Below are 72,089 nucleotides of genomic sequence, written 5' to 3'. Positions count from 1 at the left end.
TGACCCACTCGAGACAAGAGCCTGACTAAAGGAAATAGAGGAATCATTTAAGATTTTATATGATCGATGAAGCGTAAAAGACTATTTTTTCCACTTACCTTCCTAAGAGAGACGCCACCCGCTGGTGGAAGGCTAAAGAAGATATAGAGAAAGTGTAGAAGTTTTAAAACCAGGCCAGAGGCGGACAAGTATGATGAATCATGAATCTAGGTTGTGAAAGTCGTCAAGGTTCGTATGAAGGACATAAATCCATATTGACGGGATGTTCGAAATCAATGCTTATGTTGTGTTGGTTCATGAAATGGTTGTAATAGAAACGAAAATAAAAGACTGAAAGGGGAAGGATTATGAAGGGATATAAAGGAAATAGAGTTGAGAAGCGATAAGGGAGTTAGGTATGTGAAACCCTAGCAATAAATATAGAGAAGTGTGTCATCATCAGCGCGATGGTGACTGATCATGAGATAAAGTCAAGGGTGGAAGGAGTAGGCGATACATATAATTAATCCCCTTTAAGTTGAGAGTATTCGATGAAACTTTGAGATAGACCGATGGATTAATAAGGAAAAACGGAAGGACTGAGGAGGCAGGATAACAAGAAATTAGGAAAATGGGATGAAGGAAGTGACCTTCAAGAATGTGAAGTGTATGTAAGACCTGTGACTTGATGCCCAAAAGGGAGACACCAAGTATAGAAGATATCTCAATATTGAGATGACTGTTGAGATAAATGACAAAAGTAAATGAGGATTTAGTAAAATGAAGTTCACGTTGAACACGACCAATATCTTCCAGAACATCCAGGTTATCATTACCAAATCAGGCAAGAAAAACGGATAACCGTTGTTATCTTTTGGAGGCCATATGGATTGACCGAAATTTAAATAAGGATGCTATTGTGAAATTAGGTATAGACCATCGAGGTGGGAATGATTGAATAAGATACCCTTATCAGGGATGTATGACTTGATTTATCCATGGAAGGATGTAAGTACCTTTTCACAGGTGGAATTATAAATTGAGATGAACCATGGGGGGAATTCATAAAGGTTGGCATTTCACCCTTAATGGGGAGATTATGACTTTGGGTGGTACGGAATGAAGGACTAAGGCAAAAATAACCTTTAAAGATCAGTGGAAGAAGTTTTCAGAACTATATAGACTATGGTTCTAGTATTAGTAAATGGTATCTTGATATGCCATGTACCAAGGGAGTACATGATGAAGAATTTAAGGATAACCTTAGAGGTTTTACAAGGAGAAAGGTAATATTCAAAGGTCTCAAGAATAGAAATTTGATAAAGGAAATATGACGTAATAATAATAATGCCAAGTGGGGCACATGTTAAACCATGAGAAAGTATAGATTAAACCAATGAAGGTCAAAATTGGTAAAAACAAGAAGGACCCAAGATAAGAGACGTCCTAAGTATGATCGAGAGTCAGTCGTGACAATGTTAACCTCTAAAGACCGAGGCAATAACTTATGAAAAATGGTGATATTTTTTACTCACCAGAACTTAAGAAAATCATCTTCACACAAGCAGTTATTGGAAATGAGTTAGAAAATTTAGTAGGAGATCGTTCAAAAGACATTGATTATAAGGAACTATTACTATCAGGAAAGGCCAATGAGGTGGGCGACACTCTAAGTATAAGAGAGCAATTATAGGCGCTCGTGCCAGAGGAATACAATAATGATGGTTAAAGCCGTGAAGGTGGTATTCTGGTGTGAAAGATTGGCATTCCTTCTGATGATTGTGCGATACTCAACCGTAATAGTAGTTTGGTAAAGATTTAATTCATGTAATCATTGTGAGCGGGCTATCTATCTTAGAAGGTCCTATCTTGAGATAAGCCAGGACCATGTTACGAAAGGATTAAATGAACCTTTAAGCTTAATGTCTCCTAATATAGACATATGATTATTAATGGTATTAACCTGCTATCATTGCTTGGATTGAATCTCTTCTGTAATTTTATCTTCTTTGAGTCTTACAGACGTCAAGTCAGGAGATATCCTTTATGGATCACAAATGGTGATTATGCTACCTCCTTAGAAGATTTTGATACGACAGGTATGGACTCCGTATGATTAGCTATTAAGATTCCAAGGAAAATGAATGACTACAGTAGGTCAGCGGTGGACCATAGTAATATAGCAATGATTCTGCGAGTAATGAGCCGATTACAACCGTGAGAGTTGTATTGGAATGGATGTTGAGATTGACTCCAACTAATCGGGTCATGGTGATGTATAAGTTATTAATGATAGACCAACTAAGCCGAACATTTACCTATGATATATTTATTCCTTCTTATCGATAAAGAGTAGTATTACTATATGAAGAAGGTTGCAGTATAGAAATGGATTCTAATAACCATGAGGTCTAGAATGAAATCCCAGATTCGATTTTCGCTGTCGAGGGAGTTTCAAGGGTGATTGTGTATAAGCTCGAGCAAGAGTATGGGTCCATAGAATGATGGACGGAATAGCAAAAATATTTAGACATGTGAAATGCGATGCTATAATACTTAATGTTGATATATATACATATATGTTTTCTTCTCCTCTGACAAACCTCTATAGTTCAGAGGTAGATTCCAAGCCAGATATTTTGTGGCAGTATTTTTTTTATATAATGCTCTTAAATTCGTTCTTTTCTCTCCTTTTCATTTTGTATAAGCTAAGAAGAACAACCCTTCCAGAAGGGGATGTTACGACCGGCATTTTATGTAATATTATTTGTGAATAATATTAAGTTAAATAAAAATATATTCAATGCTTGTACGTTTGTGTGAGTGAAAATTTTTGCATTTTAAATTTGCTCTGGGTAGTATATGATTTTTCAAAGCAAGAATTTATTTAATTTCTTTATTTTTGATTTATAAGGAATATTCTAAGCTTTGGAAAAATTTTCTTTTAAAAGACATTTTGTACACAAATTTTGAAAATGATTTTATAAAGTCTCTAAAAATCCAAGTTATTTTATGGTATAAATTTTATAATTTTTGAACTTGTACTTTATTATATAAAAATAAATCTTTGGAAATTAGTTGCTTAATAATTATCAAATTACATGAATAACCTTGCATGCAAACTCTCTTCTATTTAACCAAAGGGCTAAAGAGTCAATAACCACCCCACTAACTCACAAATTGCTAGCCAAATTACCTCCTTGACCTTGCATGCAAACTTGCCTAACTTTGGCTAGAGGGTTACTCTTGTAATTTCTCACATCCACTCACTTGTGGGCAAATAAAAACCAAACAATCAAGATGATCACTCCACCATTTCTACATTTTTTCTCCCTCTCCTCTCCCTCCTCCCACCTTTCCTCTCGGCTTTTTGCCGAAGCCCTACCCCCCTCCCCTTTTCTTCATTCCACATTCAAGTTTCCACCTCCCATACAAGTAAATATTACTTCCTATATCATGATCATTTATATTCCAAAGAGTTTTGAGTAAAAAGTTTAAGTTTTAAAGTTGCATGTTAAGGTTTTAGTGAAACTCAAATATACAATCTTGATTCTTATGGATTTAAGGTTGTTTTTGAGAGGACTACAATGAATGGATAAGTGCCAAGTCATGAGAAGGAAAATCTTGATGATTTAATGGCCATTTCCATCCATTTCATTCGGCCATGACCATATGGGAGCCGAATGAATGGTCCTTGAAATCATTCTTGTTGTTTTGATCAATTTTTGCATGTTTATGTGATAATGACTTAAATTTTGTGGTGATAATTTGATAAAACTCCTTGCATGCTAAGTGATCATCTAGGTATACCTTATGCTAGGCTTGCATGTCAATTTTAAGATGGAATATATGTAGAAAATGGGTTGTTTTGGGTTGAAAAACCCGAAGGCATGCATGCATGTGGAATTCTCTTAGTTTGTTGTAAGATTTTGATCATTTGGAAAAGATTTTGTTAGTGAGCCTTAATTTCAGTAGGAATAATGTGATAATATGGATTTATGCTTCTTGTTGCATGGTAATAATTTGTGGTTATCTTTTATAAAAATATATATCATGTTGTTTCAAAAGCATAAAGGTTTATGAGTTGTAAAGAGTAGTCTCTTTTATTTTGCCATAGTTGCACCATAGGTAAGGATGATCTCACCAAGGGTATTTTGAGAAAAAAAAAAAAGAAAAGAGTTAGTTCAGTAGAACACCAAGTATAGGTCTTGGTTTAAGTATTTAGTTGTTGATAATTGGGTTTGTCAAGTCAAAACCTTGGAAAATGAGAGTTATAGTTTCTGCAGAAAAATCAGTTTAGTACCCTGAGTTTTGAGTGAGTTTTGACCATGTCATTGATGGGCACTTTGAGGCCCAAGCCACCAGAAGTTAGTATGGGGAGTATATAATAGGTTTTAGGAGTTGGTTGGAGGTTTGCATGTCATTTGGTTAGGTGCACAAGTAGAATAACAAAATCTGTCCAGCAGGGGACAGTTTTGTTGCAACTTGGAAATAGGGAGATTTGGCCATGTCATGGGTAGGCCCTCATTAGGCCCAATTGGGCCTTAGTTAGAGGGTATGTCAGAGAAGTTTTTCCAACCATAGTTCATAGGATATGAGCTAGAACCATGTGTCACAAGTTAATTCAAGTCAGGGCATTTTCTGCCCAGAAAAACAGGGGAACCTTGGACTTTTAGCTTAGGCCCAAGAAGGCCCAAGCCAGGCCTTTGAGCCACATCAAGCTTGTGAGATGCCCTTAGGTCAGGAGAGTCTTGTGTAAAAATTTTGAAGAAAAACTTGTAGTTTAAGAGTGTCTAATGCACTCAAGAAACCTTAGTTACCATTCTGAAATTTGCACCAGTGAGCACTTTCACTTATCACATAGTTTTAGGACACTTAGAAGTGAGTATTAGGTCGACCACCATAGTTGTAAGATAGTGTAAGGTCAGTAGAACAAAAGGCACAAGTGAGGGTCAATAGGTTTTGGATAATTTAAGAAAGGCACATTGAGTTAGGAAGCCCAAATTCGAAGACTTCGTTTAGTTAGCAACCAAGTAACTTGAGTGGTGAGTCGAGATCATCCAAGCCTAGTGTGGCATTATGGTGTATATGATGTTATTTGGTATTAATATACGATATGTGATTATGTGGCTACGTGTGTACATTTAAAAATATAAATGTTGGATATGAATTAAGTATGTATAGGCCTAAGTGCCATCCATGTTTAATTTCGGGTTGTAAATAGGTTAAGATGGAAGGAATATATTATAATGAGGATTATTATTATTTATGTAGGATCTCGAGACGAGGGAAAACTTGCCTTAAAAGTCGAGTGAAGCTCCAGTTGTTGCTCCTACCAGTCAGACCAGACCAGTCTATCTTAAGGCAAGTGATTCAACTTGACCTTCGCATTTACTGTAAACAGTTCATATATATATATCGATGCAATTATCCTGAGTCATTTTGATATATTTAAATCAAGCGTATCTTTTGTTTATCTTTGAGTTACATAGAGATGCCATGAACCCTCGAGTACGTATTGCAAGTAGTTCAAAAGTCTTTCATGATAGTTTAATGCCATGATAAAATAGAGATTTGTTATAATACCTTATTGATCCTTTTGATTATCATGCTATTGATCCCTGAGAAATCTTGATATTGCACCCTGATGCTTTGATTCAACTCTTGAAATAACCTCGATAGAAACTTTATCTTGATACCTAAAAGCCAATCATTTCTTAAATTCATTCATGATTGTTTGATAACCCTATCCTTACCCTAAAGTTTGATACCCTGTTATATCTTGAGCTGATGATCACTTTCTTTATATTTTAACACCTCTATCCTATTGGAACCAGTGATGCTTATCTTCTTGATGTTCTAATACCTATACCTTGTCTACAACCATTGCTTTAAGCCTAGTTTGGCATTACTCTTTCATCTTATCCAATAGCCTGGCTTAATTTCCTTGTCTAAGTTCTTGTTTATGGAAACCTCTCAATTACCCTAATATAGTAAAGTCTAGTAGATCATGGCCCTGAGATTTAGTGTCATATTTCCAGTGTTTCAAGTTGATCTATAATCCCTTGATAAAAATAATTACAGTCAAAAGAGATTTTGTCATAAATCGGCATCAGTTTTTAAAATGATTAAAACGTGGATTTTTCAGTCCCAAAGGGGGACAAATGTTTTCTTGAATGGTGGATCTGGACTGAGACGCGAGTCCTTTCCACACTTATATTAGGCTTAAAAGTTGCCTAGGGATTCCCAATAATGTTTTAGAACCCAGCGAGGTTCGGGATTACTTCGCGGCTGATCACCGGCTGTAATCCGTAGCGTCATAAAATGATTTTGGTTAAGAATGGTTTTAAAATTTGTTTTGATGCAAGCAAAATGATGCCAACTCACATAAGTTTTATCTCTCGATTATCATTGATTATGTCATTCCATTGTCGTTCCTAAAGGTATATCTCAATTTATGCTTTGCGTTGTATTGTTAGCACTTGTTGAGCTTTTGGCTCACTTCTTGCTTTACCCTTATATTACAGCTAGCAGTCATGGTTAGATTCAAGCAGACTGCCCGTAAGACCTGTGATGCTGACGCTTATGTTCGAGCTCAGGTAGAATAAGTAATAATAGTTGTGTGAGGACTCGGTATTTGTAATCAGATGTAATAGTTGGTAGTGTTGGGCTGTTTCAAACCCTAAACTGTAAAGATCTTGGATTTTGGTTGTGTAATACTCTTTAAAATGATGTAATAGCTATAATTATTTTGCTATTTAAGTTGGGGGTGTGACAGGGGAGGTATTTCCAAATGACTATCTATCTGTGTGATAGAAGCCTAGTAGGATACCACATGTTATTTAATTGCTTGTCAAGTACTAGAGGCTGGCCACCTTCTGTACTAACTATGTGATATAACAAGTGTTCATGATCATAGTGATCTCTCAATAAATTCTTTTACTTCTATATGATTGATCAAGCTTCCAAAGATAGAAGCAGCTAGAAAAGGAGTACTCTAAGTGCGTTGTATCCGAATTCGAAACGTGTTCCTGGTACTAAGGTCGATGAAATTAATGGAAGGTTATAGAATGCTAGAGAGTAACAATATAGCCAGAATGGCATTATGAAGGGAAGATAGTAACGCTTATCAACTGGAAAAGAGTGGGTATTGAGAAGCAAAAGCTATAGTGCTAGAAGCTATGATGAGATTCTGTGCAATAGACTTGAAAGAAATTTAAAATGATCACTTTACACAGATTGAGTTTCCTTACGATAATAGATCGTATGTCAGTATCGAGATGTCGTCTTATGAGATCACTTGAGGGAAGACAATGTCGATCTCCCTTATGTTAGGATGAAGTTGTAGAGAGCAAGGGGCTCGGACCTGCAGTGGTCTAAAGGAGCAAGGATATAATAGATCTAATCAGAGGATGGATGGTAGTAGCCCAAGATGGACATAAGAAGTATGCTGATTTGACAATGAAAGGACAAAGGGTATGAAGTAGGGAACCTAGTATAGTTAAAGGTATTCCCTTGGAGAGGATTGATGAGGTTCGGAAAGAAAGGAAAGTTAAGTCCACGATTTGTTGGACCCTTGGCTATATTAAGATGTATTGGGAAGCTGTCAAATGAACTAGCCCTACCCCCGAACTTGCAGCAAGTCCATAACATGTTCCACATATCAATATTAAGGAAGTATAATCCGAATGTCAGACATATAAGGGAATACGAGCGCATAGACATGCAACTAGGCTTGACCTATATGGAGCAACCAGTGAGGGTTATGAAAAAAAAAGAACAAGTGCTTAGGAACATGGTTATCAAACTAGTTAGAGATTGGTGGCAGAACCACAATGTGGGAAAATTGACTTGAGAGTTAGAAAGTGGAATGCTAGAAAAGTATCCCCACTGTTTTCTATCTGATTCCGGGATGGAATCCTTTTAAGGAGGGGAGACTGTAATAACCCCAATTTTTGGAAATATTTGAAACCCTGATGAATAGTAACTTTTGTTGACTATGCTAATTTAGGAAAATTAATCAGACCACGATATATAGGAGTACTGTTATGGAAACTCTAAGATCGTATTAGTATTCCATAAAGTAATTGAGTGTATGTAAAGGTCATTGGAATTCGAATCCGTACACTTTGATTTTTCCCAAAAATCCACCAGATACCGATCATAAAGTAAAATATTGAGATGATCATAAAAGGAATATAAGAGATGATCAAAAGTAAAATATTTAGGCATGGAATCCTTTTAATCATTCGAATCCGGATTTAAATTCAAGGATTATAAGAGATGATCATAAAAGGAATATAAAATATTGAGAAAAGTTTAGGGGAACCCAAGTAATAAGATCCCGGAAATGATCCCTTAAACGATGAACGAGAACAAAAGTTAAGCAAACCGTATAACAGATAAGCAATCATTAGCCAAGTAATTAAGGGTTAATCAAAGAGGTTAGTGGATGATGATGTCATCACACCACAAGGAAAAGGCATGTGTTAAAAAGATGACACAAGCATGGTGACATAAGCTTGATATGGAGTTTTGATTTGTTGGTTGATTTATAGCCAAGTAAAACTTACCATGGTAAAAATCTAAAAGTGGCCAAGCTAAAAGAAAGAGAAGCAACTAACATAAATCATAAACCACAATAATTAGAAGTTGACTTTTGCTTCCAAGAACAAAAGCTCTCGACCAAAACAATACCAGCAACTTCAAACTGCTATATCTCCTTCAATGCTTACTTAAATGTTGTGTTCTATAGCTCGTTAGAAAGGTATTGAGATGACTTTCAAATCTTGTTCACAAGTCTCGTCCAAATAAGCATGTTAAGACCCCTTTTTTAACAGTTCTTTTAATCAGACTTTTAGAAACTTCAAAACCTAACTTTATGTTCTTGATTTCTTTGGAAAGATCAAACTTGTAGGAGGTTAGATTAAGACTCCCTAAGGCTTCCTAGAAACTTAAAAACTACCAAGGAAGGTATAAAATTCAAACCCTAGCCTTTACTTTATTATTTAGTAAGTTTAATGGTTGGTTTTGTTAAATGAGAAGCATGGATTGTGATTATTAGTAGTTTGGTTTAATTTGGAAGTGTTTTGATAATTGAAGCTTGATTATAGTTCATAGATCTTGATTGTGGTTGTTTGAGTTGAAAAACTTGGAGGTCATGGACTGATGTGGTATGGTTTAGGTGAAGTTTTGTTGTATTGATGGTTATGAGTTGGTTGGTGGTTAATTGGAGTGGTATGAACATGGGTAATCGCGTAAACATAGCCGTCGTAATGTCCGTTTTCATTCAACTGCTTGTTTTAGTTTTCGAGTCAGAACTCCAACCTGAGTAATCTATAACTTTGCCATGTTTAGCTAGATCATGTCATAAGCTTCATTTTGATATGTGGTTCGCTTGAATCCGATGTACAGTTTAGGAGAAACGACCATTTTAAGTAATGGCATTTCGTGAACGAACCATTACCCCTAACCTTACTTTGAAACCTTGGTTAAGGTCCTTAAGTGACTAATTGGAGTATGAAACAATTATGTAAGGTTAATGGGTCAGTTGGTAGAGTTTTTGCGAAAGTGTTACCTTAAAATTCGTAACGGTTAATTTTATAAAAATGGTGGAGCCGAGGTTACTCGAGCGACTTATGGGAATCATTAAGAGCAAAACCGAACGTTAGGATCTAATTGGTTAAATTCTAGTTTCTTAAGCGACCATGGTTTAATTCCAACTTATGTTGTTGTTCATAGGTTACCGGACCCACTCTAAGCTTAAGTCTACCCGGGAACACTCAGGAAAGTTTTCTACCCGTTATACTGTTGTTGTGATGTAAATATATTGATGCATTATCTTGAGATAAGTGCATGACTGTTATTAGAAAATCTTGCGATATATTGGAGCATGTTGATATGGTATATATATGCATGTTGTGAAATATTGATATTCTATTATCAATTCAAATGCTTATAAACTGCATAATACCTATGCTAGAGATAAGCAGTAGTTGCGTATACCCTTAATATATGGGACCCAAAGGTGAACATTTTTCTAAACCGGGAGTGGATGTTCCGGAGTATAACATATATATATATATATATTTATTTATATATATCTATATATATATATAGTTTTCTATAGCTATTAATCGAATAAGGTATATTCGATAGTTTTGAATAATAATCAAACTTATTTTCGATTATTCAAATAAAGGTCGTACTTTCGTATAAGTATATCTTTGTTATTATTATTCGTTTCAAGTATGAGTTTTTAACACTTCTACTTCATTTATTTTTATAAAGATTATCCTTTATGGTAATATTATTTAAATAATAATATTCATATATTTTTCAACATATTGGGATTGATTTATATTATTAAATCAGCATTACTCCAAACATTCTTAAAAATGTTTTCGAGTCTTCAAAATGATTTTAAAAGTTAGAGCGGATCCCAAAACTCATTTTCAAATTTAAGATCTTTCTTTCGAAGGGGACTTGAATACTCGCTCAAAAATATGAGGGATCCGGCTCTGTGGTGTATTTATATTCGCAACGAGGTTGTTGTTTTGAGAAAACAATTTGATTACTTGCCCAATGTTCGGGAAGTAAGTCCATCTAATTGAGTCGGCATAAGCGACAGGTCGGGGTACGGTCTATGAAGGTCTAAGAGGCTGGGTGACAGTCCATCCACACGTGAGTGGCCGGGTAACGGTCTGGCGCGAGGTCCTAATGCGGCCAAGGTGATGACCGGCAAGGAATTCATCCATCTACAGTAGAAAATATTACATATTGGTATCTTTGCCTGATCAGCAAGATATCGGGTTTATGATGAAATTCTCTTTGTTCCAAATTCATTGGGTATTATAACTCTGTTTATACTTTTCATAACAGAGGGTTTCAAGGAATGTATGAGGTATATATATATAGGTGTATATATATCGAGAATTAATGAAGTATCTAGTAACTTCATTTCTTCAAATGATATTTTAAAGATTGAATCTATTCAAGTCTTATCTCGTAGTCTCATCTATGTGATGAACTTTTAATACTGATTATACCTTGAACGGTGGTAGTTCAAGTAGTATTTGGAAAAGATATAATCATATTGGAGTATCTTGTAACTTCATATTTCTAACTTATATTGAGTAAATGATTATCTTATGTATGACAAAGATTTTTAGAAAAACGTTGAGACAAGGTTAGATATATGAGATCACCTTGCAACGATATTTTTATACAGTTATAGACTGGAACTCTGTGTATATTATGCATGGAAGAGGATTTCAAAGATTTTGAAAAGTATATATACATATATACTAATTATTTTGCGACTTGGTCGCGTTAAGATATCAAACTTGGTTCATTTTTGCTTGACCAAGACTTTCATGAGTACTATGAGAATGCTCGTATATTGTAAAGTATTATACATATTATTTTGGTGGGCTTGTTGCTCACCCTTGATTTCTTCTTTCATCACACAAAAATAGATACACAAGATGAATAGGACCAAACTCCCAGCTCCTGAGTGGATAGGAAACGTTCCGCAGTTTCCTGTAGGCATTGATGCCGCTGTAGCTGAGATAGGAACTACCAATAGGCTAGGCTTTCAACTTTTGATGTACTAGACTTATGTATATTTACGAATTGTAGTAATGGCAAAGATTATGTAAATCTATTCAGAAACCCTTTTGAGGTTTAATGACTTATAATTGTGGAATAAAATGACTTGTGTTACTTTTGGTATTCATCTCTCAGACTATAACTTGTGGTGTGTGTGTATATTGTGGGGTCACAGTACGCAGTAGTTGTTTGTTTATTAAGATTGAGTATTATTAAGGGAAATGGATCCCCGACCCCAGATTTGGGGGTGTTATAAAACCCAAAAGATACAAGCTGATTCAACATTAGATTGGTCTTAGGTTCCACTGGTGTAGCTTTGTTCCATAACAGCTTCTTTTTCTGATCAAGTGTTAAGCTGTCTATGTCAACTTGAGCAGTGTCAGAGGTTGATGTCTTGATGAATTGGTCAGGATTTGTAGTTTCATCTGTAGCTTGCTGTTCTGAAATATCTTCACTCTGAACAACTTGAGCTATGCCAGAGGTTGTCTTAGATTCTTCTGTCATCCTCTTTCTCTTTAGAGTTTCAACTGTTTCATCTTCAGCAGCAGTATCATCAAAGACTTGAACCATCTTGCACACAGGATCCATCAAAATTTGAGGAATCTTCATCTTCTGTTTTTGACTGTCTCCCCAACTTTTCCTTTTCCCTTGTCTTTGGGATCAGTAGTAGTTTGAGATCTAGTCCTTGATCTAGGAATCTCTGTGGCAGATCTTTCTTTTATTACTATACCTTTCTCCTTAGGTTTGGGAGGCTTCTTTGCATTAGAAGCTTTAGACTGTAGTTTTGACTTTTCAACATTAAATCTTGCTTCTTCTTCTCTAAGTTCCTCTAAATCCACTCCTGGATTATCCTTAAGGAACAGTCTCTTTGCAAGTTCCTCATCCAAGGCTTGAATCATAGGATACTTATAAAAGAAGGTTGTCTTCTTTCCCCTGAACTTTAAGGTTTGCATGAATTTCTTCGAGTCTTGACTTCCACCTTGAATGAGAACATCAGACTTTGTCATCATAATTTGATTATCAGAACTTGCTGTCAGAACTTGATCTTGAATTTCAGAACTTGTGAGCAACAAAGTTTGATCTGTAGCTGAAGTCTTCTTTCCTTTCTTATCACTCCTATGAATAGTAGATTTATCAGAAATCTTACTATCAGGTACTTTCTGAATATGAATTCTGCTATCTTGCTTTACTTGACTTTGACCTTTTCCCTTGCTAGGGTTTCCCTGGTCATCTTCAGAATCATCATTTTTCTTCAGTGCCTTGCTAATTGAGCATTTAAACTTAACTACCTTCTCCCCCTTTTTTGCATCATCTGTCAGTAGTAGAGAAAGAAGGAGTTCCACTGAAGATTAGATCTCATTTAACTGAGTCTGTTGAGCAGCTTGATTTTGTAAGATCTCATCCAATTAGGCCTGCTACTTGTCTTGAACAAGCTCAATAGCATCCACTTTTTCTTGAACTCGTCTGATAAACCTCTTCTTGTCTAGTTTGAGCATCATGTCTAGCTTATCAGCTGTTTCCTGAAGTTTATCAACCTTTGCATGAGTCTTGGAGTGTAGACCTTGAAGAGTTTTAATACTGAGAGCAGTGATTTTAAGTTGTGTTTTAAAGTCAGAATTTATCAGCAACTCATCAGCTTTTACAACATGATCTGTCAAAACAGTTGGGCTGGGAATGAAGTCAGGTTCATTCCACTTCTTTGTCCATTCAACTCCTCTAGGAGTGTCCTCCCAAGGAACATGAACATCTTCTTCATCAAATTTAAACAGTGCCTCCTTGCCAAGAATTGGAGCATTGACTGGAGCACTTGCTAGAGCACTGTTTCCAGAATTTGATAAAATCTCATCATCTCCTGATAACACCAAAGTGTGTGTAACTGAAGGAGATTCTAGAGCAACTTCATCTGTTTCCAAATTCTGATCATCAGGTTCCAAATCCAGAATTGGTGTAGTAGGAATTTCAGTATTTAGTATTGGAGAAACAGGTGGAGTTGACTCTTTTGCTAGTGGTGCTTCCAGATACAAAATAGTTGAAATATTCAACCTGTGAATGTTAATTTCAGGACTTAACTCTGAATCTTCAACTGAGACAGTTACTTTGAATGGAAAGATAGGAGGTGTGATCATTGTGTCTTGAACAGTGTCTTCAGGTTGAGGTGGAGGTGGAACAGATTCTTCTACAGCAGGTGTCAAAGCTTCAATGATTGTAGCTTCTGATGAGATCAGAGATTCCTGATCCCCTTCCTCGTCATCTTCAGCATCCTCAGATTGAATTTGTGCAAAATGCACACCTGCTCTCACCTTCCTTCATTTTGATTTTCTAGATGGAGGGGTGACATGATCAATATCAAAATGTGAAGACCTCTTTCTCCTTTTGAAGAGTTGACTCTTCAACTTCTTTTTCTATAGGTTCTGATGTGGGAACCTGTACATGCTCATCTTCATCTGATTCATCTCTAAAAAATTAGTTTTCTCTTTCTCCTTGGTGGAGATGGTGGAACAGTTTGTACTCTTGAGGATTTAGGTGTTGAAACCTTGGTAGCTGATTTAGGTTTTGGGTTGGAAGTGCTGAGAACTGGTATCTGCTGAGAGACACCAGAAGTGGATTGTGGTCGTTGAGAGGGTCCAACATCAGGAAATTTGGCTGTGTATGTGTTGGGGTCAGAGTTTACTAAGAACTGTTGTATAGATTGAGGAATTGGAAGAGGTCTTAGTATGTCTTTCTTATTATCAGCAGATAACAAGTCTGTGAAGGCCCTTTTATGAAGTTTAAAAGGTTGAATCAAGTCACTAAAGACTTGGGGCTTATCAGAACAACAAAAACTATAAATAAGTTGACAGAACCTAGCAAAATAAACACTATTTGGGTCATCTTTCATCCTATCCCTAATAAAACCCAAAATAGCAGTAGCATAATCAAAATGAGTTTGATTAAGAAGTGCATACCCTATTTGCTGACTCAGAATTGGAATAGCATCAAAATTGGAGCATTTGTTGGCAAAGGCTCTGGTGATGCAATCGAAAAAGAAGCTCCACTCCCTTCTGATGTAGGGCCTCTTCAGTTGTCCCAGCTTGGACAGACTTTTTTCATAGCCAAGATTGGCCATCATGCTCTGTAGAAGTGGATCCCCAATCTGAGCATTGAAAGTACAATTTTCTAGCAAATGCAGAGCTTGTCGAACAGTAGACAGGATAACCAGGTGCTTATCTTCCCCAGTTGTGAAAATGATGCTTGGAGACCCATCTTCACCACCACCATCATAGGCTCCAGTCCTCCAAAACTCCAGTATTTGTGTTCCTGAGAGTGCTTGTGGTTGGGTCAAAGCATACCCAATCTCACTTCGAGCAAAAAAATCTTGAATGAAGTGAAGATTTGAAGGAGCATCGTCCTTGCTGAGAATAGCCATATAGTTGTTGGGGATGAACTTGGCTCCATTAAATATAACATCCTTTGGTGTCATTTCTGTGAGAAATTAAGTGAAATAATGTGTGTGTAGAAAGTGTTTGATAAAATGCCTGTAACAAAGTCCGTCAGAAAATAGAGAAAAAAAAGAGAGTAAAAGAAATAAGAGATAAAGTAAATACTAAAAATAAGCCAAGTAATTAAATAATTACACGTAAGCATCAGAGTTTCCATCAGGATTTGTATCAGAACTTTACTTTTATCAGAATTTAACGATCATCAGAACATGCTTCTGTACTCAAAAAGTGAATGACTATTTCTGTGTTTCTTCACACAAATACTGACGGGTGTCTTCAGAGTTTAATCATCAGAATATAATCAGAACTTGTCCTCAGAATTTATGCAAATAATACTTAACTATTTATCAGAAACAACTTAATCACCACAGTAATTTTCATCATTCATATGGAGTGATAGTGTGTGTTTGTGCAAATGATCAGATAAAGATTAAAGTCTGATAAACTTCAGTATATCTTAGAAATAAGGCATAACTAAGAAAAATGCTTAAAATATGTCTTGAATTGTGAAGTCTACTGTAGAATAAAGTTATGCAAGAATCCACCTCAACTGTTTGTGCTTATTTTATGCATCTTTTAAAATTCTTTTAACAAGAGCTTCTCAGTGTAAATGAGTTACAACTGTCATCAGAATTAATGCTGTTATCAGAATATTTCTCCAGTAATCAGAGAATGTGAAAAGTCACCAAGAAAAATTAATTTTCTTTTCTAATGCATATTACTTAATACTAGCAATGCACTTGGATCTTCCCTTTCACATATTTACTCTAGATCTCAAAGGAGTACCTGGTTTCAATTTTTCTTTTCTTTTATTTTCTTTAGATTAGTGAGGCTTATCAAGCATGTAGTTCATCCTTAAGATTTACTGACATCAGAATTTGACAGATAAGAAGCAATAATCTAGTTTGTGACTTAGTAATAAGATACAGGAAGCAAATTTGACTAAGATCAAAATCAAAATTTGCTTGTGTTAGTGATTTCCACATAAATAACCAATTCAAACATGGGATACATAGTTTGTTAAAGACGACTAAGTCAGCATCTAACAAAATAATCCTCATTTGATTGAATAGACACAGAACATTCAAAACCCCTTCAGAGTTTATAGAATCACATCAGATAATAAGCAGTGTTTAATATGTTACAATTTAAGCACATATTACATTGAGATAAGGAAATCTGTAAACACTAATCATAAAGTCTGATGTATGAGAACAAAAACTAAACATAATTTGAGAAAGAACCTGAAACCATTCCAAGTTCATTTACCATTCTTGTAAAAATAGCTTCATATAGTGGTTTTGTGAAGATATCTGCTAGTTGTTGATCTGTTGGAACAAAATACAATTCCATTGTACCTTCCATCACATGTTCCCTTATAAAATGGTACCTAATACTGGTGTGCTTTGTCATTGAGTGTTGAACTGGATTTCCTGTCATAGCAATAACATTTTGATTATCAAAGTAAATAGGTATTTTAGAAAATTCTAACCCATACTCCAGTAACTGATTCTTCATCCAAAGAATCTGTGCACAACAGCTTCCTGCAGCAATATATTCTGCTTCTGCATTTGATGTGGAAATTGATTTCTGTTTCTTGCTAAACCAAGAAACCAATCTGCCTCTAAAAAATTGGCAGCTTCCACTAGTGCTTTTCCTGTCTATTTTACATCCTGCAAAATCTGCATCTGAGTAACCTATTAGCTTAAAATCTGATTCCTTAGGATACCACAAACCTAGATCAGCTGTACCCTTGAGGTACTTGAAAATTCTTTTCACAGCTATTAGATGAGGTTCTCTTGGATCAGCCTGAAATCTTACACAAAGACAGGTAGCATACATGATATATAGTCTATCTGCAGTTAAATAGATTGAAGACCCAATCATACCTCTGTAGTTAGTAATATCTACTGATGCTCCAGTATCTTTATCTAACTTGGTGGCAGTGGCCATGGGAGTTGATGCAGTAGAACTGTCTTGCATTCCAAATTTCTTGAGTAGATTTCTGGTGTACTTGGATTGACTGATAAAAGTACCTTCTTCAGTTTGTTTGACTTGAAGTCCCAGAAAATAATTCAACTCTCCCATCATACTCATTTAATATCTTGACTGCATTAACTTAGAAAATCTTTCAAAAAGTTTTGTATCTGTAGAGCCAAATATGATATCATTAACATATATATGTACTAAAAGTAAGTCATTGCCATGGTTGAGGTAGAATAAAGTCTTGTCAATTGTGCCTCTGTGAAATCCACTTTCTAGAAGGAATTGAGCTAAAGTCTCATACCATGCTCTTGGAGCTTGTTTAAGGCCATAAAGTGCTTTGTCAAGCCTGTAGACATGATTTGGAAATTTTGGATCTACAAAGCCTGGAGGTTGTTTAACATATACCTCTTCTTCCAATTCTCCATTGAGAAAAGCACTTTTCACATCCATTTGAAAGTCTTTAAACTTCTTGTGAGCAGCATAAGCCAAAAAGATTCTTATGGCTTCCAATCTAGCAACTGGAGCAAATGTTTCATCATAGTCAATACCCTCCTGTTGAGAGTAACCATTAGCAACCAGCCTTGCTTTGTTTCTTGTAATTATGCCATCACTGTCAGTTTTATTTCTAAACACCCATTTTGTACCAAAAATTGTTCTGTCCTTTGGTCTTGGTACTAGGGTCTAGACTTTATTTCTTTCAAATTCATTTAACTCTACCTGCATTGCATGCACCCAATCAGCATCTTGAAGAACTTCTTCCACTTTCTTTGGTTCAGTCTAAGATAGAAAGGAATGATAGAGATATTCATTTATTGTTGATGTTCTAGTTCTGACACCTGCTTCAGGATCTCCAATTATTAAGTCAGATGTATGTGATTTAGTCCACTTCCTTGCAGATGGAAGTTGATCTCTAGAACTGGATCCTCCCCCAGGATCCATGTTGTCTCCATCAGCATTTTCTGATGCTCCCCCTGAAGTTATGCTCTCTGAGACTTCAGAATTTAAGTTGGATCCTTCAGGAATTGAAGAATCAGAGTTTCCAGAATTGTCAGAATTTGGCTCATCAGAACTTGATGAATCAGAATTTAAAGAGCCAATGATTGGTTCTGATGCTTCTTGAGAATCTTAAGATGTGGTATGATCATCAGCTTGCTCCCCCTGAACAAGTGCATTTTCCTTTGGAGCAGTTACCACAGTTTCAATGACATCAGAATTTAACCCATCAGAACTTACAGGATCAGGATTTAGGTCATCAGAATTTACATCTTCATTTTCAAATCTCAGCTGACCATGATCATTGAAATCTTCAAGTCCAGTAATCTTTTTTATCATCAAAAGATACATTGACAGATTCCATGATAACCCTTATTCTTAAATTATAGACTCTGAAGGCTTTTGTGGAAAGTGGATATCCAACAAAAATTCCTTCATCAGCGTTTTGATCAAATTTTGGCAGCTGTTCAGGATGAGTCTTAAGAACAAAACACTTGCATCCAAATACATGAAAGTATTTCAGATTTGGCTTCTTTTTCTTCACCATCTCATATGGTGTTTTTTCATGCTTGTTTATGAATGTAGCATTCTGTGTAAAACAAGCAGTCTGCACAGCTTCAGCCCAAAAATAAGTTGGTAGCTTTGCTTCATCAAGCATAGTTCGTGCAGCTTCAATAAGAGTCATGTTCTTTCTTTCTACAACTCCATTCTGCTGTGGAGTTCCAAGTGCAGAAAATTCCTGCTTTATTCCTTGCTCTTTGCAGAACTCTTCCATGATTGAATTCTTGAACTCAGTGCCATTATCACTTCTTATTATTTTAACAGAATCTTTGACTAACTTATCTAGCTGTCTGATATGATCAGTTAGAGTAGATGCAATTTCATTCTTCTTGTGCAAGAAATACTCCCAAGTGTATCTTGTGAACTCATCCACTATAACCATAACATATTTCTTCTTTGCAATAGACATGACATTGACTGGACCAAATAGATCAACATGCAGTAAGTGATAAGGCTCAAGAAATGAGGATTCAGTTTTGCTCTTGAATCAAGATTTTCTTTGTTTTGCCTTTTGACATGAGTCACAAATACCATCAGGAGCAAATATTGATTTTGTCAGTCCTCTCACAAGATCTTTCTTTACTAGCTCATTTATGTTGTTGAAATTTAAAAGAGATATTCTCTTGTGCCAATTCCAGCTTTCTTCAATTGATGCTCTGCTTAACAGGCAGATTGCAGAACCATCAGAATTTTTTGAAAGTCTGGCTTCATATATGTTACCATGTCTGTAACCTTTCAGAACCACTTTGCTTGTAGAATTACTTATAACTTCACAGTGTTCTTCAAAGAAATCCACATGATAACCTCTATCACAGATTTGACTCACACTTAGCAGATTAAGTTTAAGTCCTGAGACAAGAGCTACTAATTCAATTATGACATTCCCAAGATTGATATTGCCATATCCCAGAGTCTTTTCCATGTTACCATCTCCATAAAAACTCCTAGGCCAGCTTTCTCCACAAAGTCTGATAGTAGGGCTTTATTTCCAGTCATATGCCCTGAACATCCACTATCCAGAACCAGAATGTTTTTCCTGTTGCCCTGTAATCACAAAGACCACTATTGATTAGTTTTAAAGACCCAGACTTGCTTGGATCCTTTGGCCTTATTAAGTTTGTTAGCATTTGCAGCGGATTTAGTTTCAGAGTTTATGCTAACATTCTTTTCATCAGACGTTATATCAGACTTTACATCATAATTTACACTAGAAGGAATTACACTAACTTTCTTTAAATAAGGTTTTATTTCATAATAATCATAGTACAAACTATGATATTCTTTACAAGTATAAATAGAATGCCATAAACTAACACAATGAAAACAAGGATTTTATGGTTTAAACCTAACAGACTGACTCTTAACTCCTGATCTAGGAGGTAGAGAGTTTATATCTTTATTTTTCCTGCAAAAAGAAGCAAGATGATTAGAGTTTCCACAATTATAGCATTTCTTTCTAGGAGCATTAGGAACAGGCATAAAATTATTACTTTTATTCACACCTTCCTTTCCATTCCTATTTTTCCTAGCTTCCTTTACCTTCTTCACATTTTTAATCTCTTTCAGCTTATACTTAAGCTGCTTCTTTGTCATTAAGCCAGTGTTTACCAAAGATGGTTTATCCTGTTTTAATTTGTCAGAAGTTGACTTTTCTTTGACTTCTATTTTAGAGTCTTTCATCTCTTCAGAATCAGACACAACAGTTTTTGCAACAAATTTAACGGGATTGACCTTTGGCTTTACAGTCTGTTTGATAGCAGTTGGCTTAATTGGTAAAGTTTCTTTCTCACTTTTACCATCTTTATAACCTAACCCCTCTTTCCAGTTTCCACTACTTAGAATATTCTGAGTTGTTTTGCCTGAGGTAGTCCAAGTCCTGATAATTTCTCTTTCTTTTTATAATTCATTTTTTAGATAATCATTCTGTTTAAGCAATTCTTCCTTAACATACACAGCATTATCTATCTCTGTCTGAATAGTGTTCATCTTGACTAACTCTTCTTCAAGATAGCTATTTCTGTTTTTGTACTTTAGATTTTCATATTTTAATCTTTCATTCTCTAAAGTCTGATCTCTATAGCTAATATAAATGTTTCTCAGAAATAATCTCAACTCAGTAATATCTTCTGTATCAAAAGCAAGAGTTGATAGAGGTACCTTTAGTTCAGTAGCATCAGAACTGCTATCAACATTTGCCATTAAGGCATAGTTCACCTCTTCTTCAGATTCTGAAGTGTCTGCCCAGTTTTTCTTCTTTGTGATAAGTGCCTGGCCTTTATCACCTTTTCCTTTCTTGTAATCAGGAGAGATGTGGCCTCTTTCACCATAATTTTAGCATTTGACATTTGAGTTGTCTCCTCTATCAGAATTTCCTCCTTTGCTTTCAGTCTTTCTTAACCCTTTCTTGTCAGAACTTCCACCTTTCCTGAAAAACTTCTTACCCTTTCTGAATTTCTTGTAGGCTATCTTTGTGATACCCTTCACCATAAGAGCACACAGTTACATCATCTCTGCATCAACATCCACTTCAGATAAATTTTTAGGTTCTGAATCATCATCATCAGAATTTGATGACTCTTAATCAGACTGTATGATGAGAGCCTTTCCTTTTACCTTCCTAGAGACAATTGGCTTTTCTTCAGTCTTTAAAGCAACTGTCTTAGACTTCCCTCCATGCCTCTTCTTTCTTTGCTCCATCTCAAGTTCATGAGTCTTGAGCATCCCATAGATTTCATCAAGAGACATATCAGAAAGTTCATAGTTGTCTCTTATTGTAGTAGCTTTCAAATCCCACTTTTCAGGAAGAGCTAATAGGAATTTCAGATTTGAATCTTCTGGATCATATTCCTTATCCACTAGTGACAGATCATTCAACAACTTTGTGAATCTGTCATATGTATCAGTTAGTGACTCATCAGATTTTGAGTCAAAGTGCTCGTACTTCTGTGTGAGTATTGTCTTCATGTTCTTTTTGATGGCATTGGTTCCTTGACATCTCACTTCCAATGCATCCCATATTTCTTTTGCAGTCTTGCATCCAATCACCCTGTTTGACATGAAATTGTCAAGTGCACTATGAAGCAAGTGTCTTACTTTTGCATCCTTGCCTAGTGAAGAGATATCTTCAGTGGTGAATTCTCTCTTTTCTTTGAGAATCATCCTTTGTGGCTCATTCCCAACTGCAACAGAAAGTTTTATGGGCTTGTGTGGACGATCATAAATTTTGTCTAAATATTCTGGATCTGTAGCTTCCAGAAACATGGCCATCTTCACACTACATACAGGGTACTCAGACACCCTGAGGATAGGAACCCTAATGGTTTCATATCTACTGGTGTTTTGAATGGATTGAACCTTTGCAGGTTCTTGAGGGTCTTGTGTTTTTGATTGATCAGACATGATTGATTGTTTTTTTGGATCTTAACTGTTTGTAAGATTAACAGATTTGCTCTGATACCAGTTGTTAGGCCTCAATGATACTATAGAAGGGGGTTGAATACAGTATCTACAATCAATTCGATTATAAACACAAGTATGTAACAGAAAACAAGTTTATTAAATATATCAAACTCTGTTACAGTAGGTTTAATCTACTCTCTCAGTGATGTATGACATCACTAAGAGCTGCTAGGGTTACAATAAATAATATTCTCGCGAATGATAACACTTATAGTGTAAACTCTATGTTTATATACTACACAATTATAAGATATCTCCTAATTGATATGATAATGATTCTATTTCCTAGAATACATCAATCAGAGATTATCTACTACAGTCCTATAGCTATCCTATTCTTCATGCATATCTTTACTTGTTTAATCCAGATCCTCTCCTGTAAATTAGTTGTTTTCCTTATCTGAAGTGTACCCGCACTTAAGTCCTGATATAAGTTATGATGCCTTAAGTTCTGACAACTTCCTGTCTTCAGCATGTTCTGATTTCCAGTTAAGTTCTAATATTAAGTTTGAAACTAAATAAATCAGATTAGACATGAAATCACAAATATATCTAACATTAATATATATGACAAACATGGGATCCTAACTTCATTAAATACTTCATTCAATAGCCTTTTTATTCTTAACATTAGCATGCAATGGTGATGACACTAATAAGATAACACGAAACTAGTAAACGCCAACTTTCGTTGTACGAATATCCTACTACCAGACATCCATAAAAGAGATAGAAGCTGAATAGACACCAATTATGTTGAGACCCTATATGTCTATAGAATTTGACAATATAATGGTTTAATGCGTAAGTTATCTATCTTGATTACATAGGGCAAGTAAGATGGTTAAAATTACCTACGAATCATGCATAACAATAACACATGATCCTATGCTAGCATGGCAAGTTCTAAACCTCTATATTCATTGTCACTTCAATAGAGATTAACACGCTATCTTATTTGTTAGCTACGCACATAAGATGAATACGCACAACCAAAACTAGGATATCAATCAATCACCACACACCAAGATATCGAAACAAATTAACTAAAGAAATCCATAAGTAAACCCGTTAAAACCCCACGATAACAATTAGGTCATAACCGAACTCATCGTCACCATGGGTTCCAATGAAAGCATGACATAAAACAATATAAGAGTACTAGGGTTAAAGACAAATCAAAAACAAGCATCCAAGTATCAACTATATTAAAGAAAAACAAAAGTCTTCTTCTCCGTAGAATTCTCGTGCTCTCTAGGTCTTCTTATTGCTCTCCCAGGACTCCTTATTGTTAAAAACATCTTTTTATTGATATATATATATAGGCTCCAGGATGACCAGGACCCTTAATACCTTCAATTTCTACTAAAATCAGGATTCTGGGGCAAAAATCGGGGTGGGGCGGTCGCGCTGATTGTGGGGAGGCCGCGCTGTTTTGGCAGAAAGTCAGCGCGGGCACGCTGGTTTCTGGGGCGCCCACGCCTGACTTCTATACTTTTCTGTTGATTCTTCTTTTGGCCATATCTTGAGTTCTACTCATCATAATTAGGTGATTCAACTGCCCACGTGAAGCTAACGAGATTCTCTACAACTTGAGAATGGCCTAGGTTTCCAATTCTGATCTCTTTTCAGAATATTTCAATGAAAAACTTCTTTCTTCATCCAACTAGTGCCCACAATACAATAACGCAAAAACCTATAAAAAATACCAACAACTTAAGTCCAAAGCACCAACTTAAGCTTGTAATGAAGCGTTCCAAGTAGATATAAAATCCACTTATCAAAAGCTCCCACTGAGTAGATGAGGGAGCTTCAAAAGATGTGCTCTCAAAGTGTGTGCCATCCTTATTTCTTCTTTTATAAACTTGAGTGTGCTCAATTTGTGGTGCAGACTCTTTACAAAGTGCACTAGGGAGAGTTCTTTGTTTAATAGAAACACCCTATTGAGAGGATGCCTCTAGATTCTGTTTTATTATATCTATTACAACTGCATCCTTTTGAGAGAATCAGAGGCAATTTTATGAGTAGTCAGAGCGGCTTTCTTAGTCCTTTTTAGTTTCTTGACCAGGTTAGACTCTATTTGTATTTGGTCCTCAGCACTCTCATTTATAACAGTTAGGGTGCCTACTTTTCTTCTTTTTACTCACTCCACCCTGTTGAGAGGATAAAGTGGTTGGTTTCCTAGCTTTTAATGATAGAGAAGGAAGGGTTTCAGTTATGGAAGGCCCCTGTTGGTTTTCATGTGTTTGTACATCCATAGGCACATGAGCCATAACTGTACTAATTGTTACATTGGACCTCATATCAGGCATAGGGTAAGGGTAAGTCCTGAATCTTTCTAACATAAAGTTAGTGATTCTCAGACTTACAGGTACCTTGTTCTTTGTAATTAGGGAACCAAATAAAATTATGGACACTTGCTTACAATTGCCTATTATGGCTCTATCAATACCATTACGTAAATGTATGTCTGTAACTTTATGATTTAAAGTAGACATGATAAACCTAGGAAAGAAAATTTCCTTAACTCTCGTGGCCAAAGGCATTGTAAGCCTTGTGCTGAGTTCCTTCAGGATCAATAGCCCCACAATAATGTGTCTATTATGAGCCATGGAGAACACCAGCTTTTGAACCATACTTGAGATGTTATTATACCCTATCTTCCTGCAGGTGAAGGATCTCACAATGGAATCAAATAGGAATGACCATTCCCTCCTCAGATGCTTCTTGTTCAAGCTAGCAAGGTTGATCCTTTCACTATAATTGATGAATTCCATAAACTCGGCTAGCTCCTCTTGAGTTGGTACCTCCATTATGCCATCTGTAGGGATTCCTAGAGCCTTGTTAACATCATCCTCATTGAACTCCACCTGTTGGCCTTAGATTGAGCAGTTCACCACCAAGGATACAGCCTGAGACTCATGCACAACTATCCTAACCACAGCTAAATTCCAGAAATCATTGAGAACATCCATATACAAAATAGGATTTGAAGTCAAAGCACCTGCAAAGTATGTCTCAGAGAAAAACTTGATAAAGCTCTTGAAACTGTCAGGAGTTTGGTTAGCATCTGTGAAAGCTATGTGGCACTCTAAAACCCAGGGTCAGGAGTCTCAGAGGCCACGCCATCTAAACTCACACAACTCACACTATAGTATATAAATACTCATGCTTCACGACCCCACACTTATCACACATACACACACTTAGAGGTTATTATCTTGGAAACGAACCATCATAACTAGAGTAATTGTCAACCATCAAGTGATATTTATTACAACCCAAAAGTAATTAATCTTACCGGGGAGGAACCTTTAAGTAAGGCTAGTCCGCCGGCCAAATATACATTTCTTATTTCTTACCTTACATAAGTCATACTTATAAATAAGTCGAACTATAAACAACTAAAAACTAATCCAACTTATTCTGACTACATGTGGTACAACACCAAACAATTTACGGAACAGCTGGCCATTTCCTACTCGTTTACTGGCTGTGGTTCTCATGGCAGGCATCTTGATTCACTGTTGTGTTGTGTCAATTTAAGAAAACAAGTGTGAGCTATAATGCCCAGCATAATAAAGTACAGTATGAAAATGACTGTATGATAACATTATATATAATAATTATGTTTTATTCGAAAATAGTTTTCCTTGGTGATACACACCTTCTTATGAAAACAATTCTTTAAGGGATTTTAATATCCTGCGAATACCTTAATAGTGATCCCAGCACCTAGGCTTGGGTTACGGTATTGCATCGCAATTCCAATTGGAAGAATTAGGACACTCGTTGGAGCCACCGTATATGATGATCAGTCGTAATACGATAATAGTAACCTTTTCTACTAGTAGAAGGACGACACATTCGTATCCCGGTTATCACCCTTGCCGCATTCGGGCTACGTGTCCCATTTTCGGGTATACACATACTTCACAAGTTCCTAAGTACACTGAGTACCTTCGCCTGCGGCACCTTTGATAGTCCATCTAGCACACATAGTACCAGAGTCTACCCATCCCTTGTCCTTTAAAAGAATTCTATCAATCTCGAGAACTCGAACCACATCGAAGTTCCCCAAGCATTTTGCTTGTTGATAGAAACAATTTATCTCTCTAAGATATAAGTGTATATATATGTATATACGTACTTCCGAGAATTTCGGAGGAAGTACTAAGGATGTGAGTTGACCGTTATCAAAAGATAATTAATAAGGGGGAAAAGTTTCTCTTTGAAACTATATTCAAAATATTAAATAAGTCAGGATAATATTCACCGACGATCTGAAATTATTCGAATGATATTCTGAAATCAGAAAGTATATTTTAAATCAGGATCTATGATTTTTAAATCAATAATAAACCCTTTAATACATAATAAATAATTAAATGATAATCGATAAATAATTAAACCTCGAAAGGGTTTACTCTCTAGAAGAATATTTAAAATAATATTCCTCAACTAGTTTGTGTCTCCATAATTAATAATCTACAGTGACTAATCGGGTTTGAAATAAATAAATGTTGGAGTATACTGTTCCCATAATAAGGAATAAGTATATAGTATTTATTATTCGAACTATAAAATATAGTTGAGGAAATATGATCGTTGGGAAATCATTTTAATAAAAGTTTGAGGTGTTTTAATGTTTCATAAGTGGAAGATGAGTCCCTTTTAAAATGTACTACTATGGACTTATAACTGTCCTATAATATCACCGGAATGATTTCTGGATTTTATCTTAAATCCCGACCGCCTCTCGGTCTTATATAATACGTCACGCTTAAAGCGAAATAATATTTCACGATATATACTTATTTTACAACATCTTTATATTATGCGAAAATTCAACAACTACGTATCATGGCAAACATGGTATTTATGCAATGATAATAAAATCATTCTTTCACAACACAACAGTAAAAATGGAGTTGGGTTCGGAAACTTGCCTGGGTATCTCGAGGTGCAGGATGCTCTAGGTTCCGCTCGGAAATCTATAACCATAAACACATTTCATTTCGTTAGGTTGCGTTCTAATTTACGGCAACTCACACTCATGCGCTACTTATTATGCACCCTCTCAACTTATACTACCCTTATCATTCCTTTAAGTCATATTCACATTATGGTCACTTCATTTTCCTAAATATCTTAGGTTCATTCTTATTATCGCCGTCGGCTCCGCTTATGGATTCTCACGGTTTCTACTCGCGCGGTCTCGGCTCCTATATTTTTATAAAATTGAGAAATAAATATTTTCACTTGAAATTTTTAGAGAAGTTATAAAACTCAATATTTTACTCTCTGTAAAAATTTCATGATTTATGAACACTTTTAAGTCTATCCTTTATATTTTGAATGTTCGTGATTCGTAGCAGTTTTTGTCGCGTAAATCACTTTTAGTAAAATGACCATAACTTTTGATCCGTAAATCAGAATCAAGCGATTCAAGCGCCTAAACGATCCTTATAACATTTTATATCCTAAACAAATGTTATTTTTCAAGAAACTACAGTTTACAACTTCGGGAATTTCTGCAGAAACTTAAAGTTACGATTTATTGGTTTTAACGGAGTTACGTTTACGATCGGGGTTTCGTTTACGCCCTAACTCTTAACACAACCACCAAAAATCATCATATCATCATCAACACATAAATACCTATCAAGAACATCATGTTATTGAGGAAATAACAACCAACATTAAATCTATTTAACTTAATCATCAAGATTTCACCAATAACACTCATTATACTAGGTTTACTACCACATACTAAATGGATCTTAAAATGAATCATAAATAAAGTGGGCCAAAGGTTTTTACCTTTCTTGAAAGCTTGAGATGTGTTATTGAGGATGGTGGAGGCTTGGAAGTGCTTGGTATGATTTTTAGAACCTAAAACCACCATTGAAATCAAGAAACCAAAGAGAGGTTACTATTCATACTATTCACTAGTGAGTTTCTTGAATTTATTCCACCCATCAAACCTTGATAAAAAGAGATGAATGAATTTTCTTACCTTATTTTAATTTCTAGGAGGCTTGAGAATTAATTGGATGATTTTACAAGAGCTAGAACTTGGAGATTTGAATTTGAATTCCCCTTTTTTTCTTCAAATTGCCGAATGGAAGCAATTGGGATGGGGGGTATTTATACTACCCTTGGTTGCTTCTCTTGGATGCTTTGCTAGGTTGCTTCTAGGAAGATTAGATGATATCTTTTCAATTGATTTTATTCTCCTAGTATAGCATTCTAGGTTGATTCTTGGTTGCAAATCTTAGGGACAAATCTTTGTAGCATGCTAGCTTACAAGCTAACTACAAGGTTTAGCTTCCTTAGCAAACTATTTTGCTAGCTAGCTTGATCATCCTATGGTTAGCTCATTATTTGATGAAGTAACCATGGTTACTTCCTTACCATGGTTTAGTTAGTGCGTTACGTTTATTTAATCGTTTACGCGTTCGCTCGGTTACTTAAACGTTCTTCATAATACTCACTCGTAAATGGTTCGCGATGTAATTCCTTTCGTATTTATTTCTTATATTTTATTTATCCTACTTTAATATAAATCCATAGGGTTTTAATCTCGTAATTATATTGTGATTCCCGTAATCCTCGATGAGTCGTAAATACTGTCGTTTTTCAAAGTTCATTTTCTTCGAAAACTAATAGCATTTACATACATTCATTTAGTACGTATAATCATAATATCAACTCCGAAACTCATTTTCTCATGCATTACATAGTGTGGGCTCAAAAGTTTTTCCCGTCCTTCGGGGTTACTATTCATTAAACGTTTTACAAGGTCTCAAAAATTCGAGTTATTACAGTCTTCCCCTCTAACAAGGATTCCGTCCCAGAATCAATTAGAAAATAAGTGGGGATATCTATTCCTCATTGTGTCTTCAAGTTCCCAAGTTGATTCTTCGACATTTTGATTTCTCCATAAGATCCTAACCAGCTTCACAGTCTTGTTCCTCAGCACTTATTCTTTCTGGTCCATTATCCTTACTGGCTGCTCGATGTACGTCAGGTCGGGTTGTAAATCTACATGATCGTATTCTATTACATATCGTGCATCTGCATGGTACTTCCTTAACATGGACACGTGGAACATGTTATGTACTTGTTGCAAATTAGGAGGCAAGGCGAGCTCGTAAGCTAGAGGTCTTATTCTCCTTAAAATTTCAAAGGATCCTATGAATCTGGGACTCAACTTCCCTTTCTTTCCAAATCTCATCACTCCTTTCCACGGAGATACCTTCAATAGCACAGAATCTCCTACTTCATATTCCTTATCCTTCCTGGTCTGGTCGGCGTACTTCTTTTGTATGTCCTGGGATGCTACCAGTCTTTTCCTGATGAGTCCTACCATTTCTCTGGTCTGCTAGACTAACTCTGGTCCTAATATCTTGTGTTCTCCAACTTCATCCCAACACAGGGGAGAGCGACATCTTCTTCCGTAAAGAGCTTCATACAGGGGAATTCCTATGCTAGCGTGCTAGCTATTGTTGTAAGAAAATTGGATCAGGGGTAAGTGGTCATCCCAATTTCCTTTGAAATCAATGGCACATACTTGTAGCATATCTTCTAGAGTCTGAATAGTCCTTTTGCTTTGTCCATCAGTCTGGGGGTGGTAAGCGGTACTCATGTTTAGTCTGGTGCCTACGCATTCCTGGAAGCTTCTCCAAAATCGGGAATTAAACCTTGGGTCTCTATCTGACACTATGGCTACAGGAACGTCGTGTCTTACTAAAATTTCCTTCAAGTAAATATCTACCAACTTGTCTACGGTGTATCTTTCGTTGATTGGTAGGAAGTGTGCGGATTTGGTCAATCTATCTATGATAACCCATATGATATCATGATTGGCCTTTGTTCGTGGTAAGCCTGTCACAAAATCCAAGGCTATATGCTCCCATTTCCATTCCGAAATCTCTAGGGGTTGTAATAGTCCACTAGGTCGCTGATGTTCAGCCTTCACTCTCTGGCATGTCAAGCACTTGCTGACCCACTCTGCTACTTCTCTCTTCATGTCAGGCCACCAATAATATTCCTTAAGGTTTAGCTTGCTAGCTTACAAGCTAACTACAAGGTTTAGCTTCCTTAGCACACTATTTTGCTAGCTAGCTTGATCATCCTATGGTTAGCTCACTATTTGATGAAGTAACCATGGTTACTTCCTTACCATGGTTTAGTTAGTGCCTTACATTTATTTAATCGTTTACGCGTTCGCTCGGTTACTTAAACGTTCTTCGTAATACTCACTCGTAAATGGTTCGCGATGTAATTCCTTTCGTATTTATTCCTTATATTTTTATTTATCCTACTTTAATATAAATCCGTAGGGTTTTAATCTCATAATTATATTGTGATTCCCGTAATCCTCGATGAGTCGTAAATACTGTCATTTTTCAAAGTTCGTTTTCTTCGAAAACTAATAGCATTTACATACACTCATTTAATACATATAATCGTAATATCAACTCTGAAACTCATTTTCTCATGCACTACATAGTGTGTGCTCAAAAGTTTTTCCCGTCCGTCAGGGTTACTATTCATTAAACCTTTTACAAGGTCTCAAAAATTCGAGTTATTATAGCTAGGTAGTCGGTTCCATCCTTAGGGATAATATCTCTAACAGTGTTTGATGCCATTGTAGGTGTATGAATTTGAGTGGGTTAGAGATTTGATAGAGAAAGTGTTTGAAATGAGAGAGAACGATTAAGATTTGTAAAAGTTATGTCACTTGAGATCTCGAAAGCATAAAGAGGGGTTATGACGAGATGTCTGGGTATTAATAGAAAAAGGAAAGTGACTTGTTGAGAAGTAGAAATAAATGTTTGGAATTTGTTTATCCAGAAGTCACTTGAGAGAATAGATACATATCAATATTTTACATTCCTGACTCTTATCGAGAACTAGATAGTGACTAATCAGGATGTCAAATAAATACCCAGTTTGTCCTGGATGGACTGAATTTTCCAATTTTTATTTGAATAGAACAAAATAAAATTAGAAAAAATTTATATCAAAAGTATTATACTAAAATAATTTATTAAGTCAAATTATTTCAGTTCTACGTTATTGATAAGTCTAAAATCTATACTTGTAGAGTAATCTGTGAATGGACACGTATCGAGATCTCTACAAGACTTATCGAGAAATTATAATGAGGCTTCTCGAGAAGTCCTTCGAGAAGTCAAGAAATAGACTTATCGAGAACTCAATCGAGAAATCCCAAAATGACTTATCGAGAAGTCAGTTAGACTTATCGAGAACTCAGTTCTCTACATACTTTTGTTCTTTTTGAGTATGTCTTATATTAATATTACATATTAAAAACGTAAATTAACATTTAGACATTTTTCTTAGAATTGAGAAATTCCAAGCTGATTTTTGAACTTTGAAAAATAAATATACTGGGAATCCTGAAATATTTATAAGTCATATACCAGTGAATTTCCAATTAAAACAAATTAATTTAGATTTATTAGAAATTAATCTGTTGTAACATATTAGCTGAGTTTTTTCCTTTAGGATGAAGAATTTAACATACCAATTTCACCAACAAGTCTAGTGAAAGTTGCTTCATCCAGAGGTTTCGTGAAAATGTCAGCTAACTGTTTTTCTGTTGGAACAAAAATGAGCTCAATAACGCCATTTACAACATATTCTCTGATAAAATAGTACATTACATCAATGTGCTTAGTTATAGAATGATTAACTGGATTAGCAACAATAGATATAGCACTTGTATTGTCACACATAATTGGAATTTTGTGTAACACTAGACTATAGTCCATTAGTTGATTTCTAATCCAAAGCACTTGAGCACAGCAACTTCCATCAGCTATGTATTCAGCCCCAGCTATGGAAGTGGACACAGATTGTTGTTTCTTACTATACTAGGATACAAGCCTTTGTCCAAGAAATTGACAGCTTCCACTAGTGTTCTTCCTGTCAACCCTGCATCTAGCAAAATTTGCATATGTGTATCCAACAGCTTCAAAACCAGTTCCCTTAGGATACCATAATCCCAAGTTTGGTGTTCCCTTTAAGTATCGGAAAAATTCACTTCACAACTACCAAATGTGATTCCTTTGGATTGGCTTAAAATATTTCACACAGATATATTGCAAACATGATGTCTAGTCTACTAGCAGTTAAGTACAACAAAGATCCAATCATTCCTCTATAACCGAAAATGTCTACAATCTTTTCTTTCTTATCTGCATCTAACTTTGTAGCTGTAAACATAGGTGTAGATGCAGGTGAACAATCAACCATTCCAAATTTCTTCAATAAATCTTTAACATACTTGGTTTGGGTGATGAAGATTTCATCACTTCTTTGACTGACTTGAAGTCCAACAAAGTAACTTAATTCTCCCATCATGCTCATCTCATATTCACTCTACATGAATCTTGAGCATCTTTGACATAATTTTTCATTTGTAGACCCAAAAATGATATCATCCACATAGATTTGAAATAGGATCATATCACCACCATGCTGCTTGTAGAATAGAGACTTGTCAATAGTTCCTCCAGTGAATCCTTGTTTAAGCAGAAATTTTGACAGTATGTCATACCAGGCTTTAGGTGCTTGCTTCAATCCATAAAGAACCTTTAACAGTTTATAAACAAAATTTGGAAATTCCGGATCTTCAAAGCCAGGTGGTTGTTGAATATAAACTTCTTCTTCCAACTCACCATTTAGGAATGCACTATTTATATCCATTTAATACACTTTAAAATTTGAATGTGCAGCAAATGCAAGAAAGATCCTTATCGGTTCAAGTCTTGCAACTGGAGTAAAAGTTTCATCATAATCAATTCCTTATTCATGTGAGTAGCCTTTTGCAACCAACCTTGCTTTGTTCCTTGTAACAATTCCATTTTCATCCATTTTATTCCTGTACACCCACTTTGTTCAAATTATACTTCTATTCTTTGGGGCAAGAACCAATTTCCAAACTTTGTTTCGTTCAAATTGATTTAGCTCCTCTTGCATAGCATATATCCAGTCAGGATCAAGTAGAGTTTCCTCAGTTTTCTTAGGCCTAATTTATGACAGAAAGTATGCATGTAGACATTTATTTGCAGTTGCACTTCTAGTCCCCACTCCAGCATTAAGATCACCAATAATTACATCTCTTGCGTGACTTGAATTTTCCGCATCTTCTTCACCATTGGCATGACTTGCAGAACCTTCTTCTCTTTCCCCCATGAATTTGTGCTATCAAATTCAGGTGTATGAGATGAGTTTTCATTCCCATGATTCACTTGCTCAGTTGACTCTTCATTTATTCTATTGTTGTAATGATCTAAGCTTCATCTTCAGAATCACTATCAATGTTTATATTTTCAAACTTAAGGGCTTTAGCTTCATTCTCATCAAGGCATTCCAAGCATGTACACTTGTCATCATCAAAAGTCACATATGTGCTTTCCATAATTTTCTTTTGTTCAACCACATAGACTCTATAGGCAGTTCTCTCCAATAAATATCCCAGAAAAATTGCTTCGAAAACTTTAGAATCAAAATTTCCCACATATTCAGAGTTGTTTTTTAAAACAAAACACTTGCTTCCAAACACATGCAGATGCTTCACGGTAGGCTTCCTTTTTGACAGAATTGAGTAAGGTGACTTTCCAAGATTTTTGTTGATGAGATATCTATTTTGAGTGTAACATGCAATGTTGACAGCTTCTTCCCGAAAACTTGTTGGCAAATTGGTTTCTTGCAACATTGTTCTTGCAGCCTCAACTCGAGTTATATTCTTTCTTTCAACTACCCCATTTTGTTGTGGTGTTCTTATAGCTGAGAACTCTTGAACAATGCCCTTGTCTTTGCGATATTCGGTTAATCTTTTCACACAGTTTTGATCTTCATCCTGCTTCTCAATTTTCTTGATGTGGAGTCTCATCCTTTGAATGCATAAACTCTACCCATGTGTACCTTGAATAGTCATCCACCATCACAAGTGCATATTTCCTTCTTGAAATAGATAAGACATTAACTGGTCCAAATAGATCCATGTGAATGAGTTGTAGTGGTGCACTTATGGAATTCACAGTTTTGCTTTTGTGACTGGACCTTTTCATTTTGCCTTTCTGACAAGCTTCACAAACTTCATCCTGAGAAAACTCCAGATTTGGCATGTCTCTTCCTACTTCCTTTTTCTCCAGGGTATTGATTACTTTGTAGTTCAGGTGAGAGATCTGTTGTGCAAGACATGCCTGTACATTAACAAGACTAAGTCAAATTGACAACCCTAAGTAAGTTATATGATAATCTATGTTTGCATTATGTATTATAATTCTTAAGTCTGTAAAAATATTCAAGGGCAGACTGGAGTCTTTTTCTGTAAACAGTATCAAGCATAAAAATTCTATCTGGAAGAAGATCAAGAAGATCATGCCTCAGAAGAATTATGAAAAAGCTTGGAGTTGAATAAATCTGTTTTGGGAAAAATATTATAAGTCAAGTTCTCTACAAGTCACAGATTAAGTATTATAGAGAAGTCATTTGAGAACTCCAGAATGACTTATCGAGAAGTCAGGAAAGCTACTAGAGAACTCAGAGATATCGACAAGTCAAATTGAAGACATGAAGATTGGAGATATCGACAAGTCATTTCTTCACTAGAGAACTATAGAGATATCGACAAGTCAAAATATCACTACAAATCTCTGAGATATCGATAAGTCTATTTGCCACTAGAGAACTCAGAGATATCGATAAGTGAAAGTGAAGACATGAAGCTGAGAGATCTCGACAAACTAAATTCTCTCATAGAGAACTCAGAGATCTCTACAAGTCAAAACAACTATGGAGTAATTAGAGATATCGATATCAAGGAAGAAGCTAAGCTCTTTATTTACAAAGAGCCTAGAAATTTTGTAGCAAGACATTCTTAATTTTAATATAAAATTAAGTGAATTTTGAAAGATCTGTGTTATAACTGTTTTATATTTAAACTTCAGCCTTAACACATTTCACTACAAGATTTAGTTTACTTTGTTCATCACCAAATATAAATCAAGAAAAGCATAAAAACACTAAAACACATTCATCCCCCCTGTGTGTTATTCATTACCTAACAAGTGGTATTAGAGCAAAATCTGAAAGTAAACAGATTCAAGATCTTAGAAGAATGAATACACAGAAAATCAGGAGCATCAAAATCCCTACTTTTGATAAAGCTAACTACACTCTATGGAAGAAGTAAATGATGTTGTTTGTCAGGATGGCCAATCCACTATACATTCAGATCCTCAAAAATGGGCCCTTCACTCCTATGGTTAGAGTTGAGGAATCTACAGATAGAGACATGGTTATCCCAACTCATTATGCTCCTAAAGATCCTTTAGAATACACTGAGCTTGAGAAAAAATTCTCCCAAGATAGTGGCTTATAGTTAATCTTAATAGAGTCACTTGATAATTTAATCTATAACGACATTGTCAACTGTGACACTGCTAAGCAGATCTGGGAAAAGATAGAGATACTGTGTGAAGGAACTGAGGAAGTTATGTCAAATCAAAGAAGGATACTGATTTCACAGTATAAGGGTTTTATGTCTAAGCCAAAGGAAAGCATCACTGATGTGTTTGAAAGGTTTAAAAAGCTGATTAATGACTTACAACTGCATGATAAATATTATGAAGCTGAAGAAGTGAACTTGAAGTTTTTGCTCACTCTCCCTGAACATTTGGAACAGAAAATCTCAGCAATCGGAGAAGGGAGAGACTTGAGCAGAATAACTTTGGAACTCTTATATGGAATCTTAAAAACATATGAATTGGAAATGATTCAAAGGAAATCATTAAGGGTTGGTCAAGGGCATGTTGTAGATGGTTTAAGTGCCCTAATTATCAATGAAAGCCAGAACTCTAATTATGAGCCAAGATTCCACCAGTTACCTCAACAAGTGAGCAAAGGAACAATGATTTACAAGAACAAGTTATACTGGAATTGGAAGACGATAAGTTCTACACCCTGGATGAACTTGATGAGCTAGATCAATCAATGGCGTACCTGGCAAGAAAGTTCTCTAACATTAGAGTAAAGAATCCAAGATTCTTCGAGGGTAAAGGACAATCATTCAATAAAGACAACATCTGGAAAGAAAAAGGGAAGTACACATCTGATAGAAAAATGGTTACAAAACTGGATATGTTGACAGATTAAAGATAAGGTGCTTTAACTGTGATGAGTTAGGCCATTTTGCTACAGAATGCAAGAAACCCAAGAAAGCAAAGAAAGACAAAGCTTATCTTGAGTTGGAAGCAAAATATGAAGCTCTTCTAAAGAAATAACAAAACAAAGCTTATATTGCAGAGGGAAAGAGTTGGGATGATTCTGATAATGATGACGATGAGGAAATTAAAAATTATGCACTAATGGCCTTGGAGCAAGGAGAGTCATCCTCATCAAAAACACAGGTATCAACTCTTACCACCACTGATTTAAATATGAATCAATATAATGAAACTGTTAAAAAGATGAGCGCAAAAATGTTTTACATTCATACAAGTATGGTTGCTGCTAATGAAAAAGTTAGCAGACTGAAAAAGATAAATGAGAAGCTTGAAAATGAGAAACAAGAAACTGAATTGTTGATGGTGGAGCTTGAAGCTGTGAAATAAGAAAATGCTTACTTAAAAAACAAGCTCAAGTGTGCAAATGAGATTGAAGTTGTGTTAAGGGAGAAGCTAGAGAAAAATGAAGTTAAATTAAAGTCCTTCAAGAATGTATTTGAGTTGGTTGGATTATATCATTAGAAAAACAAACCATGTGCTAAGATAGTCGTTGGATTTGATTATGAGTCCTTAAATAGAAAAAAGAAAGTTGTAGATGACAAAGACAAGAGCATTGCTAGTGAAGATGTCCCATTAATTCTGAGAAAAGTAAAGTCACCTGTGTTCAAGGTTGGAGAAATTAACTTCAATGAAAATGAGTTAATAACCAAACAGGAGCTAGCAGATGAAGATGCTGCAAAGGCAAGTGAAGAAAGCTCTCCTGTTACTGAAGTTAAAATGAAGCTCAAGGATAATGAAGACTCCAAGACACCTTCAAGGAAATAAAAACTGAAGATGCAAGAAAGAAGAAGAAGAATAGGAATAGGAAAATTGGAATAAACAAAAGCAACAACTTTGCTTATGTTGCAGATGCTTCAAGAAAGAAATGTGAAAATTGTGGCCCTGTAAATCACCTAACTGCAAATGATCCCTATTCATTATGTGATATGTCACGCCCCCAACTTAAACAGCAAATTAAATATAGGTATTACAAAATTTTAACAGAAATATCACAACCAAATCCAAGATCTTACAGTTTAGGGTTTAGAACAGCCCAACACTACCAATTATTATATCTGATCTTAAATACCGAGTCCTCACACAAACTACTATCACTTATTCTACCTGAGCTCGAACATAAGCATCAACATCACAGGTCTTACAGGCAGTATGCTTGAATCTAACCATAGCTGCTAGCTGTAATATCAGGGTAAGGCAAGAAGTGAGCCTAATGCTCAACAAGTGCTAACAGTACGATACAAAACATAAATCGAGATACACATTAAAGAATGACAATGGAAAGACATAACCAATGATAACGAGAGATAAAACTATGTGAGATGGCATCATTTTGTTTGTATCAAAACAATTTTTATAATCATGTCTTAATCAAAATCATTTTATGACGCTACGGATTACAGCCAGTGATCAGCCGCGAAGTAATCCCGAACCTCACTGGGTTCTAAAACATTAATGGGAATCCCTAGGCAACTTTTAAGCCTAATATAAGTGTGGAAAGGACTCGCGTCTCATTCCAGATCCACTATTCAAAGAAAACATTTATCCCCCTTGGGACTGAAAACCCACATTTTATTTATTTCAAAAACTGATGCCGAATTATAACAAAATCTCTTTTAACAGTAAACATTTTTTCAAGGGATTATAGATCAACTCAAAACACGGGAAATATGGTACTAAATCTCAGGGCTATGATTCACAAAACTTTACTCTATTAGGGTAACTAAAAGGTTTTCATATGTCAAAACTTGGACAAGGAAATTTAGTGAGGCTAATGGATAATATGAAGGGGTAATGCCAAACTGGGCTTAAAGCAATGGTTTCTCGTCAAGGTACAGGTGTTGGATCATCAAGAAGATAAGCTTCATGAATACTAAGGGTGTTAAGGTATGAAGAAATGATCTTTAGCTCAGGATATATCAGGATTGTCAAGCTTTAGGATAAGAAAGAGGGGTATTAATCAATGAGGAATCACTTTGATAAATATCTGGCTTTCAGGATTCAAGGTAAGTTTCTATAGGGATTCAAGTATCAGGATGAGATATCAATACTTAGGAATCATCAGCATGTTAATCAAGAGAATCAACTAAGAGTGGTAACTACCCTTTCTTTTATCATGGCATTCAAATTACTTTAGTATACTATCATGAATAAGACTTTTGAACTACTTGCATTACGTACTCAAGGGTTCATGGCATTTCAAAGATAAGCATAAGATACGCTTGATTTAAATATAACAACATGACTCAGGATAGTTGCAGCAATGTATGAACCATTAGCAGTAAATACGAAGGTCAAGTTGAATCACTTGCCTTGAGAAAGGCTGGTCTGGTCTGACTGGTAGGAGCAACTGGAGCTTCACTCGACCTTTATGGCAAGTTTTCCCTCGTCTCGAGATCCTACATAAATAATAATAATCCTCATTATAATATATTCTTACCATCTTGACCTATTTACAACTCGAAATTAAACACGGATGGCACTTAGGCCTATACGCACTTAATTTATATTCACTTTTAAATTACAATTGTACACACATAGCCACATATTCTCATATCATATATTAATACCAAATAACACCATATATACCATAATACAACACTAGGCTTGGATGATCTCGACTCACAACGTAAGTCACTTGGTCGCTAAACTAGACAAAGTCTTCTAATTTTGGCTTCCTAACTCGATGTGCCTTTACTAAACTATCCAAAACCTATTGACCCTCACTTGTGCCTTTTATTCTTCTGACCTTATACTATCTTACAACTATGGTGGTCGACCTAATACTCACTCCTAAGTGTTCTAAAACTATGTGATAAGTGAAAGTGCTCACTGGTGCAAATTTCAGAATGACAACTATAGTTTCTTAAGTGCATTGGACACTCTTAAACTACAAGTTTTCCTTCAAAACTTTTACACAAGACTCTCCTGACCTAAGGGCATCTCACAAACTTGATGTGGCTCAAGGGCCTGGCTTGGGCCTTCTTGGGCCTAAGCTAAAAGTCCAAGGTTCCTCTATTTTTCTGGGCAGAAAACGCCCTGACTTGAACTAACTTGTGACACATGGTTCTAAATCATATCCTATTAACTATGGTTGGAAAAACTTATCTGACACTCCCTCTAACTAAGGCCCAACAGGGCCTAATGAGGGCCTATCCATGACATGGTCAAATCTCCCCATTTCTAAGTTGCAACAAAACTGTCCCCTGCTGGACAGATTTTGTTATTCTACTTGTGCACCTAACCAAAATGACATGCAAACCTCCAACCAACACCTAAAACCTTTTATATACTCCCAATACTAACTTCTGGTGGCTTGGGCCTCAAAGTGCACATTAATGACATGATCAAAACTCACTCTAAACCTCAGGGTACTAAACGGATTTTCTGCAGAAACTATAACTCTCCTTTCTCCAAAGTCTTGACTTGACAAACTCAACTACCAACAACCCAATACTCAAACCAAGACTTAAACATGGTAATCTACTGAACTAACTCCCTTATTCTCAAAATAACCTTGGGTGAGATCATCCTTACCTAAGGTACAATTATGGCAAAACAAAAGAAACTACACTTCACAACTCACAAATCTTCATGCTTTTGAAACAACAAGTTATGCATTTTTATAAAAGATAACCATGAATTATTACCATGCAACAAGAAGCATAAATCAATATTAACATATTATTCCTACTGAAATTAAGGCTCACTAACAAAATCTTTCCAAATGATCAAAATCTTATAACATTCTAAGAGAAATCCACATGCATGCATGCCTTCGGGTTTTGCAAACCAAAACAACATATTTTCTACATATATTCTATCATAAAATTGACATGTAAGCCTAGAATAAGCTATACCTAGATGATCACTTATCATGCAAAGAGTTTTATCAAATTTTCACCACAAAATTCAAGTCATTATCACATAAACATGCAAAAATTGATTTAAGCACAAGAATAGTCTTAACGACCATTCATTCGGCTCCCATATGGTCATGGCCGAATGAAATGGATGGGAATGGCCATTTAATCATCAAGAGTTTCCCTCTCAAGGCTTGGCACTTCTCCATTCCTTGTAGTCCTCTCAAAAACAACCCTAAACTCACAAGAATCAAGGTTGTATTTTGAGTTTCACTAAAACCTTTACATGCAACCTTTAAACTTAAACTTTTCACTCAACACTCTTTGAATTATGTATGATCAAGATATAGGAAGTAACATTTACTTGATTGGAAAGTGGGAGCTTGAATGAAGAACGAAAAAAAGGGAGGGGGGTATGGCTTCAGCCAAAAAAGCCGAGAGGAGAGGGGAGAGCCGAGAGGAGGGGGAGGAAAGGAGGAGTGTGGAAATGGTGGGGTGAATGTGGAGTAATAATCATGTTAGTTTGGTTTTTATTTGACCAAAAGTGAGTGGATTTGAGAATTTACAAGAGTAACCTTCCAACATAGTTAGGTAGATTTGCATGCTAGGACAAAGTGATAATTTGGTTAGTAGAATGAAAGTGAGTGGGGTTGGAAATGTCTTCCTTGCCCCTTAGTTGAATTGGAAGAGTATTTGCATGCAAGGGTAGCCATGTAATTTTCTAATTATAACAAATAAAATTTGTAAAGATTTATTTTTAAAAAATAAAATTACAAGTTCAGAAATTATAAAATTTATACCATAAAATAACTTGGATTTTTAGAGACTTTATAAAATCATTTTCAAAATTTGTGAACAAAATACCTTTTAAAAGAAAATTTTTCCAAGGCTTAGAATATTCCTTATAAATCAAAAATAAAGCAATTAAATAAACTCTTGCTTTAAAAAATCATATACTACATAAAGCAAATTTGTAATGCAGAAATTTTTCACTCACACCAACGTACAATCATTGAATATATTTTCATTCGGCTTTAATATTATACCAAATCCATAAACAATATTACAAAAAATGTCGGTCGTAACATGATAAGTTTAACTGCATTCCCTGTAATTTAAAAGTAATGAAGAGTTTCCACAAGCTAAGAGTAGATCTTAAAGAAGTTAGTATTGGATCTACAGCTGTGAGGGAGAATGCACAAACATCTATGAACTCTATTCTTTCGGAGACTTCTAACTCTACTTCTGCTAAATCAGTTAACAAGAAGAAAGTAGATATCCAACACTTCTTGGGTTGCTAAACAGACTTAAAACTCATTGTGTGCAGGGAAAAATGAAGAAGGTCATATGGATCATAGACAGTGGATGCTCTAGGCATATGACAGGTGATAAGGCCCTACTATCACAATTTGAGGAGAAGGCTGGCCCTTTGGTGACCTTTAGAGACAACAACAAAGGATTCACAATGGGATATATCAAGATTATTTATGGAAATGTTGTCATTGAAGATGTAGAATTGGTAGTCGGTCTTGAAGTAAATCTACTCAGTGTCCACCAGTTTGCAGACAAAGGTTTTAAAGTTCTATTTGACAAAGAAGAATGCATCTTCATCAGCAAGAAAACCAATGAAGTTGCTCTAAAAGGAGCAAGGAAAGAAAGCTTGTTTTTTATAGACTTGGACTCAACAAATGAGGATGGAATTTGTTGCTTCTACACCAAGGCATCCTCAGAGCAAAACAAGTTATGGCATAAGAAACTCTCGCATCTAAACTACAAGGCAATCAACACATGAGTCAAGAAAAAGTTGGTGAGAGACATACCAAAATTAGAGTTTGCTCAAATTGAAGTCTGTGAAACTTGTCAGAAAGGAAAAATGAAAAGATCAAGTCACAAGTCAAAAACTGTGAATTCCATTAGTGCACCATTGCAACTTATTCACATGGACTTGTTTGGGCCAGTAAATGTCTTATCAATTTCAACGAACAAATATGCACTTGTGATGGTGGATGATTTCTCAGGATATACTTGGGTAGAATTTATGCACTCTAAAGATGAAACTTCACACATCATAATTGAGCACATAAAGTAGATAGAAAAATAGGCTGAAGATCAAAACTGTGTAAAGAGATTGAGAAGTGATAATGGGATATAATTCAGAAATGCAATATTGAGTGAATTCTGCAAAAGCAAAGGCATTGTTCAAGAATTTTCTATTTCTAAAACACCTCAACAAAATGGTATAGTTGAAAGAAAGAACTGAACATTAGTAGAAGCTGCAAGGACAATGCTGCAAGATGCCAAGCTACCAACTAGTTTTTGTGAAGAAGCTGTTAATACTGCATGCTAAATTCAAAACAGATATCTCATCAACAAGATACATGGATAATCACCCTACTCAATCATGTCTAAAAGAAAGCCTACTATAAAGCATCTTCATGTGTTTGGAAGTAAGTGTTATATTTTAAAAGACAACTCTGAATATATGGGAAAATTTGACTCAAAGGTTTTTGAAGCAATTTTTCTAGGATATTCATTGGAGGAAACTGCCTATATGGTATATGTAATTGATCAAAAGAACATCATGGAGAGCACATATGTGATTTTTTATGATGACAAGTGTCCAGGCTTGGAATGCCTTGATGATAATGAAGCTGAAGCCCTTGCATTTGAAAATCTCAATATTAACAGTGATTCTGATAAAGAAGGTGAAGTCAATGCACAACAAATAATAAATGAAGAGTCTATTGAACAGGAAAATCATGGAAATGGAAGCTCATCTCAAACACTTGATTTTGATAGCACAAACTCAGGGGGAGAAAGAGAAGAAGGATCTATAAATTATACCAATAATGAAGAAAATGATGTGGGCACCAGTCAACAAACTCACACCAGAAAATGGGATAAAAGTCACAATTCAAATGTGATAATTGGTGATCCAAATGCTGGTGTAAGGACTAGAACTGCAACTACTAATGAGTTCCTACATGCATGCTTTCTGTCTCAAGTAAAGCCCAAGAAAACTAAAGAAGCTCTAATGGATCCAGATTGGATATCTGTCATGCAAGAGGAGCTTAATCAGTTGGAAAGGAACAAAGTTTGGGAGCTAGTTCCTGCATCAAAGAATAGAATTGTAATTGAAAAAAAATGGGTGTTCAGGAACAAGATGGATTAAAATGGTATAGTTACCAGAAACAAGGCAAGGTTGGTTGTAAAAGGCTACTCACAGGAAGAAGGAATTGGTTATGATAAAACTTTTGCTCAAGTTGCATGAGTTGAAACAATAAGGATTTTTCTAGCATTTGTTGCATATTCAAATTTCAAAGTGTATCAAATGGATGTCAAGAGGGCCTTCTTAAATGGTGAATTAGAAGAAGAAGTTTATGTGCAACAGCCACCTGGCTTTGAAGATCCGGAATTTCCATATTTTTTGTACAAATTACTCAAGGCTCTATATGGACTAAAGTAGACACCTATAGCTTGGTATGATACATTTTCAGAATTCTTACTTAAACATGGTTTTACTAGAGGTACCATAGACAAGACTTTCTTCTACAAAAACCATGGTGATGATATGATCCTGGTTCAGATCTATGTGGATGATATTATCTTTGGTTCTACAAATGAAAAGCTCTGCCAAAGATTTTCTAAGCTTATGCAGAGTGAATATGAAATGAGCATGATGGGGGAATTAATTACTTTCTTGGACTTCAAGTTAGTTAAAGAAGAGATGGGATCTTCATCAACCAAACTAAGTATGTCAAAGATTTGTTGAAGAAGTTTGGAATGGTTGATTGTTCACCTGCTTCTACACCTATGTCTACAACAACAAAGTTGGATGAAGATAGAAAAGGTAAAAGTGTAGATATTTCAAACTATAGAGGAATGATTAGATCATTGCTTTACTTAACTGCAAGTAGACTAGACATCATGTTTGCAACATGCCTATGTGCAAGATTTCAAGCCAATCCAAAAGAATCACATTTGATGGTTGTTAAGAGATTTTTCAAATATTTGAAGGGGACTCCTAACTTGGGATTATGGTATCCTAAGGGAATTGGTTTTGAAGCTGTTGGATACACAGATGCAAATTTTATTGGATGCAGGGTGGACAGAAAGAGTACTAGTGGGAGCTGTCAGTTTCTTGGACAAAGACTTGTATCCTGGCATAGCAAGAAACAATAATTTGTGTCAACTTCCACAACTGAAGCAGAATACTTAGCTGCTGGAAGTTGCTATGCTCAAGTGCTTTGGATTAGAAATCAGCTAATGGACTATGGCCTAGTGTTACACAAAATTCTATTTATGTGTGACAATACTAGTGTTATATCTATTATGGCTAATTATGTTAATCACTCTAGGACAAAGCACATTGATGTAAGTTACCATTTTCTTAGAGAACATGCCGCAAATGGTACCATTGATCTCAATTTTTGTTCCAACAGAAAAATAATTAGCTGACATTTTTATTAAACTTTTAGATGAAGCTGCTTTCACTAGACTTGTGGGTGAAATTTGAATGCTAAATTCTTCATCCTAAGGCAAGAACTCAGCTAATATGTTACAGCAAATTAATTTCTAGTATGACAAAATTTATTTGATTTTATTAGAAATTAACTAAAATATGAATTATAAATATTTCAGAAATCTCTGCATATTTATTATTCAAAAATAAAAATTTAGCTTGGAATTTTTCAATTCTAAGAAAACTGTCAAAATGTTTATTTGCATCTTCAATATGTAAAATAAACACAAGACATAATCAAAGTGATCAAAAGTATATATAGAGAATTATGTTCTCGATAAGTCTAATTGACTTATCGACAAGTAATTTTAAGACTTCTCGAGTGAGTTATCGATAAGTCAATTTTCTGACTTCTGGAGTGACTTCTCGATAAGCTTTATTATGACTTATCGATAAGTCATTGTAGAGTTCTCTAATAGTGTTAATTCACAGAGTTCTCTACAAATATAATTATTAGGCTTATAGATAACTCAGAACTGAAATAATTTAATCCAATAAATTATTTTGGTAAAATACTTTTGAAAAAAATTTCTGATTTTTAGTTTGATTTATTCAAATAAAAATTGGAAACAATTCAGTTCATTTTGGACAAACTGGGTATTTATTTAATATCTCGGTAAGTTAATTTTTAGTTCTCTAAAAGAGTAATTTAAAATGACTTCTCGATATGTAATTCATTTTCAAATTGACTTCTCGATAAGTATACTTCAAACGTCTATTTTTGACTTCTCGATAAGTCATTTGCGTTTACTATAAATACCCAGACATCCCGATACATATACTTACTCCTTCGAGAACTCTAAGTGACCTAGCTTTTTCAATCCAAAACCGATTTCTCTCTCGTTTCAAGCTTTCTCTCACAAATTTCTCTTACCCACTAAACTTCATACTCATAACAATGGTAGTAAATAATATTGTACCCTTCATCCCGAAGGATACCAACTTTCTTGCATTCTTAGATGCAAATCAAGCCCCTGAAACTTTCAAAAGTTTTATCAAGTTCTTGTCTGAGACTTACTTTGTAAGGGCCCTTACTGCTAATCATGTGCTTTATTTGGATGTGTTAGGGGATTTTTGGAACACAGCAACAACAAGGACAATTGTGCATGAGAACCAGGCTGCATCAATTGAAATAAACTGCACAATCAAGGGCCACCATGTGGAGATCTTTGAAAATGATGTCAATATGGCATTAGGAATACCTACTGACAAGCTGGTGGAGGCTCCAACTCAGGATGAACTCTATGAATTCATGGATTTCATTAACTACTTTGAGAAGATCAACCTGGCCAGCATGAACAAGATGCATCTAAGGAGGGAATGGTCCTTTCTTTTTGATTTAGTGATAAGGGCCTTAACTTGCAGGAAGTCAGGGTTTGACAATATATCGAGTGTTGTCCAGAAGCTGGTCTACTCAATGGCTCACAACAAACAGCTCAATATAGGACACTACATACTAGAGGAGTTGAGCACCGGGCTAACAATGCCATAAGAGTCAAGAGGTAAGGAAATTTTTCTTCCTAGATTCAATATGTCTGCTTTGAACTATAAAGTGAATGACATACATTTGATAAATGGTGTAGATTGATCATAAATAGGCAATTGTAAACAAGTATCCAAAATTCTATTTGGATCACTTATTACAAAGAACAGGGTACCTGTAAGTCTCAAAACCATTCATGATGGAGAGGTTTTAGGACTTACCCTTACCCCATGCTTGACATGAGGGATAATGCTCAATCTAGTATAGAAATGGTCCCTGAACCTATGGAAGTACAAACATGGGAAAACCAACAAGGACCTTCCAATGATGAAACCCTTCCTTATATACCTATAGCAGCTAGGAAACCAACCACTTCATCCTCCCAAAAGGGTGAAGTGAGTAAAAAGAAGAGAAAGCAGGAACCTTTACCAATCTTAAATGAGAGTGGTGTGGAATATACAGAACCTGAGTCACCATTGGTCAAAAGGACAAAGAAGGCTAAGAAAACTGAGCTGACCACTCAAGCCACCTCTACATCCTCCCAAAATGATGCAGTTGTAAAAATGGGGCTTAAACGGACTATAGAAGCATCCTCTCAACAGGGTGTTTGTATTTAACAGAGCATTCTCCCCAATGCACTCTGTAAGGAGTCTGCACAGGCAACACTTGAACAAATTCAGGTGTATGGTAGGAGAAATAAGGATGGCACACACAAGGAGAGCACATCCCTTGAAGCTCCCTCATCTATTCAGGGGAGCTGCCAACATTCAACTCTAAATCTCAAAATCCTTTTTCTAATATTTCTTCTCCCAATCCTAAAATACTTGAATCAAATTCTCAAGTTGTTACGACCGGCATTTTGTGTAATATTATTTGTGAACTTTGTATAATATTAGAGCCGATTATAAACATACGTAATGATTGTACGTTTGTGTGAATGGAATTTTCTGCGTTATAAGTTGCTTTATGTAGATTATAAATTTTTCAAAGCAAGAGTTTTATTATTTGCCTTTATTTTTGATTTATAAGGAATATTCTATACCTTGAAAAATTTTCTTTTAAAAATTATTTCATTCACAAATTTCAAAAGCGATCTCATAAATTTTTTAAAAATCTAAGTTATTTTATGGTACAACTTTTATAATTTTTGAATTATTAATTTTATTTATAAAAATTATGCTTTACAACTAATTGTTTATTTAATTTGCATTTTACTGTTTTGCCCATGCATGCAAATCACTTCTAATTCAACTCAAGGGCACTAGAGTCAATAACCACCCCACTAACCACTCCTACCAAGGCCACTTTACTAGAATGCCCTTGCATACAAATTTGTTTTCAAGAAGAGAAGGGAGGAAAGGGTAAAAGCACACTCCACTCACCAATTTGCATAAGTGTAATGATATAACTTCAATCAAACTCACACTCAACCACATTGATTTCACTCTAACTCATCTCTTTTTTTTTTCTCTCTTCCCCCTCTCTCTCCTTGCTCTCGGCCGAGACCCCCATTCCCCACTCCCTTCCATCATTTTTCCATCCTATTTCTCATCTTCCCTAGTGTAATTATCCTACCTACATTTATTTTATATACTTCCCAAGAGTTTTGTGAATGGGAGATGAAGTGTCATGGTTGCATGTGTAGCTTTTGTGTGATCTCCAAAGAGTCACTCCTGATTCTTGTGAATTTAAGAGCTCTCTATGAGATACATTTCATATATGTTTTAAACAAGTGTTTTATGGAGAAACCATGCCTTAAAAACCTTTGCATGCTACTGAAATTTCACTATATAATCATGTTTAGCCATGCATACTAGTTTTAAGATGTTAATATGATGATCAACCATGTTGTGTATGCTACTATTCTCAAAATCATGCTTTCATGTTTAAAAATCTATAAATTCGAATTATTTGTGCTTGAAATAGATTGTTTCCATGAGATATTGCTTAATAATAGTTAAGAGAAGATACATTTCATGATTATTAAGGTTGGGTAATAGGTTCAAGTCGAATTTACAAGAATTTAAAATCCATGTTTAGCTGAAACCTTGTTAAGTGTTTTCCATGAGTTGCATGTTGTATTTTTTATTTGCATGTCGGTGTTCTAGGGCATGGATGATCTCCATTCCTGTTGAGGCACTATTTTAGGATGTTGATGCACTAGGTTTGCTTTGGTAAATGTTGGATGTTTGGTTAATAAGTGGGAGTTAAGGTGGAAAGGGTTTAGTTAGTGTTTGTATTTTTCCAGAATTTTGCACTAGTTTATGGGGAAGTTTTGATTGGGCATTTGTTGTGCACTTTGAGGCCTAAGCCACCAGAAGCTAGAACTAGGAGTATACAATAGGTTTTAGGTGTTTGTTGGAGGTTTGTAAGACGTTTGGTTAGGTTCACGAGTGGAATCACAAAATCTGTCCAGCAGGGGACAGTTTTGTTACAAATTAGAAATGGGAAGTTTTGACCATGTCATAGGTAGGCCCTCATTAGGCCCTGTTGGGCCTTAGTTCATAGGATTTGAGTTATAATAATGTGTCACAAGTTAGTTCAAGACAAGACCTTTTTTGACCAGAAAAACAGGGGAACCATGGACTTTAAGCTTAGGCCTAGGGAGGCCCAAGCTAGGCCCTTGAGCCACATCATGTTTGGGAGTTGCCTTATGATCAGAAGAGTCTAGTGTAGAAGTTTTGGAGGTAAACTTTTAGTGTAAGAGTGTCTAATGCACCCAAGAAACCATAGATGTCATTCTAAAATTTACCATAATAAGCACCTTCACTTACCACATAGTTTTAGAGCACTTATGAGTGAGGCCTAGGTTAACCACTATAGTTGCAAGATAGCATAAAGCCAGTAGAGAGAAAGGCCCAAGTCAGGGTCAATAGGATTTGGATGGTTTAGTAAAGGCACATCGAGTTAGGAGGCCAAAATTCAGAGATTTTGTCTAGTTTAGCGATCCAGTGACTTAAGTTGTGGAGCGAGATCATCCAAGCCTAGTGTTGCAATATGATGTGTGTGATATTATTTGGTACTTAAATATGGTAAGTGTGTATATGTGGCTATGTGTACTATTATGTTTATAAGGTGATTATAAATTGCGTGCATATAGGCCTAAGTGCCATTTGTGTTTAAATTCGGGTTGTAAATAGGTTGAGTTGGTGAGAATATATTATAATGAGGTTATTATTAATTGTGTAGGTTCTCGAGACGGGGTAAACTTTCCATAAAGGTCGAGTAAAGCTTCCAGTTGCTCCTACCAGCTAGTCTAGTCCAGCTTTTCTCAAGGCAAGTGATTCAACCTGTTTTTTTTGTTTACACTGCGAATGTGTGATAACTAGTTCATATATATATATATGATGAGAGTATCTTGATTTATCTTGTTATACCTGAACCAAGTGATTCTCAAATCTATCTTCGTATTATATAGAAATGCCATGAACCCTCAAGTATTTATTGCAAGTAGATCAAAAGTCATACCATGCTAGTATACCAAAGTAATTGTGATGCCATGATAAAATAGAGATTTGTTATAATACTTTATTGATCCTTTTGGTTAACATGCTATTGATTCCTGAGAAATCTTGATATTGCACCCTGATGCTTTGATTCAACTCTTGTAGGAACCTCGATAGAAACTTTATCTTGATACCTAAAAGCCAGTCACTCCTTAAAGTCATTCATGATTGTTTGATAACCCTATTCTTACCCTAACACATGATATCCTGTTATACTTCGAATTAATGCTCACTTTCTTTTTATTTTAATACCAATACCTTATCTAAAACCATTATGTAACACCCCCAAATCCGGGGTCAGGGATCCGAGTTGTCACGAGTTCCATTTCCCTTAATAACACCCAATCTTAATAAATAATCAACTACTCTGTACTGTGACCCCACAATAAACACACACACCACAAGTTATAGTCTCAGAGATGAATATCCAAAAATAATCACAAGTCATTTTATTCCTCAATTATATGCCAATACACCTTAAAAGGGTTTCTGAATAAATTTACATTTCTTTGCCATTATTACAATTGATAAAGATACATAAGTCTGGTACATCAAAAGTTGAAGCCTAGCCTATTGGTAGCTCCTACCTCAGCTACAGCGACATCAATGCCTATAGGAAACTGCGGAATGTTTCCTATCCGCTCGCGAATTGGGAGCTTGGTCCTATTCATCTTTTCTATCTGTTGTTGTGTGATGAAAGAAGAAAGCAAGGGTGAGCAGCAAGCCCACCAAAATAATATGTATAATGATTTACAGTATATGAGCCTTCTCATAGTACTCATGAAAGTCTTGGTCAAAAGAAATGAACCAAGTTTGATATCTTAATGCGATGAAGTCGCAAAATATTCAGTATATATACATATATACTTTTCAAAATCTTGGAAGTCCTCTTCCATGCATAATATACACAGAGTTCCAGTTTATAACTGTATAAAACTATCGTTGCAAGGTGATCTCATATATCTAACCTTGTCTCAACATTTTTCTGAAAATCTTTGACATGCATAAGATAATCATTTACTAGATATAAGTTTAAAAGATGAAGTTACAAGATACTCTAATATACTTATACCTTTTCCAAATACTACTTGAACTACCACCGTTCAAGTTATAATTAGTTCAAAAGTTCATCACATAGATGAGACTACAAGATAAAACTTGAATAGATTTAATCTTTTGAAATATCATTATAAATAATAAAGTTATGAGATACTTCATTAAGTCCTGATATATATATCCATATATATATATATATATATATATATATATCTCATACATTTCCTGAAAACCTCTGTCATGTAAAGTATGAATAGAGTTGCAATATCCAATGAATTTGGAAAGCAAAGAAATTTTGGCATAAACCTGATATTTTGCTGATCAGGAAAAGTTACCAATAAGTAACCTTTTCTACTAGTAGATGGATGAATCCCCCACCGGTCATCACCCTGGCCACATAAGGACCTTGTGCTGGACCGCCACCCGGCCTCTTACGCGTTGATGGACTGCCACCCAGCCACTTACACTTTGATAGACCGTACCCCGGCCTGTCGCTTATGCCGACTCAATTAGATGGACTTACTCCCCGAACATTGGGCAAGTAATCAAACTGTTTATCAAAACAACAACCTTATTGCGAATATAAAATACACCACAGAGCCGGATCCCTCAGGTTTTGAGCGAGTATTTAAATCCCCTTTAAAAGGAAGATCTTAAATATAAAAATGAGTTTTGGGATCCGCTCTAACTTTTAAAATCATTTTGAAGACTCGAAAACATTTTGAAGAATGTTTGGAGTACTGCTGATTTATTAAAATAAATGAGTCCCGATATATTAGAGATATCTGAATATTATTATTTAAATAATATTCTCATAAAGATACTCCTTATAAAAATAATCGAAGTAGAAGTTTTAAAACTCATACTTGAAATGAATATTAAATAACCAAAGATATACTTATACGAAAGTACTATCTTTATTTGAATAATTGAAAATAAGTTTGATTATCGAAACATTATTCTTTAATAAAATAAAGAATATTATTAAATAATAAGCAGAGTCATAATACCTCGAATGAATATTATAATTAATATTCATTAAATAAAATAAACGGAGTCATACATCCTCAAATTAATATTCAAATAATATTCATTAAATAATATAACTGAGTCATAAGCCCTCGAATGAATATTATAAATAATATTCATTAAATAAAATAAAGTTAAAGTTATCGAATAAACCTTATTCGATTAATAGTTTTGAAAACTATAACCATATATATATAAAAATATAAATTATACTCGGGAAAATCGACTCCCGATTTAGAAATATGCTCACCTTTGGGTCCCCTATACTAAGGGTAAACTCAAATACCGCTTATCTCTAGCATAGGTATTATGCAACTATAAGCATTTGAAACAACAGATATATAAATCAAGAATATGAAACAGGCATGCATATATACCATATCACATGCTACAATATATCGCAAGAATTTGCTAATAACAAATATGCATTTATCGCAAGATCATGTATATACACATATACATCACAACAACAGTTATACGGGTAGAAAACTTGCCTGAGTGCTCGCGGATAGGCTTAAGTTTAGAGTGGGTCCGATAACCTATGAACAACAACATAAGTCGGAATTAAACCCCGGTCGCTTAAGAAACTAGACTTTAACCATTTAGAGTCCTAACGTTCGCTTTCGCACTTAACGATTTACTTAAGTCGCTTGAGTACCCTCGGCTCCATCATTTTTAAATAAATTAACCATTAAGGGTTTTAAGGCGATTCTTTCGCGAGTACCTTACCAACTGCCTAATCCACTTTACATAATTGTTTCTTACCCCAATTAGTCATTTAAGATCCTTAACCAAGGTTTCAAAGTAAGGCGAGGGGTAATGATTCGTTCGCGAAATGTCGTTACTTAAAACGGCCGTTTCTCCTAAACCGTACATCGGAATCAAACGAACTACATATCAAAACGAAGCTCGTAACATGAACTATCTAAACACGGTAATGGTAAAAACCTAACAGTGAGTTCAAGGGTTCTGATGTTAAGAACAAAAACAGTCTACGGTAAATCGGGCATTACGACGGCTATGTTTACGCGATTTCCCAAAATTTTACCTAACCAATTCAACCACCAATCAATCCCAATTCATTCATACAACCAACATCCATCCATATCACACTACAACAGCCCCCAAAACCTCAAGTTCTCCAATTTATGTTATTCTCAATCATGAATTTAAAACTATACTTAAGTCCTTTACTAATCAACAAGTTTCAACATTCAATTCACTGCAACTCCAACCCAAACTCTAAACCTACAAGCATTAAGCTACTCTTTTACCATAACAACCAAAATCATCCTAATATACAAAGTAAAGCTAGGGTTTGGAGATGATATACGTTCCTTGAAGCTTTTAATCAATGAAAGATCCTTGGAATGCCCATGGAAGTCTTGATTTATGCTTAAGCTACCTTGAACTTTCATAAAAAATCAAGAAAACCAAAGTTATTTCTTGAAGGTTACTATTCACCATCTTCTTCCTTGATTTATTGGAAGATATTGTGAAGGAATTAGAAGCTTAAACTTATAGGATATCCATATATATGTACAAGGAACCTTAGATAATTACCTTGTGATTTAACAATTCTTGGAACTAGGATTTTGATTTTTCTTCCTTTGGAAAAGAAGAAAAGCCGAGAGCAAGATGAAGAGAATGAAATGATCTTGTGTTTTTTTTGATTTCTTTAGCTTAGCTTGGTTGTTTTTGTTTTGTTTTTGGTTAATTACCTTTCTAACCTTGAACTTTTTGTGGTTTTAAATCAACAACATCTCCTTGCCCTTATGTCATGCTTATGTCATGCTTATGATGTCATCATCCCTTACTTGCCCTCTTCTTATTGGTTGGATGACCTCATCATCCCTAACCTCCTTGATTAACTTCCTAATTGTTTGCCTAATGACCGTTTATCTGTTATACGGTTCGCTTAACTTTCGTTCTCGTTTCTCATTTGAGGGATCATACCCGGGATCTTATTACTTGGGTTTCCTTAACCTTTCTCAATACATTATATTCCTTTTATGATCCTCTCTTATAATCCTTTAATTTAAATCCTTTTTATCCTGTTACCTTATACTCAATTCTTTCCGTATCTAGTGGATTTCCGGGAAAAATCAAAGTGTTCGGAATTGGATTCTGACGATCTTTACATACACTTATATACCACATAGAGTACTAATAATATCCCAGAAGATCAATAACAGAACCCCTACATAGTGTGGCATGAAAGGTTTTCTTATTCAGCATAATCTGCAAAATCACTATTCATAAGGGTTTCAAAAATTTCCAAAAATTGGGGTTATTACAGTCTCCCCTCCTTAAAAGGATTCCGTCCCGGAATCAGATAGAAAATGAATAGGGATACTTTCTTAACATTGCACTTTCTAACTCTCGAGTAAATTTTCCCACATTGTGGTTCTTCCATCAAACTCTGAATAGTTTGATAACCCTTCTCCTAAGCACTTGTTCCTTTTTACTCTATAACCCTTCCTGGTTGCTCCATATAGGTTACGTCGGGTTGCATGTCTATGCGCTCATATGCCCCTATTTATCTGGCATCCGAATTATACTTCCTTAACATTGATACATGGAACACGTTATGACTTGCTACATGTTCGGGGGTAGGGCTAGCTCATATGCTAACTTCCTAAAACGTCTTAATATATCCAAGGGTCTAACAAATTGTAGACTTAGCTTTCCTTTCTTTCCGAACCTCATCAATCCTTTCCAAGGGATACCTATAACATTACTAGGTCCCCTATTTCATACTCTTTGTCCTTTTGAGTCAAATCAGCATACCTCTTATGTCCATCTTGGGTTACTACCAGCCGTCCTCTGATTAGATCTATTATATCCCTGGTCCTTTGGACTACTGCGGGTCCGAGCATCTTGCGCTCTACAACTTCATCCTAACATAAGGGAGATCGACATTGTCTTCCCTCAAGGATCTCATAAGGCGATACCTCAATACTGACATATGATCTATTGTCGTAAGAAAACTCAATCCGTGTTAAGTGATCATTTCAAATTCTTTCAAGTCTATTGCACAGACTCTCATCATAGCTTCTAGCATTATAGCTTTTGCTTCTCAATACCCATTTTTTTCTAATTCGTAAGCGTTACTATCTTCCGTACATAATACTATGCTGGTTACTAGCGTTCTATAACCTTTTAATAACCTCGTCAACCTTAGTATCACGAATGTGTTTCCATTCCGAATACCACCACAACTTTACTACTCCTTTTTCAGCTGCTTCTATCTTAGAAAGCTTAATCCTTCATATAGAAGTAAAAGAATTTATTGAGAGATCACTATGATCATGAACACTTGTTATATCGCATAGTTAGTACAGAAGGTGGTCAGCCTTTAGTACTTGACAAGCAATTAAACAACATGTGGTATCCTACTAGGCTTCTATCACACAGATAGATAGTCATTCAGCAATACCTCCCCTTCTGGAAGGGTTGTTCTTCTCAACTTACATGAAATGAAAATGAGAGAAAAAAATAAATTGAAGAGAATTGTATATATAAAAAAAATATACTGCCACCAAATATCTGGCTTGGAACCTACCTCTAAACTATAGAGGTTTGCCATAGGAGAACAAAACATATATGTATTTATATCAACATCAAGTATTATAGCATCGTATTTCACATGCCTAAATATTTTTGTTATTCTGTCCATCATTCTATGGACCCTTGCTCTTCCTCGAGCTTATACACAATCACCTTTGAAACTCCCTCGATATCGAAAATCGAATCTGGGATCTCATTCTAGACATCATCGTTACTAGAATTCTATGCTTGCACCGCAACCTTCCTCATATAGTAATACGACTCTCTTTTCATAAGAGGGAATAAATATTCAATAGGTAGATACTCTACTTAATTAGTCTATCAATGATAACTTATACACTACCACGACCCGATTAGTGGTACTCAATCTCAACATCCATTCCAATACAACTCTCACGGTTGTAATCAGCTCATTACTCGCAGAATCATTGCTGCATTACTATGGTCCACCACTGACCTACTGTCGTCATTCACTTCCCATGAAATCTTAATATCTAACCATACGGAGTCCATACATGTCATATAGAATACTTCTAATGACTTAACATAACCACCAATCATAATTCATGAAGAACACTCCAAACTTTGACGTACTTTCATGACATGAAGTAGATAAAATTGCAGAAGGGTTTCAGTCAAAGCAACGATAGCAGGTCAATACCATTCTTAATCGTATGCCTTAAATAGAAGACTTAACTCAAGGGTTCGTCTAGTCCTTTTTGAAACATGGTCCTGGCTTATCTCAAGATAGTATCTTCTGAGATATATAGCCCGCTCATGGCGATTACACGAATTAAACCTTTACCAACTACTATTACGGTTGGGTATTGCACAGTCATCAGAAGGAATGTCAATCTTCCAAACCATAATACAACCTTCATAGCTTTAACCATCATCACTGTATTCCTTTGGCACAAGCGCCTATAATTATCCTCTTACCTTTAAAGTGTCGGCCACCTCTTTGGCCTTTCCTGATAGTAAAATTTCCTTACAGTCAATGTCATTAAACCACCTCCAAATAAATTTTCTACCTCATTTCAATCACAGCTTATGTGGAGATGTTTTCCTTAAAATCTGATGAGTAAAAAAAAATATCACCATTTTTCCATAAGTTATTGCCTCAGTCTTTAGAGGTTAATCACCGTCACGACTGACTCTCAATCATACTTAGAACATCTTTTCTCTTAGGTCCTAATTGCCCTGAACAATTTTGACCTTTACTGGTTCGATCCATACTTTCTCGTGGTTTAACACGTGCCCCACTTGGCATCATTATAATTACATCATATTTCCTTTATCAATATTTCTATTCTTGAGAATTTTGAATATTACTTTTCTCCTTGTAAAACCTCTAAGGTTATCTTTAAATCATTCCTCATGTATCCCCTAGATACAGGGCATATCAAAATACCATTTACTAATACTAGAACTATTGTCTATGTACTTCTGAAAAATTTCTTTACTAATCTTTAAAGGTTGTTGATGCCAACCTTTATGCATTCCCCTAGGATTCATCTCAAGTTATCGAAGTTATATCCTTAATTCCACCTTAAAAAAAAATACTTACATCCTTTCATGGATAAATCAAGTCATATATCCTTGATAGATTATCTTATCCATCATTCCCACCTCGATAGTCTATACCTAATTTCACAGTAACATCTGTATTCAAAATGAGGTCAATCAATATGGCCTCCAAAAGATAACAACGGTTATCCGATTTTCTTGCCTAATTTGGTAACGATAACAAGGATGTTCTGGAAGATATTGGTCGTGTTCAACGCGAACTTCTTCTTAATAATTCCTTATTTACTTTTGTTGTTTATCTCAACAGTCATCTCAATGTTGGGATATCTTTCATACCTGGCGTCTCCCTTTCTGGGTATTATGCCACCGGTCTTACACTTCACCTTCTTGAAGGTCACTTCCTTCATCCAATTTTCTTAATTTCTTACTTTCTTGTCTCCTTAGTCTATCCGCGTCTCATTATTTATCCTTCGAATTATCTCAAGGTTTCCTCGAATCCTCCCAACTTACAGGGGATAAAATATATGTATCTCTTATGCCCTCAACCATCAATTTTAACACATGGTGAATCACCCTCATCCTGACGAATGCATACTTTTCTATTTCTATTGCTACGAGTCTTTAGGGTTTCCTCATACCCAACTCCCTTATCATACCTCAAAATCTATTGCCTTTATATTCCTTTCCACTTCAGTTTCTTTTTATTTTCCTTTCTCTTATCCTTATTTCATGAACCAACACAACATAAGTATTGATTTCAAACATCCCGTCATTCTGGATTCGTGTCCTCAGAACGAATCTTGACAACTTTTACAACTTAGATTCATAATTCATCATACTCATCCGCTTTTGTTCTAGCTCCAAAGCTTTTACACTATCTCCTTATCTTTGGGAATTACTTTCCCGAAAACAATTGACTGAACTTAAATCAGTTTATTATAACCTCTGGCTCCGTGCCTTCCTTGGACTTTCACCAACGGGTGGTTTCTCTCTTAGGAGGGTAAGTGACAAAAACACTCTTTTGTGATTCGTCAATCATTTAGAATCTCAAATGATTCCTGTATTTCCTTTAGCTAGGCTCTTGCCTCGACTGGGTCAGCTTGTTCCTTGGAACTCTGAGAGCTTAGCGACTTAAAGAACCTGAAAGAATTTCTCACCGCATTGTTTCCTCAGGGTGGTGGTTGGGGATAATAGTATAAGTTTTGTTTAGGAAGGTCCATGAATTGCCCAATAGGAGTACCATCCTGATTCTCCCTATCTTGTTCAACTTCTGTTTTCTCAGTATGAAATGTTCCAACCTTCTCCCATAATCGGGGTTATCTTCTACGTCAAAAATCCTTGTTTTCCACTTCATTATGTTATGGGTTCTTTCTTTCTTGATGGCAACCTCCCTGACTATCACATTCAGGGTTTGCCCAAAATCTTATTCCTCAAACTATGGCTCTCATCTAAGTTCTCATCCTTAAGCTCTTGAACTTTTGGAACCCAATTTCTGTAGGAATACCTCACTATCCCCTTATCATCTTTCTCGGTATGGATCTCTTCTCCAGTCATTGACTCTCTGCCTTCATTCATCACTTTTTCTTGGCATAATATTATATTTTCCAATAATCCAGACCGCCTAGCGATCTCAAACAGCTTTTCTGTACCGGCTCCGGTTGCGTTCACTTCTATTTCCATTTTCTCAAAATCTCTTATCAACTCTCTTAGAGACAATATCATCTTGAGTTTCTCCTTTCTACTAAGGGCATTAGCCACCATTTTGGCTTTCCCTGGATGATAAAGAATCTCATAACCGTAATCCTTGATTAGCTCTAACCACCTCATTTGGCGCATGTTGAGCTCTTTCTGTGTGAAAATATATTAGAGCACTTATGGCTTGTGTAAATCTCGCATTTCTCCATACAAGTAGTGCCTCCAATATTTAGGGCAAAACTATTGCCACGAGCCCAAGCTCATGGGTGGGGATATCGAATTTTATATTCCCTTAATTTTCTTGACGCGTACGCGATTACCTTGTTGTGATGTATAAGAAGCACCCTAATTCCTTATGCGAAGCGTCACTACACTTCACAAAATCTCATTTTCCATCCGGCAACGCCAACATAGGGAACGTCACCAACCTTTGCTTCGGTTCTTAAAAGTTGTTCTCGCATTTCTCTGTCCATTCGAACTTCTCAGTCTTACGAGTAAGCCGCGTTAAAGGGGCTACTATCTTTACAAACTTGAACGAACCTCCGGTAGTGACCAGCCAATCCTACCTCTGGTAATTCCCCTAACCATGGTCATCAATTCCTCAGTGGTCCTTTATTCATTCTTGTCAGGACCCTCCACGGGATTCTTCTCAGCAACAATCCCTTCTAGGACAACATCCTCAACCGCTACATCCTCAATATAAACATCATCCGGTCCCTCATTAGGGTGTTCCATTGGATCCACAATCTGATCTCCAATAACTAATAAAACATCATCGCGTTGTTGCTCCTCAACCTCAGGGTTCGGAGTCCCGCTACCATATATGATAACGAACTATGCTTCTATCACGATATTTATAAGGGTTCCCATAAGGGTTTTAACTGTCAGCGCTACTTTAAGTAGTCCGACCATGAACTTGGCAAGAGTTCTTATTATCTTTGTGAGTTTGTTATTATATCGTCGCATCATCTCTGAGGTTTATAACGCTTGGCTCTGATACTATTTCTGTAACACCCCCAAATCCGGGGTCGGGGATCCGGGTTGTCACGAGTTCCATTTCCCTTAATAACACCCAATCTTAATAAATAATCAACTACTCTGTACTGTGACCCCACAATAAATACACACAACACAAGTTATAGTCTCAGAGATGAATATCCAAAAATAATCACAAGTCGTTTTATTCCATAATTATATGCCAATACACCTTAAAAGGGTTTCTGAATAAATTTACATTTCTTTGCCATTATTACAATTGATAAAGATACATAAGTCTGGTACATCAAAAGTTGAAGCCTAACCTATTGGTAGCTCCTACCTCAGCTACAGCGACATCAATGCCTATAGGAAACTGCGGAACGTTTCCTATCCGCTCGCGAATTGGGAGCTTGGTCCTGTTCATCTTTTCTATCTGTTGTTGTGTGATGAAAGAAGAAAGCAAGGGTGAGCAGCAAGCCCACCAAAATAATATGTATAATGATTTACAGTATATGAGCCTTCTCATAGTACTCATGAAAGTCTTGGTCAAAAGAAATGAACCAAGTTTTATATCTTAATGCGATGAAGTCACAAAATATTCAGTATATATACATATATACTTTTCAAAATCTTGGAAGTCCTCTTCCATGCATAATATACACAGAGTTCCAGTTTATAACTGTATAAAACTATCGTTGCAAGGTGATCTCATATATCTAACCTTGTCTCAACATTTTTCTAACATGCATAAGATAATCATTAATAGATGTAAGTTTAAAAGATGAAGTTACAAGATACTCCAATATACTTATATCTTTTCCAAATACTACTTGAACTACCACCGTTCAAGTTATAATTAGTTCAAAAGTTCATCACATAGATGAGACTACAAGATAAAACTTGAATAGATTCAATCTTTGAAATATCATTATAAATAATGAAGTTACGAGATACTTCATTAAGTCCTGATATATATATCCATATATATATCTCTCATACATTTCCTGAAAACCTCTGTCATGTAAAGTATGAACAGAGTTGCAATATCCAATAAATTTGGAAAGCAAAGAAATTTTGGCATAAACCTGATATCTTGCTGATCAGGCAAAGATACCAATAAGTAACCTTTTCTACTAGTAGATGGATGAATCCCCCACCGGTCATCACCCTGGCCACATAAGGACCTTGTGCTGGACCGCCACCCGGCCTCTTACGCGTTGATGGACTGCCACCTAGCCACTTACACTTTGATAGACCGTACCCCGGCCTGTCGCTTATGCCGACTCAATTACATGGACTTACTCCCCGGACATTGGGCAAGTAATCAAACTGTTTATCAAAATAGCAACCTTGTTGCGAATATAAAATACACCACAGAGCCGGATCCCTCAGGTTTTGAGCGAGTATTTAAATCCCCTTTAAAAGGAAGATCTTAAATATAAAAATGAGTTTTGGGATCCGCTCTAACTTTTAAAATCATTTTGAAGACTCGAAAACATTTTGAAGAATGTTTGGAGTACTGCTGATTTATTAAAATAAATCAGTCCCGATATATTAGAGATATCTGAATATTATTATTTAAATAATATTCTCATAAAGATACTCCTTATAAAAATAATCGAAGTAGAAGTTTTAAAACTCATACTTGAAATGAATATTAAATAACCAAAGATATACTTATACGAAAGTACTATCTTTATTTGAATAATCGAAAATAAGTTTGATTATCGAAACATTATTCTTTAATAAAATAAAGAATATTATTAAATAATAAGCGGAGTCATAATACCTCGAATGAATATTATAATTAATATTCATTAAATAAAATAAACGGAGTCATACATCCTCAAATGAATATTCAAATAATATTCATTAAATAATATAACTGAGTCATAAGCCCTCGAATGAATATTATAAATAATAATCATTAAATAAAATAAAGTTAAAGTTATCGAATAAACCTTATTCGATTAATAGTTTTGAAAACTATAACCATATATATATAAAAATATATATTATACTCGGGAACATCGACTCCCGGTTTAGAAATATGCTCACCTTTGGGTCCCCTATACTAAGGGTAAACTCAAATACCGCTTATCTCTAGCATAGGTATTATGCAACTATAAGCATTTGAACCAACAGATATATAAATCAAGAATATGAAACAGGCATGCATATATACCATATCACATGCTATAATATATCGCAAGAAATTGCTAATAACAAATATGCATTTATCGCAAGATCATGCATATACACATATACATCACAACAACAGTTATACGGGTAGAAGACTTGCCTGAGTGCTCCCGGATAGGCTTAAGCTTAGAGTGGGTCCGATAACCTATGAACAACAACATAAGTCGGAATTAAACCCCGGTCGCTTAAGAAACTAGACTTTAACCGTTTAGAGTCCTAACGTTCGCTTTCGCGCTTAACGATTTACTTAAGTCGCTCGAGTACCCTCGGCTCCACCATTTTTAAATAAATTAACCATTAAGGGTTTTAAGGCGATTCTTTCGCGAGTACCTTACCAACTTCCTAATCCACTTTAAATAATTGTTTCTTACCCCAATTAGTCATTTAAGATCCTTAACCAAGGTTTCAAAGTAAGGCGAGGGGTAATGATTCGTTCGCGAAACGTCGTTACTTAAAACGGCCGTTTCTCCTAAACCGTACATCAGAATCAAACGAACTATATATCAAAACGAAGCTCGTAACATGAACTATCTAAACATGGCAATGGTAAAAACCTAACAGTGAGTTCAAGGGTTCTGATGTTAAGAACAAAAACAGTCTACGGTAAATCGGGCATTACGACGGCTATGTTTACGTGATTTCCCAAAATTTTACCTAACCAATTCAACCACCTATCAATCCCAATTCATTCATACAACCAACATCCATCCATATCACATTACAACAGCCCCCAAAACCTCAAGTTCTCCAATTTATGTTATTCTCAATCATGAATTTATAACTATACTTAAGTCCTTTACTAATCAACAAGTTTCAACATTCAATTCACTGCAACTCCAACCCAAACTCTAAACCTACAAGCATTAAGCTACTCTTTTACCATAACAACCAAAATCATCCTAATATACAAAGTAAAGCTAGGGTTTGGAGATGATATACCTTCCTTGAAGCTTTTAATCAATGAAACATCCTTGGAATGCTAATGGAAGTCTTGATCTATGCTTAAGCTACCTTGAACTTTCATAAAAAATCAAGAAAACCAAAGTTATTTCTTGAAGGTTACTATTCACCATCTTCTTCCTTGATTTATTGGAAGATATTGTGAAGGAATTAGAAGCTTAAACTTATAGGATATCCATATCTATGTACAAGGAACCTTAGATAATTACCTTGTGATTTAACAATGCTTGGAACTAGGATTTTGATTTTTCTTCCTTTGGAAAAGAAGAAAAGACGAGAGCAAGATGAAGAGAATGAAATGATCTTGTGTTTTTTTGATTTGTTTAGCTTAGCTTGGTTGTTTTTGTTTTGTTTTTGGTTAATTACCTTTCTAACCTTGAACTTTGTGTGGTTTTAAATCAACCACATCTCCTTCCCCTTATGTCATGCTTATGTCATGCTTATGATGTCATCATCCCTTACTTGCCCTCTTCTTATTGGTTGGATGACCTCATCATCCCTAACCTTCTTGATTAACTTCCTAATTGTTTGCCTAATGACCGCTGATCTGTTATACGGTTCGCTTAACTTTCGTTCTCGTTTCTCATTTGAGGGATCATACCCAGGATCTTATTACTTGGGTTTCCTTAACCTTTTTCAATACATTATATTCCTTTTATGATCCTCTCTTATAATCCTTTAATTTAAATCCTTTTTATCCTGTTACCTTAGACTCAATTCTTTCCATATCTAGTGGATTTCCGGGAAAAATCAAAGTGTTCGGAATTGGATTCTGACGATCTTTACATACACTTATATACCACATAGAGTACTAATAATATCCCAGAAGATCAATAACAGAACCCCTACATAGTGTGGCATGAAAGGTTTTCTTATTCAGCATAATCTGCAAAATCACTATTCATAAGGGTTTCAAAAATTTCCAAAAATTGGGGTTATTACAGTCTCCCCTCCTTAAAAGGATTTCGTCCCGGAATCAGATAGAAAATGAATAGGGATACTTTCTTAACATTGCACTTTCTAACTCTCGAGTAAATTTTCCCATATTGTGGTTATTCCATCAAACTCTGAATAGTTTGATAACCCTTCTCCTAAGCACTTGTTCCTTTTTACTCTATAACCCTTCCTGGTTGCTCCATATTGGTTGCTCCATATAGGTTACGTCGGGTTGCATGTCTATGCGCTCATATGCCCCTATTTATCTGGCATCCGAATTATACTTCCTTAACATTGATACGTGGAACACTTTATGACTTGCTACATGTTCGGGGTAGGGCTAGCTCATATGCTAACTTCCCAAAACGTCTTAATATATCCAAGGGTCCAACAAATTGTAGACTTAGCTTTCCTTTCTTTCCGAACCTCATCAATCCTTTCCAAGGGATACCTATAACATTACTAGGTCCCCTATTTCATACTCTTTGTCCTTTTGAGTCAAATCAGCATACCTCTTATGTCCATCTTGGGTTACTACCAGCCGTCCTCTGATTAGATCTATTATATCCCTGGTCCTTTAAACTACTGCGGGTCCGAGCATCTTGCGCTCTACAACTTCATCCTAACATAAGGGAGATCGACATTGTCTTTCCTCAAGGATCTCATAAGGCGATACCTCAATACTGACATATGATCTATTTTCGTAAGAAAACTCAATCCGTGTTAAGTGACCATTTCAAATTCTTTCAAGTCTATTGCACAGACTCTCATCATAGCTTCTAGCATTATAGCTTTTGCTTCTCAATACCCATTTTTTTCTAATTCGTAAGCGTTACTATCTTCCGTACATAATACTATATTGGTTACTAGCTTTCTATAACCTTTTAATAACCTCGTCAACCTTAGTATCACGAATGTGTTTCCATTCCGAATACCACCACAACTTTACTACTCCTTTTTCAGTTGCTTCTATCTTCGAAAGCTTAATCCTTCATATAGAAGTAAAAGAATTTATTGAGAGATCACTATGATCATGAACACTTGTTATATCGCATAGTTAGTACAGAAGGTGGCCAGCCTTTAGTACTTGACAAGCAATTAAACAACATGTGGTATCCTACTAGGCTTCTATCACACAGATAGATAGTCATTCAGCAATACCTCCCCTTCTGGAAGGGTTGTTCTTCTCAACTTACATGAAATGAAAATGAGAGAAAAAAATGAATTGAAGAGAATTGTATATATAAAAAAAATATACTGCCACCAAATATCTGGCTTGGAACCTACCTCTGAACTATAGAGGTTTGCCATAGGAGAACAAAACATATATGTATTTATATCAACATCAAGTATTATAGCATCATATTTCACATGCTTAAATATTTTTGCTATTCTGTCCATCATTCTATGGACCCTTGCTCTTCCTCGAGCTTATACACAATCACCTTTGAAACTCCCTCGATATCGAAAATCGAATCTGGGATCTCATTCTAGACATCATCGTTACTAGAATTCTATGCTTGCACCGCAACCTTCCTCATATAGTAATACGACTCTCTTTTCATAAGAGGGAATAAATATTTAATAGGTAGATACTGTAATATCCGGGATATATCGTGTAATTATTTTTGATATTATTATGTGTGCCCAGTATCTATTCTGTGAGTTAATTGTTAAGTGTTATCTGTACTTGAATATTCAAAAATAATATTAATTGAGTATTTTAATTTTTATATGTCCAAAATAAAATATAGATAATTGTCATATCTTCCTAATTATTTTTATGTTGGTTTATGGATTTATAAGAATCATATGAAATTTCTAAAATCTTTTTTCGGGTAATTAAAATCTATTTTATAAAAACGGGAACCAACCGACGTCACCCGTTGTTACGTTTTTGGAACCCGAAACTCTTTCGAGAACTTCTTCCTGACCTAATTGTAATATTCCGAGCATATTCCATGTTTCGACTTTTTCGATCCGGCGTACGATTTGTCCTGCGCGGGTCCCGGCGCAACATTTTCGATACAATATTCGTTTCGGTAAATCAATAAAACCCGTATTTTCGATAAACGGGAGCTTTTTATTAAACTATCCCAATTATCACTTCGTAATACGCGTAACCAGGCGCTGAGACCAAGACCGCAGTACAAATTGTACTGATTTGGATAATTATCCCGAAAACCGATACCGTTTGGATCAGTTTTTACAAATAAACGTACCGTTTTATTTCCGGAATGATCCAACGGGATACTAATTTTCCATAATTATAAATAGCCTTTTACCGTATTTTATTTTGTATCAAAATCATTTGCAGATAGTTAATTATATAATTTTCAGAGAAAAACCCTAATTACATAAACTGTTCTAAGAATCAAACAGCAAAACGAAGGCGTTACCGATCTCTGTTTTTAAAGTTTGAGTAACCAAAATGAAGGATTTGAGGTGTTCTATCAGATTCTGAGCTTTGTTTCACTGCAGAAATCAACGTTATTTTTCTAAAAATTTATTTATTTTTGAATTTATTTTATTAAAAATATGAATTTTTGTTCGGATGATTGTTTGTATGATTTGATGATTGCATGTTGTAGAGCTTGTTTTCCTGATGATTTTCATATGTCATACGTCTGATTTGGAGTTCAATAACATGTTCAAATTTGAGTTTAATTTTTGAATTTAAAAATTAGGGTTTATAACCCGTATGAATGTTTTCAATTGAAATTTGGGAGTTTTTGATTCAGGGGTTATTAGCTGTTGATTTATAGTGGGTTGTGTTCCTTATAAAATTTGCAATCGATTGATATATAGCTCGTTAACAGAGGATGCTTGAATCGAAGGGAGTTGTGTTTTAAAGATTTGCGATGTTCGCCGGAAACCGGCGATGTTCTTGGCCAATTTCCGGCCAGAACATGGATGATTAGAATGTTTTGAATGCATGAACAAGTTCCTGGTGTTGTGTAGTGTTGATCTGGAGGTGTTGGTGGGGTAAGGACGCTAGGAACGTGTTCTCCGACCACCCCCGATTTTCCGGCGACTGAAACTGTAAAATTGCAATTTAGTCCCTGTATTTTTGAAGATGGTGAAGTTTAGTCCCTGTAGTTTGCAAAGTTTTCAAAAATAGGATTCCTGTTTATAAAATGTTTAAAAATCATATTTCCTATTTATTTTTATTATAAAAATTCATTTTTAATTTCTGAAAATTCTGAAAATTATTATTTTAATTCCGAAAATTATTTTTAATTCACAAATAAATCTGAATTAATTAGTTAATTAATTTCAGTTAATTTATTATTGATTAATTGGTCAATTAATTCGAAAATTAATTGATTAATTGATTTAATTAATTATTAATTGATTTTAATTAGTTATTTAATTAGATTTAATTATTTAAAAATGATTTAAAAATTCCGAAAAATAGTTTCGAGCTTTAAAATATTATTCTAAATTATTTCCAAGGCTCGATAATTATTCTAAAATTATTTCGGAGCCAGAATGGGCCAACCGAACCCTGTTTATTAACCCGAAATTGATCCAACGACCCATTTTAATTCCGAAAAATGTTTTAAAAATCATTTTAAATACCCGAAAGCATATTTATGACCCGAGACTTCTTTATAGATGATATGTCATTGATTACGTGATGTATTATGTGTTATACGTGCCCTGTTGTTTGACTATCGGTCTATATATTCGGTGTTTACTTGATTATTGCATAACTTTCAATCCGTTAATCGGATTTGGGTAAAACGAAGGGTAGATAGAAGTATGTGTTGAATAGAATTCCATGAGTAAATTATTGATAGATACTTATGATATGTGAGCAGAAGAGGCAAGACGTAGGAAAGGGAAACAGGTAGTTGAGGAGTAAGACGATTGTGATTGAAAGCAAGTGCAGGATAGTAACCTAATACCAGGCAAGTATTCTGAACTTTCTCGAGATATTGTAATTCTTGATAGTCTTGTTGACATTGCAAGTGCTTTGAAGCACGGAAACCTAAATCCTGATTTCAGTTATTGTTCTTGAGCTATGAACCATATTCTTTCTAAGCCATTGATTATTGCATACCCAAACAAGAACCACAAATCTACGATACTACTCCACAAATACATACAAACTAAATACCAGACATTGAAATGAACTATTATATTCTCAACCCATGGTATCCTATGCTTTAAAAGCCTAAATCTTTGAAACCTTGAAATATTGATTCCTTTGTTATTCAATTCTTTCATTACCCAGCATCCAAGCTTTTAAATTGCCTTATTGATCCTTACAAGGATTGAAACCCTTTCATTGTTAAACATTTATTGTTGTTAATGATTTTGGTTATTGCTTATTATTGCATATTCTGTTATTATGTTAGAATTGGATTGTTTTTATAAAATTGTGGACCAGATTCGTGGTCAGATCATATAATGGTCAAGTTAGGCCAATGTGTGCCTTGGATCCAGTAGTTAGAGCAATGCTATGTGCCTTGCTCGGGGTTAGTGCGTGACTGATCAGCAGCCTAACCTTGATTTCTAAATTAAAAGTATAATATCCAATTCTAAATTATAATCCATTGTTCACTTGATATCATAAACATATTCACCTGATGATCATTATTCTCAGTTTTGTCATTGTGACTTGCTGAGCTAGTTAGCTCATTTGTGCGATGTTGTTTATATTCTTTCCAGTTAAAAAGGAACCAGTTGGTAAAGAGGATCCCCAGTCCAGCGCGAGAGCTAGGGGTTCAGGTTGAGAAATCTGAGCTAGTAGGCTTCTTTTGGAATAATTTAAGTTTGTAAAAAGTTGTAATAATGTTTAATACTCAGTTTGAGTTTGAAATAGTTGGGATTTGAACGGTTTATAATATATTAGTGTGTGGCTTGTGTGCATACTTTAACCTGTTGCGGTCCGTGGTGGTTGGTAAGTAGGGTCACTGCATATATTATTATTATCTTTATTATTGTTATAAGCAGGTTATAATTAAGGTGTGTGTGTGGACCCCAAACTTCTGACCCGGGTTTGGAGGGCGCCACAGGTTTGGTATCAGAGCTACAGGTTATAAGTCACTGACACAAGCCTAGGTTGACGGGAATGGGTAGAGGGATAGGATTAGAAGTAAGGTATAGGATGATAGAACGTCGAGAGGTTGAGTGTTATGGTATAACCGGTATTAGTATAGTTTGCATCGTGGTACGAGATTCTTATATTACAATATTGTTGTGGATAAAAAACGAAGGTTATTATTTGCTGTATTTATTACTAAGATTCGGGAGCTCAAGGCCTTTAATGGCTGCTCTCGTGTATCGTAGCTTAATTCTGCCTTTACGAGATGCCTACGTATCTCTGTGAATTAGAGAATCAAGCCAAAAAACGTAGTTCTGATTTGTGGGGTGAGGCCCCTTATATAGATGTGGGAGTCCTTGAATTGGACTTGGTATAGGAGACTTGGTGGACAAGCCTCTGAATTAGGATAGACTCAGGAGTCCTAGGAAGTAGGAAGCTGATTCCTTATCCTTTTAGGTCCCCTTGAGGCTAATCTATAAGGATTTATATCCTTATCGGGACTCTTCTCAATAGCTGATTTTTCCCTTATTAATTAATTACGAAATTAATTAATAATTAGGGCTTTTGGGCCTTTTTTATTCCATCAGGCCTGATCTGGTCCATCAGGCTTAACCTTTCTGGTCTGAGTGTCATATATCTTTTTATTGGGCCTAGCAGCCCACAGCTTGTACAATTAATGCAGTATTTAATTATACAATCATAATTTATTTATCCCTATCATTTGCCCCCCAACTTTTGGGAAACATTGATTAGGTTTCGCAGAAGTTAAGTCTATTTGTTCCCTTACAGGGTTTCGTTTTTCCGTAAAGTGTGGAGCGACCTACACATTTACAATGAATTTTTCCTTTTATTCAGGAATTATCTTAATTTCCAGGAATTTTTCCCTTATTTCCGGGATTTTTCCCTTATTTTCTGTATTTTTCCCTAATTTTCTGCGATTTTTCCCTTATTTTCTGGATTTTTCCCTAATTTCCCGGGTCTTATCCTTAATTTTCTGGATTTTTCCCTAATTTCCCGGGACTTATCCTTAATTTTCTAGATTTTTCCCTAATTTCCCGGGACTTATCCTTAATTTTCTGGATTTTTCCCTAATTTCCCGGGACTTATCCTTAATTTTCTGGATTTTTCCCTAATTTCCCGGGACTTATCCTTAATTTTCTGGCTTAAAATCGATCAGAATGCATTCAAAATTGATCAGGATGCAGACAAAATCGATCAGGATGCAGCCAAAATCGATCAGGATGCAGCCAAAATCGATCAGGATCCTGATCGAATTAGCTCAGGATCTTACACTCTGGTCGACAGGATTCCTGATCGATTTCGATCAGGATTCTGACCGAATTGGCCTTCAAAGTGACACCCTAGTCGATTGCTACACGGGCTTAATCGACCAGGATTCCTGATCGATTTCGATCAGGACTCTGATCGAATTAAATGGCTTTCGACCATTCTGATCGAATGGAATATCGATCAGGACTCTCTTCTCCGTCGATCAGGACTCTGATCGATCTTAGGGGATTTCTTCCCTCCTGTTCGAATAAGATATCGATCAAGACTCTCTTCTGTGTCGATCAGGACTCTGATCGATCTTAGGGGATTTCTTCCCTCCTGTTCGAATAAGATATCGATCAGGACTCTCTTCTGTGTCGATCAGGACTCTGATCGATGTTAGGGGATTTCTTCCCTCCTGTTCGAATAAGATATTGATCAGGATCCTCTTTTGCATCGATCAGGACTCTGATCGAACCATATTAAGGTTCTGGTCGATTTTTGACTTTTTAAATTCCACAGGAGCTTCTAGATTGTTCCTGATACTTCTTGTAGATGGGCCTTTAGGTTGGGCCTGGCTAAATGGGCCTAAAAATGCCTCGTATTCCGAGCTTTTCGCCTATATAAGTGTAGTGTGGAGTGAGAATCCTCACTTCACTTCCCACTTCTCATTTTATCTCACATTTTTCTCTAAAGTTCTCCCTTTTAAAGGCGATTTCCGGCGACCAAAGCCACCGCAGCTCCACCATTCTCAAGTATTTCTGGGTTTCAAGCCTTCAACCGAAGCATATTAATGGCGGACCATGACCTAGCTCGTTTGCAGAAGATGAATGTCTCTAAGAGAGGTACAAACATCCAAATTCAATCTCCATATACTTCCCTCATTGATATGATTAACTCGAGAGGTGATGAATATCCTTCTCTGTCTGAGTTAGATTCGTATAATCATGGTAACACTTTTCATGAGTTAGATGGTAGGATAGAGTCTATGAACACCCTGTACAGACTTCCACCCCACCTTAGGATCACTCCAGCCGCCCCTGGGGATAGGACTTGTAATTGGGAGGGGGATACCCTGTTCATTTATCGAGGAGCCCTGACCGCAGGTCTTAGGTTCCCATTTCACGAATTTATTCCTCGTTTACTAGCCGATGTACGAATCAACCCTTGTCAACTCCCTCCTAACGCCTGGAGGAACATTATCTATTTTATGGTCCTTTGTCTCAGGAATAGCTTCCCTCTTTCCGTAGCAGTCTTTAGGAAAGTTTTCCAATTCTATAATAGTTCCATGAGTCAGCCGGGCTGGGTTTTAATTCGCCAACGGCCCAAAATTCCCCATATCTTTGATAGTAACTCTATAGTCGAGAACAACCCTAAATGGAGGGATGAGTTTGTTAGGCTGACCTGGGCTGGGGGTGATTGGGCCACACTCTTCCGTAGGCCATTTTGCAAAGTATCAGATGGTAGTCCTGGTAGCATCAGATTAACTGATGAGGAGGAGGTGGCCTACCAAGCCTTAATTTCAAACGATGGGAAAACAGACACCTGGACCCTTTTAGAGGAGTTTTCCTTGAAGAAAGTTGGTCTCTCCCAGGCCAGTGATAAGGGTAAATTTATACCTGCGAAATTATTTTTCCTTCTCTTTAACCGTACTTTTTCTTTTTTCTGGATTTTAATATTCCTTCTACTTTTCCTTTCAGCTTGTGAGGCTATTAATAATGTCAATAGGCCCAAGGAGGGGGAATCTGGCCGCCAGAAGAGGGCCAAGTTAAACAGGGATCCCAGGAGCAAACCTGACGGTCCTACTTTCCTTAAGCCCCACGTCCCGGTGGTCGAGCTGGGGGACGATGTGGATCCTCCACTTAAGGCACATTCCTTCAAGCCTAACTGGGGCTTCAGGAGGAGCGATACGGTGGTTGGATCCACCAAACATGCCAAGGATTGGTCGTACCATTCCATCACTCCCCACGATTTCACTGACATTGTTACGGGGAGTGATGTCGAGACTATTGAGCTTCTGGGTTCTCAAGCCCAAGCTGCGGTAAT

Source organism: Apium graveolens, chromosome 8 (assembly GCF_009905375.1).
Source record: "Apium graveolens cultivar Ventura chromosome 8, ASM990537v1, whole genome shotgun sequence".
In the NCBI taxonomy this organism is placed as follows: Eukaryota; Viridiplantae; Streptophyta; class Magnoliopsida; order Apiales; family Apiaceae; genus Apium; species Apium graveolens.
Note: the sequence above shows the minus strand (reverse complement) of the source record.